Raw genomic sequence first — 72,089 nt, forward strand, 5'->3', positions numbered from 1 at the left:
TATTGTTAGATCAAAGCATAAGCACAATTTTATAGTGCTTTGGGTATCATTTTAAATTGTTTTCAAGGAGGGTTGGAGCAGTTCACAATTCCACCAAGAGTGCATTAGTGGGTGGCAGAGCCAAGATGAAAACAGAAGAGCCTCTCCTAGGTGCTCTTTCCAAAATATTTCAAAAATCTTAAAATTATGGCTCTAATTAAATTTTAAAGAGACAGAAACCACAGAAATATACAGTGAGGCAATTCTCCAGTCCAAAGTAACCTGGAAAATAGTGGAAATACTCTGTTCCAGAAGGGAGGCCCCGCCAGAGTGAAGAAACTCCAGACTCCTGGGAACAGTGCCAGGGAACCTGGGAGCTATGGCCGCTAGCAGCAGAAGCAGTTTCCTGACCTGCAACCTAGGGAGAACCAAGCACAACTTAGAAGATCAGTAGGGAGACCTCTGCTAGGAAGAACATGAAGCATAGGCCCTGAGTGTGCTCTTCACTCAGTGAGACCAGCAGCCCAGATCCAGGAAACAAAAGCAGGCAAGCAGGAGTCTCCAGGCAGCTATGCCCTGAGTGCTCAGCCCACTGAAGATAAGAGAATGGAGGGAGACTTCCAAGGTCTGTCTTCTGTCCCTGGCACAGGACTCTGAGGCTCTGACCACATTCAGATAATTATTGTAGTCCAGGCCCCCCCATAAAACAGTGAGCCCCTCCCATCTCCATGGCAGTGTACTTGTAGTCATTCACAGACTAGGAGAGCAGTCAAGGGTTCACACACTGAGGTCCCTGTGGAAATGTTCCAATAAAATATAAAAGCTCAGGAAGCACTCAAAAACCAGGCACAGGCTGGGGAGATGAGTAAATAGAAAAAAAGGAAACAGATCATAGACAATTACTTTGTCTATGAGCCTAAGGATGATCAAAATACTCAGTCTGAAGATGAGGAAGTACAAGCTTCTGCATCTAAAGACTACAAGAAAAATAGAAGTTGGGTTCAGACTATGATAGAGCTCAAAAAGATTTTGAAAATCAAGTAAAGCAGATAGAATAAATACTAGGAAAAGAAATGAGAGAGTTGTGGGAGAAACATGAAAATGAAGTCAGCAGCTTAGTCAAGGAGATCCAAAAAAAAATGCTGAAGAAAATAACATGTTAAAAACCAGCTCAGGTCAAATGGATAAAATAGTTCAAAAAGTTTTTGAGGAGAAGAATGCTTTAAAAAAGCAGAATTGGCCAGATGGAAAAGGAGTTAAGAAGGCTCTCTGAGGAACACAAATCCTTCAGATACAGAATGGAGCTAAATGAAGCTGATGACTTTGTGAGAAATCAAGACACAATAATTCAGCACCAAAAGAATGAAAAATTAGAAGAAAATGTGAAATATCTCATTGAAAAAACAGCAGATATGGAACATAAATTTAGGAAAGATAATTTAAAATGTATTGGGATACATGAAAGTCATGATCGGAAAAGAGCCTTGAGCTCATTTTTAAAGAACACCTACACAAAAATTGCCTTGATAGCCTAGAAGCAAAGGGTAAAATAGAAATTGAGAGAATCCACCAATCTCCCCCAGAAAGAGATAAAAAAACCCAGGAATAATATAGCCAAGTTCTAGAATTCCCAGGTCAAAGAGAAAATAACACAAGCAGCCAGAAGTACACAATTCAAATACTGTGGAGCTGCAGTCGAGATCACATAGGATTTAGCAGCAACTATATTAAGGGCTCATAGGGCTTGGAATATAATATTCTGGAAGGGAAAAGAGCTTGAAATGCGACCAAGAATCAGCTACCCAGCAAAATTGAACATCTCCCGGGGGAAAAGATGGACTTTCAAAGAAACATGAGAATTTCAAATATTCCTGTTGAAATGACCAGAGATGAACAGAAAGTTTGAGCTTCAGGGGTAGCTAGGTTGCGCAGTAGATAGAGCACTGGCCTTGGAGTCAGGAGTACCTGAGTTCAAATACAGCCTCAGACACCTAATAATTACCTAGTTGTGTGGCCTTGGGCAAGCCACTTAAACCCATTTGCCTTGCAAAAAAAAAGAAAAAGAAAAAGAAAGTTTTAGATTCAAGTACAGGACTCAGGTGAAGCATAGGGAGTGGAGAAGAAGGGTAAAGTATGAGGGACTTAATGATGAACTGCATATATTCTTGCATGGAAAAATGATACTGATAATACTCATATGAACCTTCTAATTTAATAAAGCAGGTAGAAGTAACATTTATAGATGAAGCACAGGAAAGAGCTGAATTTGAAGATATAACATATTGTAAAAATGAAGTTAAAAGGCTAAAAGGAAAATGAACTTGGAGTAAGAGAAAGGAGAGGTGGAATAGGCTTAGATATTTCATATAAAAGATACTTTTTTGCAATGATATAGAAGGGGGAAGGTGAGGGGGAATGAGGGAACCTTCACTCTCATCAGAAATGGCTCAGAGAGGAAACAGCATACACTCTCATTAAAGTATAGGCATCTAGAGTTAAAAGGAGAGAAAAAAGATAGGGGGAAAGGGGGGATGTGGTGATACAGGAGAGGGTGGAACATAGGAAAGAATAGTCAGATTTAACACATTTTCTTTTTTACTTTTTTTTGCAAGGGGCTGGGATTGGGTGTACTGTCTGGGACCACGGGGCCAGGTGGTCGCTGGGTCTGTGGGTTGGTATGTGGGCTTGGGTTCTCTTAGCTCTAGGACTGGTGCTCTGTCTGCTGTGCCACTCAGTTATGCTACAGCACATTTTAGAAGAGGGTCAGAGTGAAAGGAGAGAGAAAATATAATATATGGTAGTGGGGAGAAATGGATGGAGGGAATTACAAGCAACAACAGCAACTGTGGAAAAATATGAAAGTAACTTCTGCGATAAACTTGTGATGAAGAATGTGATCCACCCAATACAGAGCTGATGGTATCAAAACACAGACTAAAACACATTTTTTTCTCTTCCTTTTACTTTATTTCTCATAAGGTTCTATATTTTTGTGGAGGAGGGGGTATTATATTTACTCTTAAATAGGGATGTTTTAGTAATATATAAATAAAGTTATATTAACCAAAAAAAAAGAAAAGAAACCAGGAGAGATGGGAATTCAGGGAAGCATGGAAGGATTTGCATGAACTGATGCTGAGTGAGATGGGCAGAATCAGAAAAACATTGTATGGGTGGGGGTGATCATCATCCTTGATGGACTTGTTCATTCCATCAGTGCATCAACCAGGGATAATTTTGGGCTATCTGTGATGGATAATGCCATCAGTATCCAGAGAAAGAATTGTGGTGTTTGAACAAAGTCCAAAGATGATTACCTTCAATTTAGAAAAAAAATACCCATTATCTTATTATTTAATTTTGCTGTCTCTCCTATACTTATTTTTCTTCTTTGGGGATGTGATTTCTCTCTCATCACATTCAACTTGGATCAATGCATTCCATGGACACAGTGTAGAGGCTGGCAGACTGCCTTCTCTCGGCATGGGGGAGGGCAACAAGAATAGGGGAAAATTTGTAAAACTCAAAATAAATAAAATATTTCATTGAAAAAAAGAGTGTATTAGCATCCCAGTATTCCCACATCATCTCTAATATTAATAATTTTCCTTTTTTTGTCATTTTGGTTAATCTGATTGGTGTAGGGTGTACTTCAGAGTTCTTTTAATTATCACTTTTATACATAATAATAATCTAGAGCATTTTTTCATAATACTATAGAGAGTTATAATTTCTTCACCTGAAAACTACCTGTTCATATCCTTTAACCATTAATTGGAGAATGACTGGTATTCTTATCAATTTGACTCAGTTATCTATATTTTTTAGAAATGACTCCTTTATTAGAAACACTGGCTATGAAATTTTCTCCCATCTTTCTATATTCCTTCTAGTGTTGGTTGCATTAGCTTTATTTGTGTGAAATCTTTTAAATTTAAAGTTGTAGAAATTTTTTATATTGTAATTTATTATTTTCTATTTCTTCTTTGTTCATAAACTTTTCCCCATTTGTTTTTAGGTTTCTGCAAGGCTTGCCCAAGGCCACACAGCTAGGTAATTATTAAGTGTCTGAGATCGGATTTGAACCCAGGTACTCCTGACTCCAGGGTGGGTACTTTAACCACTGCACCACCTAGCCACCCCTGTTCCATACGTCTTAAAAGATAAACTATTCCTTTTTTCTCTTAATTGGTTTATAATTTTGTTCTTTGTGTCCATATCCTGTATCCATTTCCACCTTATCTTGGTATAGGGTGTGAAATACTGGTCAGTGCCTAGTTTTTGCCAGTCACTGCTATGTTTCCCTAATGATACACTCAATTATAATATCCTCTGGTGTAGTGGAAAAGACATGTTTTCTAGAGCCTTATCTGTATATACTCTATCCCTTACTCTGTGGGGTTGGTTTGTCATATTTCATCATTCTCTTCTTAACATATAACACTTTTTCCTTTGATTATAATTGTTAAGCTCATATTGCCAGTCATTATACATGTGGTTCTTAAAACACTTTTTATTTGGCTTATGCAAGTCACTGGGTTAAGTAACTTGCCAAAGGTCATGCAGTTAAGTAAATATTAAGTGTCTGAGGTTGAATTTGAACTCAGGTTCTCCTGACTCCAGGGTCTATGCTCTATCCACAGCAACATGTAACACCCTCTGGTTCTTAAATCATAATAGGACTTACAAATTAGAGTACTTTAATGTCTTGGAAATTGCATCTTTCTGTATCAGAGAGAGTCACTCTTTAATTATAGAACTACCCTCAAGTCATTTTTGCTTATAATTTTCTATGTTTAATAGAAAAGATAAGAAACAGAATATTGGACACATTAAGATGATAACTTGAAACTTTTTAGGAGGAGAATTGAATGGATCATGCCTTTAGTATGTTCCAGGCTCTGCACCAAATCTCATTTGTTTTTTTTTTCTTTTTGCAAGGCAGTGGGGTTAAATCACGTGCCCAAGGTCACACAGCTAGGTGTGTCTGAGACCAGATTTGAATTCAGGTCCTCCTGCACCACATGCCCCTCATTTGATCTTCAAAAAACACTAGGAGATAACTACTATGAACCCTATATTACAGTTGAGGAAACTAAAGCAGACAGAGGTTAAGTGACTTGCACAGGTTACCTGGTTACAAGTATCAGAATACATTTTACTTTAGAGTCATCACTCTTACCTACTATATCACCTAGCTACATTTTGGATATGAGCACATATCCTCATTTCTCTAAAGCTTAAGTTACCTTATCATACTTTTATTCTTATTATATTAGCATTTCCTCCTTCTTCCACTCCTGACAAAATATGTCAGGAGAACATTTTCTTTGAAGTAGTAATCCTCAAATAACTCAGTATTACATTAGCCATCCTGGTCATTTGGTTCTTTATTTTTAGGATTTTGACTAGTTTTATATTTATCTATGCTTTGCCTTAAGAGGCACGAAGAGGAAAGGCAAAAAAAAAATACACTTTCTGAAATGTTATTATATATATTAGTTCTGTGGAAAACCTAGGGATAGAGAAGAATCTAATTGGTGGTTTTAATTTAATTTTGGAGGTTATCCCTGCTGTATGCATCTTACCTTTTGATTTTTTTTCATTACTACAAGGAAATATGAAAGGCCTATTATCTATCCTGATGATCATCTAAGCAGTTACTTAGGTGTTCTTACTACAGATCATATAGACTTTAGTATTTATGTAGTCTATACTTCTCATTTTGTATCTCAGTAGACTAAAGTCAACAGAGATGAAATGTACTTCCTAAGGTCACTTCCTGACAATTGAGTTAGACTTACGTAAACTAGTTTTTTTCCTCCTTCCTATATTTTTAATGGCTTAAAAGATAATGTCCTAATTTTTCTTTTTAGATTTGTTAGGTGACTTTTAAGATTTATTATGTCCTGACTTTTCAATGACACATTTTTCATTCTAATTTTCATCATGAAATGAAAAGTCCTTTAAAATTATATCAGCCTCCAAATATTTATATGATTTCTCACATATTTAATTTTACTCTCAATAGTCATGAAGCAGTTATATTTAATTGAACTGAGATACAATAATTCTCTACAATTCTAAAGTTTTCAAGAAAGTTCAGTTTCTTTTCTCTTATCCCTGAAACTGTTCCCATTAACTTTTTTTCTCTTTCAACAAATTAAATTTCTTTAATCTCCTTTATAATATTAATCTACTTATAAATGTCAGATATTTGACATCATTCTCAAAGTGTCTTAAATTTTTAAATTTTCTATGAGTACATTTCCATATCTAATTCCTTAAAATATTATCTGAAATATGTTTCTTCATACATGTATATCAGAAGACCTTTAAAAATATTTTCTTGCTCTTTTAGTCATCAATATATAAATCTATAATATTAGCACTATATTATTTCAATTACCTATGAATAAAAAATTATTCCTTCTCAAAATAATTTAAGGAAAGTTTCATCATTAAACAGCTTAACATTAAAACAGTCATATAAGGTCAGTTTACTTTTCAGTCAGAAGTTAGATCATGTAAGCCATTTAGTCTATTGTCTTTTTTTTTTTTAATAAAGCAATTGGGTTAAGAGACTAGCCCAAGATCACACAGTTAGTAAGTATCAGGTGTCTGAGGCAGATTCTAATTGAGGTTCTCCTGATTCCAGGGTTGATGCTCTCTCCACTGTACCACTAGGTTCCCCAGTCTATTGCTTTGCTTTAAATTGACCACTTTTCATTTCACCATTTTATTTCCTCACCTAATACTAAGGATCTTTTGTTGAAGAGATTCTTATAGCTGAATACTATAATGAGGAAATATAAATATGGAAGTCATATACCATTTTTTAAACTTTTATTTTAGCTATTCAATCAAACAGATAAAAGCAGAAATTCCACAATTACTAAATAATTCAGTAACAACATCTGTAAAAATCTAACACCAAATATAAAAACAAATTATATAGATTAACTTTATGAAATAGGTAATAGGAAAATAATTGCCAAAATCTTTATACCAATCTTTAGGGAAAAAAAAAACCCTCACAAAAATTTTCACTCAGGCAATCTTTTCAAATGCAAGTGTTTTTACTCTTACAATTAAAATAATATCTGTCTTGGTTGCATTGCATGTTGTATATTGTCCTTTAAAATTTGTGAAATGTTCTTTAAATAGATTATTTAAACTTCATGAGAACTTTAAGATAAAAGTAATATAGATATTGTTATCTTTTTTATAAATAAGGAAAATGAGGGTATATGATCTTCACTGTCATGGTGTTAATAAATATAGGACTTATTTCCTAGTCAGTTGCAACTGAAATGATTCTTAACTAACAAGTTATCAAGAATCCAGTATAAGGGGTGGAGCAAAGATGGCGACAGGAGAGGATCATCTCTTAGGTGCTCTCGAACAAAACTTATAAGCTAAAGATTCTAACTACATTTTCACATGACAGAACCCACAGAGGGATCCAGTGAGGCAGTTCTCCAACCCAAGGTAACCTGGAAAAGAAAAGAAAGGCTTGGCTCTATGAGGTCAGAGGGGTAGCCCACTAGAGGGGCATCCTGCCAGAGAGAAGGAACTTCTGCCTCCCAGAGGCAGCCCCAGAGCGCTGTGAACTGAGGCTCACAGCAGCGGGGGAGTTTCTTGACCTACACCCCAGGGAGCACGGGGTGGGGGAGGGGACATCTGCCAGAGCGAGCATGTGAAGTCCAGTCCTCAGGGCACACAGCAAGCAGCATGGCCTCAGCAGCCCAGATCCAGGAACAGAAAGGAGAAGCCAGTAAGCAGGAATCCCCAGGGCTTGAGTGCTGAGCCTAGGGAGGGGAGTGGAGAGAGATTTCTGAGCTCTGTCCTCTGTCCCTGGAACCGGACTCTGGGGTTCTGACAACATTCAGATCCTAATCACAGTCTAGGCCCCCCCACCCATAGAACAGCAGGACCCCCTTCCACCTCAGCCCCATGGCAGAGGGCTGCACTTGTGGTCATTCACAGATCAGGAGGGAAGACAGAACCTCATACATGGAGTTCTTTGTTGGGGGGGGCGTGTCCCAATATTACTCAAAAGCTCAGGAAGCACCCCTAAGCCAGGCATAGCCTGGAGAGATGAGTAAGCAGAGAAAAAAGAACACCATTGAGAAATACTTTGCCTGTGATCCCAAGAAGGTTAAAAAACACTTAATTTGAAGATGGGGAAGCACAAGCTTCTGCATCTAAAGACTCCAAGAAAAACAGAAATTGGGCTCAGGCTATGACAGAACTCAAAAAAGACTTTGAAAATCAAGTGAGGGAGGTAGAGGAAAAACTGGGAAAAGAAATGAGAGAGATGCAGGAAAAACATGAAAAAGAAGTCAGCAGCTTAGTCCAGGAGATCCAAAAAAATGCTGAAGAAAATAACATGGTAAAAACCAACATAGGTCAAATGGATAAAACAGTTTCAAACAGTTAGTGAGGAGAAGAATGCTTTAAAAAACAGAATTGGCCAGATGGAAAAAGAGATAAGAAAGCTCTCTGAGGAAAACAAATCCTTCAGACAAAGAACAGAACTCAGGAAGATTGCTGATTTTACGAGAAATTGGGATTTAATACTTCAACACTAAAATAATGAAAAATTAGAAGAAAATGTGAAACATATCATTGAAAAAAACAACAGATATGGAAAACAGATTCAGAAAAAATAATTTAAAAAATATTGGAATACCTGAAAGTCATGACCAGGAAAAGTGCCTTGATATCATTTTCAAAGAATTATTACAGGAAAATTGCCCTGATATCCTAGAAGCAGAAGGCAAAATAGAAATGGAGAGAATCTGCCAATCTCCCCCAGAAAGAGCTCCAAAAAGACAACCCCCAGGAATATTGTACCCAAGTTCCAGAATTCCCCAGTCAAAGAGAAAAGATTGCAAGCAGCCTGAAGGACACAATTCAAATATCATTGAGCTGCAGTCAGGATCACACAGGACTTAGCAGCTACTACATTAAAAGCTTGTAGGGCTTGGAATATAATTTTCCGGAAGGCAAAAGAGCTTAGACTGCAACCAAGAATCAACTACCCAGCAAAACTGAATGTCCTCTTCCAGGGAAAAAGATGGACTTTCAATGAACCAGGGGAATTTCAAATGTTCCTGTTGGAATGGCCAGAGCTGAACAGAAGGTTTGATCTTCAAATATAGGACTCAGGTGAAGCATAGAGAGTGGAGGAGAAGGGGAAATTATGAGGGACTTAATGATGATGAACTACATGTATTCTTGTATAGAAAAATGATACTGAGAATACTCATATGAACCTTCTCATCTAGTAGAGCAGGTAGAAGGAGCTTTTATAGATGAAGCACAGGGGAAAACTGAATTTGAAGATTATATTATGGTGTAAAAATAGTCAATAGATAAAAGGGAAATGTGATGGGAGAAAGAAAAGGAGAGGAGGAATAGGCCAAGATATTTCATATAATAAGATTTTTCTTTATGACAATGAGCTATTTCAATGATATAGAAGGGGGAAGCAGGGGAATGAGGGAATCTTTGCTCTCATCAGAGGTGGCTAGGAGAGGAAACAGAATACATACTCAATGGGGCATAGACATCTGGAGTAAGAAGGAGAGGAAGGGGGACAGGGGAAAAGGGGGGGATGTGAGTGATGGAGGAGAGGATGGACCATGAAGGGAGAGTGGTCAGATATAACATGTTTTCTTTTTAACTCCTTGCAAGGGGCTGGGAGAAGATGGCCTGTCCCAGACCATAGGGCCAGGTGGATGCTGGTCTACCCTGCAGCAGAAACAGAGTGAAAGGAGAGAGAAAATATAGTTCATAGTAGTAGAGAAGTACGAATGGAGGGAGTTGTGATTAGCAATGGCAATGGTGAAAAAATATGGAAGTAACTTTTATCATAAAGAATGTGATCCACCCATGGCAGAGCTGGTGGTATTGGAACACAGACTAAAGCACATTTATTGTTATTGTTATTATTATTATTATTATTATTATTATTATTATTATTTTGGGGGGGTGCAGGGCAAATGGGGCTGGGTGACCTGCCTGGGGCCACACAGCTGGCTGATTGTTGCGTGTCTGAGGCCAGATTTGGACCTGCATGCTCCTGGCTCAAAGGCCAGTGATCTGCTACCTGGACACCCCTACAATTATTATTATTACTACTACTACTACTACTATTATTTTATTTTATTTTGGGTCTTTTTTTTTGGTTTTTGTAGGGCAATGGGGTTTGGGTAGCTTGCACAGGGTCACACATCTGGGTGATTGTTGGGTGTCTGGGGCCAGATTTGGGCTTGGGGGCTCCTGGCTCCAGGGCCAGTGCTCCATCCACTGTGTCACCTGGCCATACCTATTATTTATAATTATTATTGTTATTGTTATTATTTATTTTAATTTTAATTTTTTCTCTCCCCTTTACTATATCGCTCATGGGGGTCTATATTTTTTGGGGGAGGGGGTATTATGTTTACTCTTAAACAAGAATATTTTAGTAATGTATAAAAATTATTTGTACAAGATAAGAATAAATAAATAAAGAATTTTTAAACAAGGACAAAAAAGAATCTAGTATAGTGTATATGTGAGGCATCAGTATGCATTTCATCATTTTTGTTTGAACTGATCAAGAATGTAAAATGTAAGTACTTTTTTAATATTTGAGGTATGATGACTTTTGGTTGAAATGCCTTCTTCAAAAGATGTAGAGAGTAAATATTGCATGATGGCTTCAAAAATAAAGATGTCCACTCACTGAAAAGTTGAATCTGAAACATGTCTGAGTTTAAAATCTAGGAGTCTGCAACTGGACCGAGCTTTCAGTGATATTGAATTATATGTCTAATTTTGAGGGAAGAGGAGCCAGACCAGTTAAGAAGGAGCATATTGAATCCAAGTCAGGTAGGGAGGAAAAGTTAACTTAGGACTTTGCAAGAGTGCCAAGTAATCATCCAGCAGTATTAAAGCAAAATGTATATTTAAACTGGAGGCTCATTATGCAAGTTTACTACATGAATGTGGACAAGAATGTAGAAATTCTAGCTGTTCCTGGCAGACTTTGATGTATGAAAGGAAATGGAATGCTTGTCAGTGACACATACAATAAAAGTGAAGGATTTTGCCACAAGCAGTGATGTCCACAGACAGTAGATCCTTTTCAGGTTATTTCTATTTGATTCCCTAACAGCTGGTAAATTAAAAAAAAATCAGTCTGAATAATTTCAGGGTCTCATAACATCCAGACAATTAAGTGGTTGGTTGACCAAATATTTTGTTCTGGTTAACTACAGTTATAGAGATGCAACCTGAGATAAGAATTAATTAAAGATACATATCAATGCTAAAAGAAGAAAGTAAAGTTGGCTTCAATTCAACAAACATATGTTAAGTGCTGAAGACAGAAAAATGAATCTGTGCTTTCAAGGTGTTTTCAATTTAAGCAGGGAGGAAGGGAGGGTATTAGACATATATACACATAACCAGAACACAAGACAGAATATAAAATGTCCAAAGGGCCAAGTGAGGGGCAGTGGGATGGCATTAATGGCATGGCAAATGCATGAAAGCAGTCAGATTTATATCAAGAAAAAGAAAAGAAAAAAGAAAGGAATAAAGAAAATAGATAATAGATGAGATATGATAGGTAAATAGTTGTATGATATAGGGAGAAAGAAGAAGATAAGAAGAAGAGGAGGAAGAGAAGAAGGAAGAGAGAGGTTTGTAGACACATCATTTATTAAGTATTCAAATAAAAGAGAGCAAGATAATCTATGCCTGCAAGGAGCTATAATACAAATAAGAGAAGACATTGCATATGAGGGAATTGTCAAATTGTGGGGTATGATTTGGATATGGTCATGGAATGATGTAGAAGCCTTGTAAAAATAAGAAAAAATGAAATTTTAACTAAAGGAGTTAGGGGAAACCAGAGGGCAGAATTCAAATTTGGATGGAACAAGAGATGAAGATGGTGTCTGAAGTGAGGGAAGTGATACAGGATTAATTTAAACATTGAAAGGAAAATAGAATAAAAGAAAAACAATGACAGCTGTTAGTTCACCTGTTTTTGGAATTAGATTCATGAAAGTCTTGTACCATCACATGGATAGAAGACTCTGCAGACCAAAGTTAAGTAAAATGCTAGATGCTGAGAAAAGGTGGTCCTTGAACCCTAGGACTAACATTCTGGTACCCAGTTATATATATATATATATATGTACAACTAAGGGAATCACTGAAGTTTTTAGTTTTACAGTACTTTGAATTAAATTTTAAAATTAAGTACATTTTCCTAGAAAAGGATTCTATTTCTGAAGGGACAGTCAAAGAATATAATGTAATGCACAATCTGTATTTATTAAGGGATTAAGTCTTTCTGCCTTTACACATAGACTATATGGGTTGGTCACCTATCAGCCTGCTATTAGAAACATAATCATAGTCATTTATATGTTCCCAGGTTCTAAAAAACTACTGGGTTAAATTTGATTATTTCCTTATTAATAGATAAAAGAAAAAAATACTCCAGAAAATAACAGGTGAAAAAATAATTTAATGTAAAAAGAAGTAGAAAATGAACAGATGAAAATAAATCCTTACAAAGCAGAATTGGCTAAAAAGGAAAAAGAGGTACAAGCTCATTAAAGAAAATAATTGCTTTAAATGAAAACTGGACACGTGGAACTTGACACCATGAGACATCAAAAAACAATAAAACAAAGTTAAAATAATTAAAAAGTGAAATATTTAATTGATAAAACAATTGACCTGGAAAATTGGAAAGAGATAGCTTAAGAATAATTGGATTGTTTTAAATCCATGGTAAATGAAAGATTCTAGATATCCTACTTCAAGTGAAAGAATCATCTGTTCATCACCCATAATAAAAACCCCAAGATGCCAGGATTCCAATATAAAAACTCCCAGAAATATTATAGTGAAATTCCAAACTGCCTGATCAGATCATAGAGGAAATACTTGAAGCAGCAAGAAAGAAAACATTTAACTTCTCTGGAAGCATAATTAAGATTTAACAAGTTTTAGCAGCTACCATTTTAAAGGAGTAATATTAACATATGATCTCCCAGAAGGAAAGAGAGCAGAAATTACAACCAAAATTGTTAATTAATGAAATAGACTTTCATGTATTCCTTCCAAAGAAAGAGGAGCTAACAGAAAATTTGACTTTCAAATACAAGACTCAAAAGAAACATAAAAATGGTAACATGAAAAGAGAAGTCATAATGTACTCAATTTACTTTTCTGTATGGGAAGACGATATATGTATATTTTAAGAAATTTATCAATTTTACAGCAGTTAGAAGGAATCTACTTAGAAAGAGGATGACAGATTGAATTATGTTGGAATAATACAAAAAATGGGTGGACATGAAAGCATAAGGTCCTGGAAGAAAGGAAAAGAAGAGGAAGAATAAAAGAAACATATAAGGAAGAATTGTTGCAATGGATGGAGAAATGCTGATGGGAAGGGTGGGAAATACTTGAACCTAATTTACATCTCAATTGATTCAAAATGGGAAAGTATTTCTACAAATTCAATTGGTGATAGAAATCTGTTTTACCCAAAAGCCAAGTAAGAGAAAAAACAGATTAAAGAAATGGGGGCCACTGTCAAGGGAAAGCAAATGAAAGAAGGCATCAGTCAGGAGAAAAACATACTGAAGAGTCAGGACAAGATAAAGAAAGAAAGAAAGAAAGAAAGAGAAAGGATAAACATAAGACAATAGAATGGAAGGAAATTTAGTAATTAAAATTGAATGTGAATGGGATAATCTAACTCATTCAACAGAAAAGAATAGTAGAGTGAATTAAAAACCATAATCTAATAATGTTACTTACAAGAAACACATATTAAACAAAGTGATACATAGTATAAAAGTGTCATAGCAGAATTTATTATGCCTTTTGTGAAATAACATAGTCAAGTGAAACAATAATGATCTGAAACAAAGAAAAAATAAATAAAGAAAATAAATAAAAGAGATAATCAGGGACACTATCTTGCTATAAGGAGCAATAAATAATGATATAGTATTGATGCTAAATGCATATGGACTAAATGTCATAGAATCCAAAATCTTAAAAGAAAAGTTAAATGAATTATAGGAAGAAATAGACAGTAAATGCTACAGCTAGCCACTCTCAGAGCTAGATTAATGCAAGCATAAGATAAATATAAAAATATTCAAGGAGATGAATAGAATCTTAGAAAATGTTAGATTTGATAAAGTTCTGGAGAAAACTGAATTGAAATAAATAGGATTTTATTTTTTTCCCATTTGTTCTTGCCATCTTCATTATGTATTAATTTACTATGTATTAAAGCATTAAAACCTTACAACCAAATGCAGAAAAACAGAAATATCAAATTCACTCTTCTTAGTTCATAATGCCATGAAATTACATTTAATAAATGGCTGAGAAAGCATACATTAAAAGATAATGTGGGGGTGCAGCTAGGTAGCCCAATAAATAGAGCACTGGCCCTGAAGTCAGGAGCACCTGAGTTCAAATTTGACCTCGGACACTAGATAATTAATAGTTGTTTGACCTTAGATCCCATTGTCTCACAAAGTAAAAAAAAAAAGGAAATGAAAAAATAATAAAAATTCTAAAGAAGGAATGGGTGGAAGAATAAATCATAGAAACAATCAATGATTTCATTAAAGAGAATGACAATGAAAATTGTCTTTAAATTTGTAAATCAGTAAAAGAGAGAAAGAGAAGATCAATGAATTGGATGTGAAATGAAAAAAATATTAGGAAATGAACAAATTAAAAATTCCCAATTAAACATTAAAATGAAAATTCTGAAAATCAAAGGTGAGATTAATAAAAATTAAATTTAAAAAATCATTGAACTAGTAAATAAAACTTGGAGTTGATTCTATTCAAAAAACCATGAAAATAGATAAAACATTGGTAATTCAATTTCACAAAGTAACAAAAAATCATATTGCTTATATCAGCAATAAAGAAGAAGTTAAAGCTATCATCAGGAATTATTTTCCCCAATTATATGTCAATAAATTTTACAATCTAAGTGAAATATATAAATATTTAAAAATATGAACTTCTTGGAAAACGAAGTAAAACACAAAGTGATTCTATTTTGGAAAAATAAATTGAGGAAGTCATCAAGGAAATCCTAAAGAAAATACCCTCTGAACTAAATGAAATCACAAATGAATTCTAGCATGTATTTAAGGAACAATTAATCTAATACTATGTAAACTGTTGGAAATTTAAAATAGTTAAAGATTTCTTACCAAGTTTCTTTTATGACGCAAATATGCTTTTGATATCTAAACTAAGGAGAACAAAAACTGAGAAATAGATCCATAAACAAATTTATTTAATGAATATAGATGCAATATTTTTAAATAAAATTCTAGCAAAGAGAGCACAACAATATATCACAAGATCACATATTATGGCCAGGTGGAATTTATGATAGGAATGCAGGACTGACTCTAGCAGCACAATTTCCCATATCAATAGCAATAACAACAAAAAGTATATGATTTTATCAATAGATGTAGAAAAAGTCTTTGATAAAATACAACATCCATTCCTATTAAAAAGGCTAGAAAGCATAGGAATCAATGGCATTTTTTTTAGGTTTTTGCAAGGCAAATGGGGTTAACTGGCTTGCCCAAGGCCACACAGCTAGGTAATTATTAAGTGTCTGAGACTGGATTTGAACCCAGGTACTCCTGACTGCACAGCTGGTGCTTTACTTTATCCACTATGCCACCTAGCTGCCCCCAATGGCATTTTTCTTAAAACCTAGAAAAAGAATTATTGGCAAAGCAAATAAAATTTTAAATCTTCTAATAAAATAAGAAGTGAGAAAAGGATGTCCATTATTACCACTATTAATCAATATTTTAATAGAAGTGTTAAATAAAAGGTATGATGGTAAAAATGTAAAAATCAACATTCAGTAATCAAAACTATCACTCTTTGAAGATAATGTGATTGTGCACTTAAAGAATCCCCAAAATAAAATAAATTTGTAAAAAAACAACTAGATTAAATAATTAACAACTATAGCAAAATTGCAGGATAAAAAATAAACCCATATAAATTATAAATATTTCTATATACTACCTTCAAAATCTTCCAGCAAGAGACAGAAAGAAAAATTCCCATTAAATTAACTGCAGACAATAGTAAATACTTGGCACCCTACCTACAAACAGTGATTTTATGAACATAGTTGTGAAATACTCTTTACAGACATAAAAATAAATCTAAATATTTGAAGAATATTAATTTATCATGGATTGGTTGAACCAATATTATAAAAATGACAACTTTAATTTTCTTATTCAATGCCAAACCAATCATATTATCAAAAAAGTATTATTTTAGGGAATTAGAACAAAATAGTAAAAAAAACTCACCTGGAAGTTTGAAATATCAAGAATATCAAGGGAATCAAAAAAAAGTTAAGGAAGGTGATCTAGCAATTCCAAACGTCAGACTATATTAGAAAGAAGTAATCATTAAAACAATCTGGTATTGGTCAAGAAATACAGTGGTGGAACAAGGGAATAGATTAAATGCACAGCATACAATAATAAATGACTGAAGTGATTTAGTGTTTGATAAGCCCAAAAAATCATCCTTTAGTTTAAGAATTCCATATTTGACAAAAATTACTGAAAAACTGGAAAGTAGTTTGGTGAAAAAAAATATGACTAGATCAATAATACAAGGTAGAAATGGATATATGATTTAGACATAAAAAGTGATATCACAACTAAATTAGGGGAACATAGAAAAAAATGTACCAGTGAGACCTGAGAATAAAATTTTTTGACCATTCTTTTGATACTTTTGCTGGCAAAGAATTGGAAATTGAGAGCAATCCCAGTATTTAGGGAACAGTTAAACAAGTTTTGGTATATTGTTGTGATGGAATACTGTTATGCTATAAGAAATGATGAATAGGATAGTTTCAGAAATACTTGGAAAGCCATATATGAACTCAGTCAATGTGAAGTGAGCTAAAGCAAGCTTGCATTTTAGATATTAGCAACAATGTAATGGTGATAACCTGTGAAATACTCACCTAGTCTGATCAAGATAATTCCCCCAAACCATTCCAAAGACCAATAATGAAAAATGTTATTCTTATCCATAGAGGAGTCAAGGAGTCATGAATGAGCCCTGAATGCAGCACTAGCACTCTCTCTCTCTCTCTCTCTCTCTCTCTCTCTCTCTCTCTCTCTCTCTCTCTCTCCTCTTCCTTTCTTTTCTTCCTTCCTCTTCTTTCTTTCTTTCTTTCTTTCTTTCTTTCTTTCTTTCTTTCTTTCTTTCTTTCTTTCTTTCTTTCTTTCTTTCTTTCTGTCTCTTTCTTTCTTTCTTTCTTTCTGTCTCTCTCTTTCTTTCTTTCTCTTTCATCCTTCTTTCTCTTTTATTTTATAGCTGTCTAATATGTATATATATTTCCTAGAAATCTATGTTTTTCTGTTTAATCAAATATTGATTTTCTGATTTCATATGCTCGCCTTGCCTTATTGTATTCCACAAAACTGCGATCTAGTTATTTCTTTAACTGGAATTTTAATTATATTAATATAATTTTATTACTTTTTTATAATTTTAATTATATTAGTATAGCTAATGAGTAGGAAGGACAATTTCTTATTAGTTTAGATATTTCAATATCTTCAATTTAAAGTCAACCTATTGCTATGGATAGAGTTGTAATAATTTTCTAATGGGCTGTCCATACTGCTACAACTTACTCTAAGTTTCTTTCAGGTAGCCAATATGTGACAACAATATATCTTTACTCATAACTATAGTTAATGTTTTTCTTATTTAGACATATTAGTCAAGGTGCTAGCTTTTGGAGTCATATTATTTTTCATTCTTCATAATTTGTACTGAAAATGAGAGACACTATGATTTTAAAATGTTGTATTCATTTTAAGCTTAAATGTGAAACAAAAAGTTTAAAAAGAACATTACCATTAGCTCTTAATCATGGATATTTTCTAAAGGGATTTTGACTTGATTGTTTTGTTGCAATGTATTTGTCTAACTCTAGCTCTATTACCCTAGCATTCTGTGAAATTATCTTTTTCTTGGAACTTTTATAGCTCTTTATCAATCATCTGTCATCAACCCTTTGGCTCCAATTGAATATGACCTTCCTAGTATTAATTCTTCCTATTTAAGAGAATGCTATTTTCCAACTTATCAAGGACTTGCTGTCTGTTCCCTTTTCTCTTAAACTAGCATTGTTAGACAAGTTTTTTTTCAGTTGCTTTTCATGGCTTGTTAAAAAGGAGTTGGGATAGTATCTCCTAGAATAACACTGATAGATTCCAAGAATCTTTTCTCTTCAATTTTATTACATTCATCTGTCAGTTTCTTAGGGTGCTGTCTTAATGAGCTATGACCAATCTTCTACTTATGGTTTTTGACCTCTAAAATCTCTGCAGAACTCCCTACTCTTGAATTTCTATCTCATTTCCACATTATTAGAGTACTTGTCATATTATAGTAAATTTCTAATTTCATTGCTCAGTACCTTATTTAACTCCTCTTGTTGTTTAGATGGTCTTCATGTATGCTCACCTGACAATAATTTTTTTTTGTTTTTTCCCCTTCGCTGATCTTTATTCAAATACTCTCCATAATTATTTTTATATTTGATTCATGAATTTTTTTAAAGGAAATGGAATTAAATGGTTTGTGCAAGGTCACACAGCATGGTAATTACTAAGTGTTTGAAGATGAATTTGAACTCTGGTCCTACTGACTCCATGGTTCACTGTTACATCTAGCTGACCCTGACCATAACTTCTTCACAGACATTGCTATTCTGTTACACTCTCTGTTGCTTATCTTCATTTTCTCTCTCAATATAGATACTGCAATTGAGGGTCACATTTTAAATTTTCTTCATAGTTTTGTACTGAAAGATGAGAATGCACCAGAAAAAAAGGAACATTGTCATCCATGTATATAGCAGTACATGAAAGGATTCAATATAAAAACAAAAAATTTTCATTTCAAGAAAACCTATACAGTAAATACTATACAATAACCTATAAATGCACTGATATACATCCTGAATGATATAACTATACAATCAAGTATATAATATATACAATGTTTTCAATGTTACCCAACTTTTTTTTACTTCTTTATTTATTTTCTTTTGTTCTCTTCTGTCTATGTTTTGCTTTATTTTTCCCTCTCCCTCATATTTCCACTCAAAAGATGGCTACAATTAAAAGCAGATTTATATGTAAATATATAGATATCTATAAACACACATAACCATATATATATATATATTTATATATATATATATACATACCTATGTAAATAGGTAAATAGGTCTATCTCTCACTCTATATATATATATATATATATATATATATATATATATATATGTAATGCCATATTGTGCATATTTTCACTTGTCAACACATTTTCTGAAGGTATATCCTCTTCCTTCTTAGATCCAATTCTTTCCATTTTTTGTTTTTTTCTTTGCATTTAATAATATAGTCTTGCTGTAAGAGTAAACAAAATAACCTCTCTTCCCATAAAAATAAAAATCTCACAAAAAATAAAGTGAAAGAAAGGAAAAAAAAAGATTGTACTTCAGTCCTGTGTTCAAATGTCATCAACTCTGTCTCTGAGGCAGATTGCATTCTTTATCATAAGTCCATCAGGCAAGTTGCTTCCATATTTTTCCCCACAGCTGCATTTTACTAATTGTATTTCCCTCTATCCATTCCTCTGCGCTCCTATTTATTCTGTTTTCTGTCATCTTTTACTTTGTTCCTTCTCAAAAGTGTGCTAAGGGGCAGTCAAATGGCACAGCAGACAGAGCATAGGTCCTGGTGCCAGGAGGACCCGAGCTCAAAGCTCACCTCAGATATCCAATAACCACCCAGTTGGGTGGTCCTGGGCAAGCCACCCAATCCCACCACCTTGCAAACTCACTCTCATTGATGTATCTTCTCTATCATCTGTTAACCCCTTCCCCTCCCCTACTGTCTCCTTTCTCCCATTCCCTTCCTCTCCCTTTTCCTCTAGGGTAAAAGATTTCTATACCCTAATATGTGTATATATGTGGTTTCCTTCCTGAGCCATTTCCAGTGAGAATGAAGGCTCACTCATTTTCCCTCACCTTACCTCTTCCCATTCCATTACAAAAGTGTTTTCTTGACTCTTTTACATGAAATATCTTAGCCCATTCTACCTCTCCTTTCCATTTCTGCCAATTCATTTCCTTTTTCACCCATTGACTCCATCTTTATAATATCTTATAACTTCATATTCAGCCCTCTCCTGTGCCCTTGTTTAAATATGCTCTTAAATCTGAATTAATTAAGATAGGTCATATGAGCTATCAGTATCATCTTCCCATGCATGAATACAAGCAGTGCAACATCATTAAATCCTTCATAATATATTTCACCTCAGTCCTGTACTTGGAGATCAAACTTTCTGTTCAGCCCTGGTCATTTCAACAGGAACCTGTGAATTCACCTCTTTCATTGAATATCTTATCTTTTACCCAGAAAAGAATATTCAGTCTTGCTGGGTAATTGATTCTTGGTTGCATTTGAAGCTCTTTTGCCTTCCAGAATATTATATTCTAAGCCCCATGAGCCCTTAATGGAGAATCTACTAAGTGAGGTATAATCCTGACTGAATGCCATGATATTTGATTTTTTTCATTCCAGCTACTTGTAGTATTTTTTTCTTTGACTTGGGATTTCTGGAATTTGGCTATAATATTCTTGGGAGTCATTTATTTATTTATTTGTTTGTTTGTTTATTTATTTATTTATTTTTGGGTCTCTTTCAGGATATCAGTGGATTCCTTCAATTTCTACTTTGCCTTCTGATTCTAGGATATCAGGACAACTTTCCTATAGAAATTCTATAAAAATGAACTCAAGGCTCTTTTCTGGATCATGACTTTCAGGTAGCCCAATAATCTTTAAATTATCTTTCTTAAATCTGTTTTCTAGATCAGTTATTTTTCCAATGGGATATTTCAGGTTTTCTTCTAGTTTTCATTCGTTTGGTTTTCTTTTATTTTTCTTGATTCCTCACAAAGTCATGAACTTCCCTTAGCTCCATTCTGTATTTGAATGAGTTGTTTTCTTCAGAGAGCTTTCTTTATCTCTTTTTCCATCTGGCCCATTTTGCTTTTTAAGGTATTCTTCTCCTCATTAACTTTTTGGAATACTTTTTCCATTTGACCTAAATTGGTATTTGATATGTAGTTTCCTTTTGACATTTTTTTGTATCTCCTTGACCAAGCTGCTGACTTGGTTTTCATGTTGTTTCCTGCATCCTCACATTTCTCGTCATGATTTTTCCTCTACCTTCCTTACTTGATTTTTTGAAATCTTTTTTTCAGCTCTTCTATAGCCTGAGCCCAATTCCTATTTTTTCTTGGAGGATTTGGATACAGAAGTTTGCAGTTTGTCATCTTCTGAGTGTGTGGTTTGATCCTCCATGGGGCCAAAATAATTGTTTATAATTAGGTTCCTTTTTTTCTGTTTATTCATTTCCCCAATCTGTGCCCTGGTTTTGGGGTGCTTCCTGAGCTTTTGAGTGTTATTGGGCCACTCCTGCAAGGAACTTAGTCCCTTCATGATCTTATAAGAGGCTCTGACTGCTCTCTTGACCTGAGTACTGGTCTGTGGATGACCATAGACCCTTCTGCTCTGGAACTGTGTGGAGGGCCCCCAGACTGAGACCAGGGTCTGAATGTGGACAAAGCACAAGAGTCCTGTTGGAGAGAAAGGTCTTGAAAGTCTGCCTCTACCCCCTTACCTTCTATGGACTGAGCTCTCTAATAGCAGCTGGGCAACTTTGCTACCCTGCTTCCTTTTCCAGGACCAGGACTGCACTGAGGGAGGCAGTTATGCTGAGGGCCACACTGGTCTGGGCTCTGCTCATTCTGGCAGAGGTTTCCCTGCTGATCTTCCAAGGTATGCTTGCTGATCTTTGGGTTGGTAGGTCTGAAACTGCTTCTGCTGCCATGAGTTGGCACCCCCAGGGAATCTGGCATACATGGTTTGTTCCTGGAAGACTGGACTTCATTCACTCTGGTTCATCATGATCTTGCCTGTGGCTGGCACCTCCTTCCATGTTTTTTAAATCATGTAGTTCATTTTTTCTCACAACACAGAAATATTTCAATGCAATCTCATCCTATTTGAGAGATTGCTTAAGAAAGAATGTTTATTCAATTTTTTACATTCCTTCTCTTCTTGGCTATATTTGGTATTAATCTAAAACAATTGAAATTACTCATTTTATGATTCAACAATTTAAAACATAGTATAAGATACACACACACACACACACACACACACACATATATATATATATATATATATATATATATATATATGTACTGCTCAATCTCCTTCTTTTATATCTTCCCTCTCCCCCATCCTCATTTTTGAATTCCTGACCCTTTGTTCTTCCAAATGGGCACTGATAATATTTTTCTAATTCAACAACTTTTTTTATTAAATTAATTGGAATGGCATTGAATAAATGGATTAGTTAGATTGAATTGTAATTTTAATAGTTATATTGGTATACCTATTAACAAACAATAAGTTTTACTCCAAATATTTAGATTAGACTTATTTGTATAAAAAATCTTTTATGTTTATGTTCACAGAGTTCCTGTGTCTGTTTTGGCAGGTAAATGCTAAGATATTATATATTGTATATCTATGTTAAACAGCAATATTGAACAATATGCTGACAAATGGTTTAGTTTCCATCTTTTTTTCTTTTGATTAAATGTATTTAGCTTTAACTTAATCTGAGATCATGATTACTATTCCTTCCTTTTTGTATAATAAATTCTACTTCTTCCTTTTATTTTATGTTTGTTTATCTCTCATTTTTATTCTGTCTCCTGAAAGTAATATATTGTTGGATTCAAATTTTTAATTTACTATCCATTTCCATTTTATGAGGAAATTCATTTAATTCACATTCTAAATTATGATTGTATTTTTCCCTTTTCTATTTTCCATCCAAATCTTTCTAACCATATTTATCCTATCCTTCTTACTTCTCTATTTTACTTCTCCCCACTAACTTACCTTCCTATTCTTTAACCTACCAAACCTCTTTAGAATGCCTCTTTTATCCTCTTCTTCACTTTATTCACTTGCTCTCTTATTTCTGCCATCTATGATTCTTGAGAGGCAGCATAATATAGTGGATAGTAAGCCAAGCTTTAGAAATAGGAATACTATATAGTAATAGTAACAATGATGATGATAATAACAATAATAATAATAAATACTAAAAGTACTACTACTACTAAAATAGCAATGATTTAAGTCCTGTAAAATTCTTTAATGTTATTTTATTTGATCTTTAAAATCTGTGAAGTAGATGCTATTCTTATTATTCTCAATTTATATTTAAGAAAATTGAGTCTGAAAGATTAAATTACTTCCCTATAGACACAGAACTAAGTAATTGTGAGGTTTTCTTGTCTCCATGTCCATCATTTTATGCAATGTATTATTTTTCCTGTAAAAATTTTGGCTGTAATACATACTAATTTGTGATTCTGGACAAACAAATAATTCAGTGTCTAAACTAACATTTTCAGATTATAAATTACAGAATTGGCATATATGTGTATGTGTGTATATGCTGATATTCTACTCTTTTATTAAATGATTGTTAAGCTTTGTATTTTTTTTTAAATCATAGTAGTTAGGACCAAGTATGATTCCCAGAATTCAGCAGATGTCTTTTCTGGCTTTTCATTAATTAATTGTTTAGGTCTAATCTTTTGATAGTTCTGAATTCTTTTATCTGCATATCATCTAGTTCATTTCTTTATCTTATCTCCAAGGATGCAATGAAGGAAAATGAAGAGTTAAAATTTAGGAATATGGTAACTATGACATTCTATTGATCTATACATACATATACATATATATATATATATATATATATATATATAATTGTTTCTTTAGAATAATTTGAATATGATTCATTTTTATGGCTACCAGCTGTGACAGATTGTCACATTTTGAACAAAGTTTTTTGTAATATGTGTGTGTGTGGAGGAGAGCATTTTCTGACTTTTCTTGGAAGGTTATGTTTTTCCTAGATTGTTCAAGTATTGTATCTTTATAAAGTTGAACTAAAGCACAAAAAAGGGAAATCCAATCAAAATCTATTAAGAACCCTCTTAAGGTGTTGTCTGTAAGTTCTCTCCTTTTATTTGCTGCTTGTATTTGCACATTTTGACATTTTGGTATGAAAATTTGCTTTTATCACTTTTACTTTATCATATTAAAGCTAGCTTATTTATAAATCTTAAAGTTATACAGATAATTCAAAAGTGTTAATATAAGATATCCTCTAAGAATATCAAAAGGCAAAAGAAAAGATTTTCACCACAAGTTAAAAAGAAAAAAAAAAAACATTTCAAGGTACCTATTTACTTGCCCACTATGCCATACCATTGGTCCTGGGATGTATAATCCACGATTTTTAATAGCACACAATTAATTTGAAAACCTCCTGGGGACTGGGTGTGGGGGGTGTCCTCATCATCAAAACTGGTTTTCACTTCTTGTCCATCATAACCTAAGCTTTTTAGCCTTCAGGCTATGGTACTAGGCCCATGTTTTCAGTTAGATTTTGTATGACTGATGCAGGGATTCCTGCCAGACAGGTGGGGAGGTGTGGAAGTTGGATGTATGCACATTTGTGCCAACTTGCCTACATACCCAGAGGCTTTGGCAGTAGGCATGATCTGTAAATCAGTATACAAATGCAGGAAGACAGAGGTGTAGCAGAGAAGATTTTGCTACTAAAAATACTTTTATTTTTATCTAGTATGGTTTAGAACTTTAAAAAAACTGCTTTTCAAAGTTGTTTTGAATGTTTGAGAAAATCTTAGTGGAGAGTTTTCTACCAATATGATCAGGTTTCAATTTTAGGGATGCCTACCCATTAGTTGGAATAATGAGTTTGGCACCCCAGCATGACTGGCATAAATACTGAATAGAACTATGCTAATACGTTAAACAGCTTACTTCCCCCCATTTTTTACTCTCTTTTACCTCCATCATTGAAGAGGAAAGTTCAGTGAACTTTACAAACTTTGCTTCATGTCAGAAATAATGGCAAATAAGATGGCAGTTTTATTATGACCAAATGTCCCATGAGTGACTACAAAATGCTTCCTAGACTAAATTGTTGTCCTGGTGATGGTACATAGGAAAATGGAAAGTTTTCCCACTTTTTATTTCCTTTCCCATTTTTTCATTTCCATATGAAAATGATGTTTCTTTTACTAATCCATTTCCATTAACTGGTAGGATAAGGATATTTACTGTTAAAATCTGGGAAAGGAGATTTTGTTTTAATATGATATATTTGGTTATGTTTATAATTGATATGGTGAGCCTGTTACTTTTCAATAACAAACAGGAACTATACATTTCTAAGAAAGCAAATCCCCCTCTTCCCCCAAATATTTTTTCTTTTTTTCTTTCCTTCTTTCTTTGCTTTTTTTTGTCTCTTTCCTCCCTCCCTCCCTTCCTTCCTCTGTTCCTTCCTTCTTTCCTTTCTTTCTCTGTCTTTTCTATCTCTTTTTATTTAGTATTTTCCTTCCTTCTTTAGTTGTCTTACTTTCAAAATGCAAAAGAAGGCAGGGTTAGGTAGGGCAAAGAACAGAAGTTTACTTAGAGGGTTTTTCCCCCTTTTTCTTCTTTTAAAATTTTTTTCCTATTACATGAAAATGTAGTTTCCATCATTCATTCTTTTGCAAGCTTTTGTGTTCCACATTTTTCTATTACCCTTCCTTCCTTCCCTCCTCCTAAAGCAGCATACATCTGATATCAGATGCATATGTACAATCATGTTTAACATTTCTACATTAGTCATGTTGTGGAAGAGGAATTAGAACTAAGGGGAAGAACAATCATGAGAAAGAAAGGGTTTTCTCTTTTTCAATAATAGTTTTAACTAATTCTACCTTTCCCACTGCTTATTCAGTAAATACAGAAAGAAAATCCAGCCATACAAGTTCTTTTTCAAATAAATATAACCATTTCTAAATTCTAATGACTTTTGAAAAGCAGGTCAGATGGAGAATCTTCAGGACTAGTTTTCTGTTCTTAAATGTAGTAAGCTAATTACCCAGCAGGGCTGAGAGTATTCAGCATGAAGACCTTTCCCAGGCTCTGGGCTTCACTCTTTCAGTGTTCTCTGCCAGTCTATCAGCTGTTAGCCGTGGCTTGGACAGCAGCTGCCAGCCACTGCAAACATCCGGCCTCTACTGAGAGACATAAAGGGCCAATTGAGGGGAACAAACCTCAGGATGCATAGGAATGTCTGAACAATAGCAATTTAATTCTTTGGGTTTAAATAGTTTTCATAGAAGGCCTGAGAGGAAAAGAAAAAAAAAAGAGCCATAATGTGCTTATGAAACTTTCCTCTTTGCTCTGAGGCATTTACAAAGATTTCTTTTAATTGTGACTGATTTTTTTTTTGCTTACAGTTAATCCACTCTGACCTTCACTTCCTATTCATCTACCCTTGTAAGCAAAATTTTGAAATCGTATGATAAGCCGCTTAGCAAACTGCTGGTGGTATTGAACAGGGGGGTCATTTGTTTCTTTGTCCAAGAAGTGCTTAGACCAGATCTATAACTTCAAAGGCATCAGGTGATAAAATGGAGGAAAGTATTTGTCTTTCTTTGCTCTGATCACTTGCTTGTGGCTTTTTTGTTATTATTTCTTTAATTACTGGTTACTAGTGATTACCATTTTCATCTCAAAACACATCTAATAATTTATTCATTTAATCATAATTGCATCATCATCTTTGGTTGCTATTCTGTCAAAAAATGTTAGCTATCAATGAATTGGAAAAATAATACTTACTTGTATGATATGAGAATAACGGCTTCATTTGATGAAAATTATGTTGTTATATTTAAGGATATTAAATGTAGTTTTTCTTCCCCTCCAGAGCATAGAGAAGAGTCCCACAGGATGGACAAGACCTAGTGGAGAGGGGGCTTCAAACTGTTATCTGTGGAATTAGAATCTAAAGCCAGACAGAATAGTATTTCATCTGTTGTTAGGAAATCTCAATACTGAACCTCCTTTCATTGATGTAGATCAATGCTCTTCTGTAAGTCAGAGTCCTAGAGAGTTACTTAGGGCATTGAGAGGCTAAGTGTGTTGCCCCTTTTCAGATAAGTATATGTCAGGGCCATGATTAAACAGAAATTTTTCTGATTCTGAGATCAGTCTTTTTACTTAATTATACAAAATCAAACAATTACATAAAATAAATTAGGAATTCATTCGTATTTCTTCCCTTCAATCAGAATGATGAGTTTTAAGGCATAAAACAATATCAGTGAAGAAGAGAATGTCTCCTTGAACTATAGACTACCCGGCAATTACTCTTGTGACATATAAAGTACATTATATAAAGTAGAAATTTTGGAACATGAAATTATTATAGACTTTGCCATTATAAGTTGTAGCACTGAGGTTCACATATATGGAGATTTTAGAAAATAAGAGTCTTATAAATATCCACTTATTTGCTCTTTAGGTGAGAATAATCTACAATGTCCAGTGCTTTGTTTGTTAGCTTTTCCAGGTATAGAAATTTAGAATGCTAAAATGAAAGAATCCATAGGGTCAGTGACAAAAAGCTATGATTTATATATTTATTATGGCAATAATATTGCCATAAATTATGGCAATATTTATATCAGCATTTTGTGTTATAGAAAAATACTTGGAATTAAATTATACATCTATCAATTGGAGAATGGCTAAACACATTTTGGTTTATGAGTCTAATAAAATATTGCTGTTCTATAAGAAATGATGAATGCAATGAATGCAAAGAAGCATGGGAAACTTACATGAACTAATAAAAATTAAAATTAAAATGACCAGCATTAGAAAACTTTGTATATGATGAGTACAATAATATAAATAGAATAATATAATAATCAAAACTGAATTCAAAAATAAATGTATCCCAAATAAAAAGCATGAGAATCCTAGACTCCATCCTTATGGGACTATGGATGTGGAATAACAGACTTCAAGATTTTATAAATTATATAATCAATTATCAATAATATAGATTTTTCTAGATCTTAATCAGTTTCGTGTCTAATATTCCTTTATCTAAATGTAGAAAAAAGACAAAATGGGAACATAAGCAATAGCAAGGATGTTAACTCATGTAAAGGATGTAACATCATATGGTGATGGCTCCAGTAGTCAGTTGTAATTAGTTTTTTACCCTAGGTCATCGACTTATTAATTGGCACCCCAGTATCATTTAACCAATGAGAGTTTATAAAATTATATTTACTTAAAAGATAAAGAAAGAAGAGGGTTAGAAAACTATCCCTAGTGGTATTAAAGTAAGGAGATTGTTTTCATTTACTAGAGTAAAAAAAACTCACCAGTGCAGGTACTTAAACTAATATCATTAGGGAAAAAACTCTCAAGTTCCTAGAATCAGAAAGAAGAGATGCAACTTGCTGCCCTCTGCATATATGACTTGTGAATGGGAAGGCAGTTAGATATTTAGGCCTTTATATTTATAAAAGAAGGAAATTAACTTAGCTGTATGAAATTGGAAATAATCATTCATCACAAGCACCTAAAAATTGGATATGTGATATAAGTAAAATACTTATTAAAACAATTCAATATAGATGAAATTTTATTATCCTGGAGATAAGTCACGTGTTCAAATTTATGTTACATCACTAAGTAGTTTTATATATTGTGATAAACTTCACAGACTCCATTGTCTTTATTTTCAAAACAACGGAACTCAGCAGAAAGATCTTTTTTTGCTTCTTCAGGATCTAACAAAATTTGAATTTATTGCAAAATTAAAAATTTAAATGAAAGATCCTCAAAGAAGTTATGTGAAAATCAGAAAAAAAGAAATACATATGCCATTGTTAAAGCTCCTGAAGTCTTCCCTGCTAAATGAATTGGAACTTTGTATGGTGTGTAGAAACTGAGAGTCATTTAAGGAGGTCCAACGGAATATCAAACAGACCATTTGTGTTGAATAGGGTTCTAGTGCTTCTATGTGTTTTAAGGATTTTTCTTGAAACAGATACTTAGTGCTTTTGAATCAAGTTGCGCTATAAAAAATGTGTGTGTGTGTGTGTGTGTGTGTCACACACACACACATATATATATATCATCAGGTGTTCATTTTTGCACATTATATTATTCAGATTGAAGGACACTAGAATATTTTCTAAATATAAATTGTTATCTTTTGAAAAATTTTGATCTCATGACTCATAAAGGAAAAATCTAAATGGATCAAAATTTTCTACTGTCTGTATTATAAGGTATTGTTCAGTAGCCACTAATGGAGTGCATTTGTCATTCATATCATTATATATTGGAAGGACAATATGCAATGGATAGATACTGAAAATAAGTTAAAAAAGAAGAGAAGGATGAGCTAAGTTATCCTTGAAATAAGAAAAAAATTAATGACCTCAAAATTTCCCCCAAAAAATGTCTTATCTTCTCAACAAATACATTAAACCCTCCTTCTCTCCCTCTCATCTTCTTACATGGTGTAAAACTTGGAAAACCATTGCTCTGAAAGAACAAAAATCGAGCATTTTTAATAAGACAGTAAAGATATGTTTGTTGAGACGTGATAAAATTATGAAGTATATGGATGCCTTCATATTATCCTTTGTACCTTCAAGAAAATCATGGAAAATTCCCAGCATTTTGGGTGGGGCTCCTGTGACATTTTAATGGAAAAATATAGACAATAATTGCACAGGATGGGCAGGCCTAGATGAATTACAATATGTATTTTGGAAACATATTCTTACATGATAAGATAACAGTATTTGAATATTAGGGATGTGGACACAACCTTCTTTTTACAGAAATTTGTAAAGGTTGGGGGGGTCATAAAATACCATTTTCAATCTAATTATTACTTTTGATTTAATCTTTCATAATTCAAAACCATTTTTAATGTGTTATGATACAATTAATAGGCCTACAACAAAGTTTTTTTTAAAAAAAATTATGTTGTTGCTCCATTTAAAATTGTTCTATCAATAATGCATTGTTGGTGAAGTTGTGAATTGATCCAGTCATTAAGGAGAGCAATATGGAACTATGCCCAAAGTGTTATAAAACTGTGCATAATCTTTCATCTAGAAATATCCCTATTATGTCTGCATCCCAAAATGATTATAAAAAAGGAATAAAAATGGTGTAGCTAGGTGGTGCAAAGGATAGAATACTGGCCTGGAGACAGAAGGACCTGAGTTCAAATCCTGTCTCACACAATAATTACCTAGCTGTGTGACCTTGGGTAAGTCACTTAACCCCACTGCGTGGTAAAAACAAAATAAAACATGAAAAAATAAAAAAAGGGAGGAAAGACCCACATGTACAAAATATTTATAACAGCTCTTTTTTTGGCAAAAAATTGGAATTGGAGAGGATGCCCATTATTTAGGGAATTGACTGAACAAGTTCTGGTATATGGAATACTATTGTTTTGTAAGAAATCATGAGCAGACAGATTTCAGAAAAAAAACTTGTAAAGACTAAAATGAACTAATGCTGAGTGAAGTAAGCAGAACTATGAAAACACTAAACATATTAGAAATGATGATAAACTATTTCTCTTAGCTCTTCTCAGCATTATGATGAACAAGGTCAATTCCAAAGCACTTGTGATGGAAAACACCATCCACATCCAAAGAAAGAATTATAGAGTCTAACTACTGATCAATGCATGCTATATTCACTTTTTAAATATTTTTTTTGCTTTCTCAAAGTTTTTTCCCCCTTTGTTCTGATTCATCTTTCACAACATGACTAATATGGAAATATGTTTAACATGACTGGCCATATATAATTTATATAACCTATATTACTGGCTTTCTTAGGGTGGGGGAAGTGAGGGAAAATTTTGAACTCAATACTATTTTTTTATCCATTTAATATATTTGAGCATTAAATTAATTAATATCAAGGTAAACATAATAAAATAAAATTATGCCATGATTCCCCACTCTCTATAAAACAAAATTTCACCTTGATAGCTTGGTATACAAAATTTCTACAAGGTAATTACACTTTTACCAGACTGATTATTCATTTCTCCTTTACTTCAATTCCAAACTATAAACAAAGTCTAATTTTCACCTTTATCAAAAATAGGTGCTCAGAATTTTGCATATCTTTGCCTCAGTTCAGGATGGTTCTTATGTATCATTCCTTGTTTTCAATTGCCTTCATCACCTCTTGCCTGAACTACATAGTAGTATTCTAATTATTTGCTCTTCCTTAGGTCTGTCTCCTCTCCAATTCAGTCTCCAATAAAGCTGCAAAAAATGTTAAAACACAAATTTTAAGCTTTCTATTCAATAAAATTTAGTCAGTCTTCTGGGTACTTTGAATATCAAATGTAGATTCATCTATTTGGTATTTAATATTTTTTACACCCTGGCTCTACTTTACTTTTCCATACTAAGTATACATAACTCCTCATATAATCTATGATCAAGTAAAACTGAAACTTTTGCAATTCCTCCCAAATACTTATGTTCTCCTGTCTCTATACCTTTTCACAGACTTCCTATGGTTCTCAGAAGAAACTTCCATTTGCATTTCTAGTTTCCTCCAGAATTCAACTGAAATACTACCTCTAACATGAAGCTTGTCCCTCCTTTTCTGGATGCTATTGTCCTCTCACATACTGTCCTCAACACATAAATACATAAATACTTTTATGTATATGTTTTCCCCCTGATAAAATGTAAGCTTCTTGAGGATAGGGCTTGTTTCATTTTTTTTTTATTTTTGGTATACTTCAGGCTAGCATGCAACCTGACATATAGTAAGTGCTAAATAAATGTTTATTTATTAAATATTTTAAATATCTTAAAAACACCTTAGAACTTTGCCTATGAATACTTTCCTTTCAAAGGTTTAGTTTAAATATCTTATTATACTTTATTCCTTCAAATACAAAAAAAACTTTTCAATCTTTCACTTTTTCAATACAAATCTATAAAAGTTGAAAGGGCTATCCAATTTTATTTGTATTCAGATAGCTAAACACTTAAAATATCCTCATAGAAACGTTATTCAAACTATAATGGTGGATTGCTACTAATAGTGAACTGTATTACAAAGCATCCTATTAAAATATTAGAAAATTTTAATTATTGGAAATATTTTCTTTGTACTAAACTGCAAATTCCACACATTCCCTCCAATTCTGAATTCTAGATATGTGTGTACATGTGCACATGCATGCACACAATCACACACACACACATACATACACACCAAATATACTTCTAAACTTCTCTTTCACATGAAGGCTCTAAAATATTTTTTTAAAAATATATATCAATTTTATTTTATAATTAATAGTAACATTCTTATGTAAAATTATAGGGTAGCCAGATGGAACAGGAGGATCTGAGTTCAAATCCAACTCAGACACTTACTACTTGTATGGTCCTAGGCAACTCACTTAATCCCATTACATCCAAGAAAAAAGATTTATATGGTGCTTTGATATTTGTAAAGTATATTACATGTGCTATTAAATTTGTTACTCTCAAGTACCCTGTGAATGAAGTACTATTATTACCCCTATCCTATATGAGGAAATCAGGATTGACAGAGGTGAAGTGACTTGCCCAGGGTCATACAACTAGTAAGTTTCTGAGTTCGTACTCTAACTCAGATCTTCAACTTCCAAACTTTACCCCCTGTAACACTCTGTAAAGAAAAACTGATCAACCTACCTAACCTACCTACTTCTATGTGCTTTTATTTATTTATTTATTTTTCATCCATATGCATATTTATAATTTTATTACAATATTTACTTCTACCCTCCCTTTACACCCCACTCCCCTCAGTGGTCAGGTTAGCATTGTACATACATATTTTTGATAAACATATTTACAGATTGGTCATTTTCAATATGAGGAATTAGGATTAAGGGAAAGAAATACATAAGAAATATTTTTTATAAAGTATTCATCAGATTCAGAAGGTTTTTTTGTTTTGTAGTGTTGTGTTTTCCATCCTCTGGATGGGGATAACATTAGGGCTCTAAAATGGTAAAAGGTAGTGATCATATTTCTTTTAACTTTTTATCTAGATATCCCTATTTCTTTCAAGTGATCTGAAAGTTTTCTCTTCTTCATCTTGATTTGCTTCTGCTCTTCTGGTTAGTTGTTCTCAAAAAGAAGTGAAGATGGTATTTGAAATAAGGTCTGCTTAGGGCAGGGCACAGTAGGGCAGTCACCTCACTGATCTTTAAAACAATGACTCAGTTGTCAAAGACCAAGATTTCTTTGAATTTTCAAGGGCTTTACATGCCACACTGATGATTTCTATTGACCTGACAATTTACTTAATTATCCAGATAGTTTAAACATATACTATTATCTAACCACCCAAACACCAGCTTATACTTGTGCTTTTTTATTTTAAGTTTTATCCAAATATAGGATTTTTTTTTACAAAATGCAAAGCATTTAGAGAGGTTCAACATTTTAGTCTGTCAAGTTCTTTTTGGATTCTAATTTTGTTAAACATGTTGTTTTATTTATGAAAATGTGATCAACCTCGTATCTATAATCCAAGTCTTGGATAAAAATGTTGGAACAAAACTTGAATATCATAGGGTATTGTTACATAAAAATCTCCTTCCAGGTGGACATCAATCCATAATTGTTATATTTTTGTCTTATTCTTTGCTATTTTTTCAATTTACTTAAACCCATGTATCTAGTCTATCAATCTTCATTTTATCCTCGTGGATATAGTTAGACACTAGATTTATGAGTAACCTGGGCTTGTTGGGGCATACCCAGTATATTTAAAATGGAGGCACCTTTGAAGGGACTTTCAAGCACATTCAAATGAACTAACATGGAGATCTCTAATTTTCCTACTGAGCAGTTGAGGGGTAGACTCTTTAATTGCCTGACTGAGTTTTTAAAATTGGAAAAAATACAAGTCAGTCATTTTTCTTTCCTGATTCTTTTTAAATCATATTCCTGTATGTTTCTTCCTGATGCATAGTAAGGATGCCATGAATTGTGAAACTCTCCCTCATTCATCATAACTCCAAGAAATGTGTCTGACATGTTCATGTGTATGTGTATATGTGTGGTGTGTGTGTGTCTGTATGTGTATGTGTTTGGTGTGTTTGTGTGTATATGTGTGTGTGTGTGTGTGTGTGTGTGTGTGTGTGTGTATGGAGAAGTGGGGTGTTTATCTTCTATGCCCACATTACTTCTTAGTTTCAGGTGTTTTACATGATTCATATGGACTGGAAATTTCAGTTATGAAAGCCCTGAAAAGCCAAGGTACCTGAGACTTGAGAACCCTAGGGAGACTTTTTATACTGAGAATAAGAACTGTGCTCTACATGTACTAAGTTTACTTATGAGCTAATTCTCAAAGACTGAGGTGGCTACAATCTGGTGAAGTCAATCGCTCCTTCTCACAATATTTTCTTTAAATGTATAGATTAAAATATACAATATCACAAAGGAAACCAATTAGAATGCAAGTCATATATTCATATGCACACATATTAAGATATTTCAACCTTATGACATACATATATAATTATATATATATATATCATCTGATAGATAAAACATGCATTATATACAAATGTCTATGTATATTCAGTTGTATATGTGTATACATATAGGCATTCATACATAAATATACATACATACATACATACATACATACATACATACAAGTTCCTAGACCCAATTAAGGATCTCTCATCTATAAATTATCCATCTAATTAAATATAAATTGTTATTTTTAAATATATTTATTCTTTCCTATTTGGATGATCAGTCTGATGAATTGTTCAGTGACTATATATCTTTTTTGACAGACTACAATGTCCCAGAATTAGATGAAGCATAATACAATATCATCTGCAAGTAGGATCTTAAAATTAACAAAGAATCCTTCTTCAAATTGGAATTTTATCTAATTTCCTTCTATCACCGTAATATTTTTTTTAGGATTTTGCAAGGCAAATGGGGTTAAGTGGCTTGCCCAAGGTCACACAGCTAGGTAATTATTAAGTGTCTGAGGCCAAATTTGAACTCAGGTACTCCTGACTCAATGGCACGTTCTCTATCCACTGTGCCACCTAGCTGCCCCTATGATAAATTTTCTAGAAAGCATGCATTATCTTGTGTTTTTCCTTCATCTAATATTTACATTCAAACAGGAAATTAATAGTAATATTACTATTGGCATATATTTCAAAGAATCTTGCATTATTTTGTTGTATAAGTGGAAAATATTTTATTAAAAATCTTGTGAAGATAAGTTTTATTTTGCTAAATCAAATGATTTTTCATAATCAATAATAATTATAGAATGGAATTTCATATTCACTCTTTCAATAAATTGAGTATAGGTTGGGAAGAAAGAAGGTGAAGTCAGATTAATTTCACAAGCACTTATTTAGCATTCACATTTTGGTGTACTCTGAGGATAAAATGACAAAAACAAAAGAATCCCATCCTTTAATGAGTAAACTTTCATCCCAATTGGGGTTTTGATGGTAGGAAAGAAATAGAATGTTCACAGTTATTTAAAGAGAAATATCTGCACAAAATTAATGAAAACTCATTTTGGAGAGGAGAGCTCTAACAATAAGAATGTTCATAGTTATTTAAAGAGAAATATTTGCACAAAATAAATGAAAAGTCATTTTGGAGAGGAGAGCATTAACAATTGGGGGATAAGTAAAGAACTTTAGAGTTGAATTTTAAGAGGAGCCATGTGGAATAGAGATTAAGATGGAGCATGTAGCCATCTTGTTCTAAGGCACCGATATATGGATGTACGGACATACCATATGGACTGTCAACATGTAGCCAACAACAATTAGATAAACTGACTTGAATTATAATTGTTTGAGGAAGTTGCAATGCAAAATAAGTCTGGAAAGATAAGTATGTTATATTATGAAGAACTTTCAATGCCACAGAGAAAAGTTCATCTGATTATATGATCCTAAAGGTAAGAGGGAATCATTATTTTTTAAGCATGAAAGCATTTTTTGGGACATGTTTCAGTATTATCCTCTTAATATCTTTGTAGATTAAAGAAAGGGGAAAAAATAAAAGAGACTAAGGGCTCAAACCAAGATGATGACAGGGAAAGGGAAGAAGTTATTTAATTAAGAGAAATTGAAGATTCTAAATATAAAGGATCAGTTATGGGGTAAATTCCAAATAGAGGTCTGGACGGATGAAATCAAGCAAACACAAAAAAAGAGCTTCTCTTAGCAAAGAAATGAGTAACTTATTCTTTAGAGACTGGAATATAGGAAGAGACACTGAAGAATGAAGTTAAAGGTATTTTAGTGGAATTAAGGAGAAGTAAACCTTATCAACTATGAACCCCCATTTTTTTCTCAATAAACTATAAGATCAAGTTAATTACTAAGGGGGATGAGGATAGTGTAGTTAGTTTGAGGAAAGAGGCAAAGTTTGGAGCAGACATTATTATATCAACAAGAATTAATATTAAAAAAATTCCTGTTGCAATTTAGCAACATGCATAGATAGTCCTCTTGATATTAATATAGGTTTATGCAATAGAATGTGAACCTATGAAGAATTGTCTAGGATTCTAAGACCACTTCTAGTTTCATATTGTGTATTGTATTCCCCCATTATACTGTAACTCTTTGTGAACAGGGACTATCTTTCTTTGTCTTATTTGTATCTTCAGCACTTAGTAAGGTGCCATGACCACAAAGTCTGTTGTTGATTCCATGTTGATAACCAATAGATTTCTGCCAGTAAGACTGAAATCATTTTTGTAATATAATCAAATACTACATGTCACATCTTATGTTTTAAAAATACACATCTTGAAATATTTTGTATTTAGATCATTTCTTACGCTCTACTCCTTATCCCAAACCCTCTCCCTGAAAACCATTTTTAAGAATAAAAAGGGAAGTAAGAAAGTTAAAAAAAAGTTCCACAATAGTGCATAATTCAAAAATATCTGATCTTACATAAAATATCTCATGCCCATAGGCTTCCTGTCTGTAAAGGGGAAAAAAAGATGTCATTTCATATCTCTTTTATTGGAACCAAACTTGGTCATTGTAATTTTCAAGATTCAATTTTGATTGATCTTGTTATTTTACTTTTCCATTTTGTCATTATTTATATTGTTTTTCTGGTTCTGCTCACTTCATAGTTCATCAGTTTCTATAATTCTATACATGTTTCTCTGTACCTATCATGCATATCACTTCTTATAGCACAGTGACATTACATTTATGTAAATTTTATCTTGTCATTTTCTAATTAGTGGATACTTATTTTATTTCCATGATTTTTTTGTTTACTACCACAAAAGAGTTGCTATAAATATTTTGAGTATAGATTACTCATTTGTACCATTATCTCTTGATTAATATGACTAACAATAGAATATCTAGGTCCAAGGATGAAGATTTTTTTTTAGGTTTACTGCAAGGCAAATGGGGTTAAGTGACTTTCCCAAAGCCACACAACTAGGTAATTATTAAGTGTCTGAGGCTGGATTTGAACTCAGGTACTCCTGACTCCAGGGCTGGTGCTCTAGTCACTGTGCCACCTAGCCACCCCCAAGAATGGAGATTTTTAATTCAGTTTTTTTTTTAAATTCTAAATTACTTTCCTCAATTGTAACAATTTGCAACTGTACTAGCAATGTATACATATATACTCTCCATACATGACTTTTATTTCTATCACTTTTGTTCTTCAATGACAACTGTGTTATTCTCATCTCCCAAAGAACCTCTCATATAAAAAATGAATTTAGTCAAATCAAACCAACACATTGATGAATTTTGTTGTCTCTGAGAAATGGTAGTCAAATTCATCACTGAAATTTAGAAGTGGAGTTGCAATACAGAAAGAGAAAAGGTTAGAATAGCTTATTGGTGTACCAAAATAAATATTGAATTATGGAAGGATATGCATATTAATCTGCAGAAGGGAGGAATAGGTCAAACTCAGATAATGAATTTGTATTGCACATGGTAGTTTAATTGTGCATCTTTCTTTAAAAAAATCCAATAATTTCAAAGTAGCAGCAATAAATGGTGGGTTATGGGCAAGATTCATGCCTTAAGAGCAAGACATGGATAAATGAGATAGCAAACTATGATGGAACATTATAAATTAAATATAATGAATAAGGCACAATTTGTGGAGAATCATGATGCTAAAGGTGCAATAGGTCATGCTTGTAACTGAGGTAGGGGGACCCCATAGATCCTTGAAAATGATGAGTTTTAAGATGTATCATCATTATGAATAATGAAGTCACTATAGTGAAGGTAAAGCTGAAGTAAAAGAAGAATATGAATGAAGTTCTAAATTCCTTATTAAGGTGAAAAATAACAGCCACAATGACTAGGATGGGGTGATGTAGAAAAATCAATTAAACATTATCAAGTGACAAACACTGGAGTTGGCAGTGGAGATACAAAACAAAAACAAAAAAAAAACAAAAACCTAAATCATTTTCTTTTATAAGGTGTTTAATTCTCTTGCAAGAGATAACAAATACACAAAATAAGAATACATAAAATATTCAAAATTTATATAAGGTAATTTTTGATAGAAGGGGAAATAAAAGCTGGGAGAATATCAGGAATTGATTCATAGCATAGAAATGAATTTTGAAGAAAATTACATATTGTTAAAGAGATGGAACAGAAAAGAGAGTTCTTTAAAAAACCAGATGAATAGCTTTTGAAAAAGCAGGGAGAAAAAGCATACTCAAAGTGTTATGATCAACAAGAAATTCAGTGTGATTGCTCCAAAAAGTTCCTGAATAAGAAAAATGGATAATAAATCTAGAAAGGCTTTCAATGTTAAACTTAATATTTTGCATTTCAATTCAAAGATGATAGAACCATTGAAGTCTATTGAGCAAAGTAGAGACATAGTTAAATCTTCACATTAGGAAAAATACTCTGTAGAATGTATGAAGGTAAAAGAACTTGAGAGAAGAGAAAACTGAAGTATCAGTGGGAGAGTCTGGAAATGATATTGAAAAAGGAAGGATGTTCTGTGACATACATTGTCTCAGAAGTCATATTAGAAAGAAAAAGCTCCAAAGAAGGTGAACAGAAATAAGGTATCTTCTTGAGGAAGCTCAAATATGTAAAGTAGGAAAAGGTATAGAACTAGAAAGAAGGAGAATTTGCCCTGCAAATAAATTCATTCAGAAATGAATGGGATGCAATTGACTGTCAAATAGGTAGTCAACTAGGAATAGTTACACAAAGAATTAAAAAAGGGTTCTTATTCCGAGTGTCCATGATCAACTACAATTCATGCTTATTCTTTAAGTTCTTCTCCACATTAGTCAAATTAGCAAAATCTAACAGTTGTTTTATATATTTTTCTTTCTTTTTTGTCTGTAGAACTTCCCTCTCTTCTATCCACAGTTGTAAGTTTAACTTTTTTCATAGCTATCCAAAGTCATCATTTGGTCTAAAGAAGGCCCTCTTCTAGAAAAATAGTAGGTAGTTGGTGAGGAAGTTTCATTTCTCAGGGCTTTTGTGAGATTCAAATGAGAATAGACATATATACTTCATGACTATCAATGTATGAATTAACAAATTAAAAATTAATGAATAAAATATGAATTAAACAATTACTTATACCCTATATTCGCTTATGATATGTTACAATATCCTTTTTCTTCAGACAAAGTTGAAAAGATATTGGTTGGGTATACTGAAGACAAGTTGAGAGTCTAAGTCTATATTGAAAAAATCATACATCTTAGTAAACACATATACATGCAAATTATTTAAGCTCTCTAAAATCAGTTTCTTTTTCTGAAGAGGGGAGAAATAAGACTTTCCCTTTCTGTCTATTTTGCATAACTGTTTTGAGAATCAAATAAAAATATGCATATATATATTTATGACACCATATACATGTAGATACATTTGTAGTCATTTGATTTTCACAGTGAGATATTTCTAAAATACTTTGTCTTAGAACAATAAATAAATGCTACTTATTGTTATTGTTAATGGTGATACCAATGACAAAATTAATGATTGTTCTTGTTACAATAGCCATGTAAAAGTCAAGTGAGTAAAGCAGGGACACCCATAGACCTATTTAAATTAGCTTGAAGATAGTATATAGAGAGCTAGCTTGAGTCAGAAAATCCTATATTCAGGTCTGACTTCTAATAGATATTGGTTGGATGACCTTGACTATCTGAGTCTAATTCTCTGAATAGTCTTAAATTGTAAAGTAATAATCATAAAAAGATTTCCTGAACTGGAGCTCCTTATATAGATGGAATGTGAGATACAGAATCCTCTTATACCTCTTTCCCTGCAAAAAATGTACAAATGTACATTAGGTTCTCACAACATTCTGGGCAAGAGGCCATTAAGCATGGAAGGAATTATTTCTTTCCTTTTCCACATGAGGTAACTAAATTTAAGAGAGATTAAGTGACTCACATGAATGGTGCTTACCAACCAGTGATTTTATTTTTTGCTGATGTGAGTAAATTAAATAGGTGCTTTAGTATTGTGCAGATTTAAATTAACTCTACTTTCCAGAAACAAGATCCATCCTATAACTCTTCATTTTTTCTTTAAAAAGGATAGTGTTATATTGAAACTGAGTATTCCTCAAGAAATTAATTTGTAATTTAATAGTTTCCTTTATTGTTACAATAAATCAGGACAATTATTACCTGAACACAATTGATTTTTGAATAGATATCAATTTTTATTCAAGTGAACTATCTTACATATATTTAAAGACAATTTAATTAGGTTTTATTGTTAAGACCAAGATATTAAGAAAATATTAGCTTGTAATTATATAACATTCTAAGGTTTGCAAAATACTTAATAGATGTTATCTTATTTTTAAGCTGAAAATAATTCTTTGGAGGAGATGGTATTATCATTATAAGGGTAATGAAAACTGCAGCCAAGAAAGTTAACTGATTTGTTCAAGGTCTCATAGTAAATGCCTAAAGGGAAGGATTGATGATGCTATTATATTGTCTTTCTATTTAAGTTCTGTGATTTATTCGGAGATGCATCTGTTCCACTAATTGTAGTCATAAAGTACTTTGTGACATAACAAAATCATAAATGGAAATTTTTCCATCACATAGCAGACTTTTTACTTTTTTTTTTAAATTGGTACTTGAGCTCAGATTATTCTGATTCAGAAGTAGATACTCTACACTGTTATGCTGCCTCTCTCATTGCTTTCATGTAGTTTATCCAACAAAATGAATGTATAATTAGTTCAACACTTTCTATTCTGTATAAGGTCCTGTACCCAGGACCTTATACATAATAAATTATTGTACCTTTTGAGTTGAAAGTTTCTATGACAAATGTGAGGTATTCCTGAATAACACTTCCTGGTTGTGAAACCCCTATACTCAGAGTATTATATTTGAGACGCATAACAATATTGCAAATGAGCAAAAACCAGGATTATTATTTCTTTTTTACAAGTAAGAAAATCAAGACTCACAGAGATTAAATAACTTACCTAAAGTCAGATAACTAGTTAGAAGCAGAATCAGGGCCACAACACACATTTTCTGATTCCTGATCCAGTAATCTTTCCATTTCACCATGTGAAATTGAGAGTTTATGACTAACATTTTACTAAGGCTTAGAAATCTTAAGTATTGTTGATTAGAGAATTTGCTTTCACACCTAAGAATAATTAGGATCAGTTAGGGCAGCTAAGTGGTAAAGTGGATAGAATACTGTCCCTAGAATCAGGATGACTGGAGTTCAAATCCAGCCTCAGATACTTGACACTTACTAGCTGTGTGACCTTGAACAAGTCACTTAACCTTTATTGCCTTGAATGTAGGGCCACCTCCACTTGTCCTGATTCATTTCTAGCCACTGGACCCAAATGGTTCCGGAGGAGAAAGTGAGGCTGGTGACTTATCTCAGAATCCTTTCAGTCAAATACAAGTCACGTTCTTATCATAGTATCACCTTCCTGAAATCATGATCTTCTTCAAGAATGAAGGACAAAACATCATCATCATCAGGATCTTAGCATGAGACTTGGATATGTGTAGATAGGGTTACTGAATCCTCAAAGTAAATGCTCCCGTTCTGGCAAAGAGAGGATATTTGTCCCTCCCCAGAAATCCTTTACAACTGCTATTCTAGAAACAGAAAGAAAAGTATTTAGACCAAGCAGTCCAACAGGCAGAATATTTACTAAATAGAAAGGAAGAAAGCTGCAGCTTCTTTTAAATGTAGGTTATTACTTCAGTCTGACCCATTAAGTTTTCTAAACTAGGGTTTGTGGTATTTGGCATTGATTCTTCTGTTCTTTTGATAAGTACCTAAACAGGATGTCCTTGCAAATTAAATGAAAAACAGCTCTGGAAGTTTTCTTCCCTCAGGAATAAGTATTAAGATTGGCAGATGGCTTAAGTGGAAATACACAGGAATGCACTTTAGCCAGTACTTGAAAATTGCTCCAGCAGATATTGCTGAGGTGAATTCAGGAAGGCCCATTAGGCTTCCTCCTGCATGGAAATGTTTTAATGGCCTCAAGCTGAAGGGGTTTAATTTATTTTGTACAAACTCTTACAAGACAGTCACAAAATGAGGAGGGGGAACCTGAAAAATAAATTAACATACTAAAAATAATGGTTAATTCCTGACCACAAGAATTTTATTTCTTGATACTGAAGACACAAAGACATACCTTAGCCAGTAATCATCCCAGAAAATGCTACCACAAGTTCCATAAATCTTGGGCTGTTCTGAGTGAGACTGAGTCATTCCACATGCATATTACATCCCCTCATTTTTATTTCCTTTTCTATATTTTTTCAGATAAAATAAGTTAATATAAAATCATTACAATATCATCTCACATTTGATTAAAACTTATAATTTTGTGAATATTTAACTTCTCAAGAGAGATGCTTATCTTTGATCTTCAAAATTTCAATTAATGATTCAAAATAAAGTTGACATCATTATGAATGAGTACTTAAACTGAAAATATGGGGGAATTATTAACATATGGAAATGAAATTTTTAGTTTAACAATACAAAATTAATCAAGTAAGTTATATTCTGAAAGGATCACCTGATTTTTACTTTCATTTTTTTAATTTCTCAAATAGTAAGCAGAAAAGTAGTAGAGAAAGAAGAATTCAGTTCCAGTATATTAATAAACATTGGAATTTTCCCCAAGTTGAAATCTTTCTGAGCCTCAGTTTTCTGATTAAAATGAGAATAATAGCATTTGTACTTATCTCACTAGAATGTAAGACAAGTGATCTTTATATTATAAAGCATTATATTGGTATGAACTCCAATATGCATCTGTGATCACAGCAGTCTAAATTATAGGTCACCCATACCTTCTCATCCAGCAAAATTTTTGTGACCCTTTCTTCCATTTGAAAGTTATAGAACTTTTATTCAATAGGTAGAGGGCCTTTCTCTAGATATTTTAAGATTATGTCGGTACCAGTGCAAATTTTAATTTACCTATTTGCCTTGTATCTTTACTCTCTCCTCCCTCAGTCTTCCAGTTCTAGAACCATAATCAAATCAATACAATGACTGCCCTTAAACAGGTAGCTCTTCTGCTTCATTCACCATCTCTGTATCTTTCCAGTCTGATCATTACTATCTTATTTGTGCTATCTCCAATTTGAAATTTAAACACTTTCAAGTCTTTGCTTTTGTAATTATATTGCAAATATTGCTGTTTGGGGCACACACTTGATGGATTTTATTAATTATTCATCAGAGATAATAAATAAAAGTTGAAGATTTTAGACTTTATTAATGTCAATTCCATAACTGCATATAGTATAGAAGGGAGAAGAAAGAGACTAGAGTCAAGGAGATAGATAACTAATATGGTATAGTTTCTTTATTTGGAAGGATAGAAATTAAAATTTACATTTCAAATGGGTTTTAACATACACACACACACACACACACATATATATATATATATATATATTCATGATATAAATATAAGTAACAAATATAAACCTCTCTTATAATAATACAGTATTTTATATTTATATACTTTATATTACTGAGTTGCTAAGATAAAAGAACTCAAGGAATCCTCTAGAAATGAGTGTTTATTATCACTATTATTAGATCCTTATGCTCAATTGAATGCTCTTCTTCCTCTATTAGAGGTGAAAAACAACATAAATGTTTAAGGTAGAGAGTAGAGCAAGCACAAATTACTTAAACTGAACACTTTTCCTCTTAATCTTCATGGCCCTGGGCTAAGATTTCCCTGATACCAATCAATCTATATCTCATCATTCCTTCCTTTATTCTGTTTTCATCCTCTAGGGTTCTTATTTGTAATCCTATACATTTTTTTCTTCCTGTTTCTTTGTCTCCACAGAATAGGATGAAACTAAATAACCTTTCTTCAGATGTCATACTGATATATTAGTTCTAGAACCCTTGGGATACTCTGCTTACAGTATTGTTGAGGCCCTGATCACGTTCAGTTTGACAAGGTAGGTAAAAAAAAATGAAACTAAAGCTTTTAGTTATACTTCTCATGAATGCCTTGAGAACATCAATTTATTTGGTATTATTTTCAGCTCAAACAAGAAAACAGGAACATTTTGCAAAAGTCAAAGGAATCCTATAAAAAGGCAAAACCTTCAACTATTTTGTTGAAATTTTGTGTAAGGTACTTGAATCAATACTACCACTGACTTAGAAGAAAGAACTCTTACTATAAAGACTGTAGTTTTTTTTAACTGTCCAAGTTAATAGTGGATTGTCTGAAAACATATTTTAATTTTTCCTAAGGTCTTAGAGCTGACTCTAATATTTAGTTAAAAAAAAAACCTTGCAGAAAATATTTCTAACTGGTTTAACTTTATTTTTTAGATGAAATATACGTGTGTATATATAAGATGCTATATCTTTAAGCCCTTTGGCTTTTTGAATTTAAGAAATACTAAAATAATAAATATCCATCATTAAGATAGTCAGTATCCTCCAACTTTCACATACCAAATCCTCTTCCAGTTCTAAGCTGGTTCTTATGTTATTTTATCAGACCACAATACCTTTTATAACCTACTCTATAGATAAGATATTTATATACCTATTCTGTTAGTTCAAGTCCAATTTTCTTCTATTTCAAGAAACATTTTGTGACAATTTCAGCCTATTGCCTCATTCATTTTGAAGTTAATATTATATGTTAATATATTATTGCTAAATTTTATTTTTATTTAATTTGTAGGTCATGCTTATATAATATTTATCAGATAGTGTGATTGAATTTTTTTAGAATTAAATCAAATGAGTTCTTCACATCCAACTGTTCCCTTAAAAATACGTATATGCATATTTGGATATATTTGTGTATGTATGTATGTGTATATTTATATATATCCATATTAATGTAGGTTGTTTTGCTTGCTAATTGTTCCATACATAATGCTACAATAGTCATTCATTATGAGTATTTTGAGTCTCTGACCTTTCTCTTTGTACACACCCTCTCAGTATTCTCAGTGGTTCACTTTTCGCTTCTATATGTTTTATTTCCAGATCTTTATCCAAGCCCTATTTTTTCTTCTGAGAGTTAATCCCACAACAAAAACTCCTTATTGAATATTTCAAACAACTTATATATATATCATAATCTCAAAAGTGGCATTTCCAAAACAAAACATTATTCCAAAACTCACACCCTACCAAATTACTCTTTTTTTTTTCTGTTAAAGGCACCATCATTTCCCAGATTCATAATCTTAGTGTCATGCTTAATTTTTTTCCTCCATCTCACAACACACATTTTCAAATCTTTCTGTTTGCTTCATATCTTTCAGATGTGTCTATGTCTCTTCAATCACACTGTTAATATCCTAGTTTAGGGACCTCATCACCTTTCCTGGATAGAGCATCTGATTTTTTCTCATTGTTTGATGCCTCCCCATACTACACAATCTTTCATCCATATAAGTGTCAAAGTGATCTGTCATATAACATACCTCCTCTACCCCCCTCCAAATTGCTATCTCTCACATCTAGGGGCAAATATAAATTCCTTTTCTATCATTTTAAACTTTTCATGGTGAGAACCCTCCCTACCTTTAAAGTGTTTTTATATGTACTTTTTTATGTATTTTTATATTCAAGTTGAGTGATGGTAACTGTTTGCCTTCAAACCTGTTGTTGAATTAGGACAATATCTATCCCAAGCATGTGAAGACTTCCTGGACTGAATGGATAGTTAAGAATAATTTATTTTCGTGGCAATGAAGGTTGATGAAATAGGTGCTATGGAGTTTTTAGAGTTTGCTTGGTCATCAAAGATACTAAGGTCATCCATTGCATCCCAGGTCTTAGCCAGTCATGCTGACTTTTCTCTTGGCATTAGACTTTGATGCCTCTGGAAGGGAGAATGAGACTGAGTACTTGTGAAAGTCTGCTTTACTTAAATCCAGTCCATACACAGCTGTGATGATACATTGTGATATAATTGGATTTCTTCAAAAACAATGGACAACCAACAAACACAGCAACAAATTTGAACTAAACCAGTGCCCATGGTATTTCTTCACAACCAAAACTCTTTCTCTTATCCTTGTCATTTTGTTCCTGTCTCTCATTCCTAAAATATTCTCCTCACTCTCATCTGTTAGAGTCTCTTTCCAAATACCACCTTCAATATGAAGACATACTGGAAAACTTAGCTATTAGTTCCCTTTGTTCACAAACTGCTGTTTCATTTTTTTATGTATTCTCCCCAATTATTTATTGATGTGTACATTCCTTAAAGGCAAGAAATGTTATTACTTTTGTCTTTGTATACTGTGACCTAGTACATAAAAATATGTTTAATAAAGGCTCATTGATTGGTAGAATGTTATTTTCTCTAGGGGTACAGCTATATCCATAAGGCTTCTAGTTTTATAATCCAAAATTAAGTACTCAGTATGCATTTGCTAATAGAATTGCTTGAAGCACTGAGGGATTCTGACTCCAGGGTCAGAGAGATATTATTTGTCTGTTCAGTCGGGTCAGAACTTCATAATACACAATACACATGCAAACACTACATTTATGTGTATTGCATATATGTAGAGGGCTAAGGACTGACCTTATAATTTCATTTAATGTAAAAAATTCACAGATGAGGTAGCCAGGTAGCACAAAATATTAGACAACTGAGTCAGGAATCAGGAAACACTAAGTTCAAAACCAGTCTCAACAGTTTACTAGCTATGTAATTAATGACAAATCACTTAACCCAGGGCTACCTCAATTTTTCTCAGCTACAGAATGGAGATAGCAATAGCTTTTATCTCTCTGGATTGTTGTGGGGAATCATATCAGATAATATTCTTATAGATTTAGTATAGTACCTGAAATATAGACACTAAATAAATGCTTCCTTCTCTCTCAACTTTTACCAATACAGGTCAGCATATTATAGTGCTAAGAGCATTGAAAGACTGAGTGATTTGATAACATAACCAGAGAGTATGTGCAAAAGATAAGACTTGAATCGTAATTCTAAGGCATTGGTCATTATGCCAATCTACCAGTACAAGTAAATGCATGTCTATATGCTTATAGGTATGTTATCATATGTTGTATATGTGGACTTGCATGTATGCTTATGTATATAAGCATATCTTTATCGATCTATGAGAAAAGTTACATTCTTCTCCAACTACTATTTAAAAAATCAGTTCTAAACCAAAAACATCACAGAATAATTAAAAATTGAGGATTGTTGGTTATTTTCCAACTTACTAGAAAAGGAGCATCATCAAAATAGCAGATATTCTTCAAACTATCTTTCTCATATTTTACCATAGAGGATTCTGACTCGAGTCATTTTTAGGACCTCCAGATGGTTTTTCCTCCCTTCATCTTAAATGTCAATCCAAACTAAGTGATTATAACCCATATCCTACCTTTTTGATCAACTTGAATGGGAAAGAAATTTCAAGGAACTTTGGTTTTATCATTGTGGCTACCAAACTGTTCCCCTCTGTATCTTCTTGGATAGCTGTGGGGAGTTCAAATGAAGTTGAAAAATGCATTTACTAAAGGTCTCTTCCAGTTCACCTAGGTTGTCTCCTGGACTACAGATATGCAGTTTGGCAACACTGAATTTATGAATTTCTTTACAAAATGGTATGTCTGAGGTGATTTACTCTTCTGACAAAGCCTTTGAGAAACACTAAATAGGTATTGATATTAGTAATATCAATTGACATTTATATTTTCCTTTAAGTTTTACAATGCCTTTACTAAGCATTCTTTTTTGTCAGTTTGCTTTGGCAAGGTTATGGGGTTAAGTGACTTGCCCAAGGTCATACCAGCTAGGTGAGTATTAAGTGACTAGACAGGTGCTCTATCCACTGCATCACCCAGCTGCCCCCCTTACCTAAGTATTCTTCTCACAGTAACCCTTTGGTGTAACAGATATGGATACTGTTACTCCTTTACAGATAAATAAAGTAACACTTGGAAGGGAATAACTTTCCTAAGGGAATAGGGTTTCAAACTTCAATGTCTCGTGACTTCATAATATGTAGTCTTTCCTACTACATTATGCTGCTGTTTAATTGGAAAATGAAAAATAAAAGAAGAAATAGTTCATTCCCATTTTAATTATCCTTTATAAAAACAGACTTCATTGCCAAATAGTTTTCATTTTATGGATATTATCTCTGTAAAATTAGTTCAACTGGCTGATGGTCAAGTCTGAGAAATAATGTATTTTATTTTCTCTTATACAATTATTTATTTAATCTATGTCTTCTGTGTGAAAGACACTATGCTGGGTCCTCATTATGCAAAAAATAGAACAGAATTGCTGCTCATAAAAAATTATAGTTTTGTAGGGGATTGGCTAATATGCAAACAAATATGAGATAACTAAAAGTGAAAAAATAAAGAAATCCAGATAAAGTTCTGTCATGTATATGAGCAGAAAATTCTATTCTGGCCATAGGGGTAAAAATAGCCTCCAGGGAAAATGTTTCCTCTGGGTTAAGTTTAGAAGACAGGAAGGAAATTCAACAAATAGACATGCATAAAGGAGTTCATTCAAGGCTTAAGGGACAACAGAGAATAATAGAGAGCAGTATAAGAAGAGAAGATAGAATGTGGTTTGAATATTAAATTAAATATGAACAAAAGGAAATAAAATGCCATCCCAGCATTTTTAGAAATTTTAGAACCATATATAAAAAACACCTCATATTCTAAAAATAAGATGTTTATACTTTACTCATTACTAAAAGTTTAGGAATACATGGATAATGTGGTTGTGATAAAATCACAATAACATTTTTTGGTCAATGATGTGGAGGAAGGGGAAATATATTAGATGCAGAAAGATAAGTTGAAGACTTTTAATATAGTATAAGAATTATTAGTGATCAGTGGTCATAGAGAAAGAAAATTTCAGAGACAGGATTCAAACCAAATCTTCCTAATTTTTGACATGATAATTATACTTATACTATGAATGTAGAGGTTAGAAATAAAAGACTTGAATCTCTGCAATAATGTTGGGGTAAAATGTAGATTAAAGTGTTGTGCATAGAGGAAACAAATAAAGTCATTTGAATTCGCATAATAAAAAAAATTGATGAGTAAAAAAAGAGTATTGGATTCAATTATTGGTCAAGTTATATATTAAGGGAGTGGGAGAAGGATGAGTAATAACCTAAGAGATAAAGAAATTGTCCACAATGTAGCATGAAAATCCTGAAACAGTAGAGACAGGGCATCAAAAATAAAGATATTCTCTCTCTCTCTCTCTCTCTCTCTCATTTTTTGTAAGGCAGTGGGGTTAAGTGATTTGCCCAAGGTCACACAGCTAGTTAATTATTAAATGTCTGAATCTGGATTTGAACTCTGGTTGTTCTGACTCCAGGGCAGGTGCTCTATTCATGGCACCACCTAGCTGCCCCAAAAGTAAAGATATGGTTAAAAAAAGATCCAATATTTCAATATTTCATATTATTGGGATCCATAGAGATTAGAGGGAATGGGTGCAGATAAAAGAAACTTGACTCTGGTAATAAAGATATCATTAGAGACCTTGGAGGAAATTGCTTTAGTAGAATAGTGGTTATAAAAATTAGATTGCAGTGATCTATTATCTTTATGTAAATAACCAAGTAATTTAGTACCATCCACTAAGATACTTAAGATATCTAAGATACCAGCTTGTCTCATCACCAAGGAACAACTCATGTTCTAGTCCTTTTCTGACCAATTTCCCCTTCAAAATAAATATACCTTCACTTTTATCTCATTCTCCCCAACATGTGTGTTCTGTTGATCAGTATGATAAATTATTCTTTGTTTCCTCTGAGTTACTGGATGTCATCAAGTTATTAAGTTGTTTATTGATGGTAACATACATGTATATATGTGTAGAAATATGAGTATATATATTATCTATTTAAACTATAACCTGAACATACTCCTGTTGATAATGCCTTAACTCAAAGGAATGTTGGATTTCAATGTTGAGTCTTTCTTTGACACATCATAGTAATCTTATAAAAGATATTTTTGATCAATTATGTCTTCATAAATGACCTACATGGATCTTTGAAGAAGCTGTTTTCTTTACTGATGATTAGGTATGTCATAAAATAAAGAGAGCCGAGCTTTGAGTAAGTGAGACAATTTCATTCCTGCCACTCCTTAACCAATTGACCCTATTGTAGATATTTAATCTTCCTAAATATTCAATTGTCTCCTCTATAAAATGGAACCAATGAAAGATGTATTGCTCATTCACAAGGTTATAATAATGAGAAAAATCTTTTGTGTAACTAAGCCAAATTATTAGGAGCTCTAGTGATTTTGTGATCAAATACAGTTCTGTATAATTCTTTAGGAGGTATTGGACAGAAAGAGGTGATACTTTATGTAGAAGTGTGATTTTAATTACATATGTGACCATAAATTTAAACATATATATGTCACACAAATCTGGTCATTCACAATTAATCTCTGAAACTATGATTTTTTAACCTAGCAAGTAGTAAACAGTTTTATTAGGAATAATCAACAAATATGTATTAGATGGTTACTATCCTGTACTAGAAATTTGATTTCACTGAGGATGAAGATTGTGCAAGCGACTGATGTAACAACATTTTTGTTTCAAATATTTGAAGTGTGTGCAAATCATTTCACATAACAAAGAAGTACTTTGTGTCCAAAAGAATGGCTCAGCCATCAAAATTGGAGAAAACCCATCATTGTCCTGGTTCAATAATGTTTTTCATAGACACATAGTTTTAATGTAGAAAAGAAAGAGGAAAAAGAAAGGAAATATAGTGATGCATTTATTTTAAAAAGATATTTTTAGTATTTTTGCCAAATACTTCACATAGTTAATATATAATGTTAATAGAATGCTTGACAGGATCTTTCTTGAAAATCAGATTTCATCTTTATACAAAATATTTAGGCTAGATGATGCATAAAAATCTGTCTGTGTTTTCTTTCAATTAATGTGGGAAATACTAGTCAGGCAAATGAAATGATTAGTGTTGAATATTCCTTCCAATGAGGCAGATAGAAATACACAAATTTGCTTATTCTATGTTGGTTTTACTCATGTCTTTCTATGATATGCTGTAAGTCATACATGAGTTTGGGCACCTAGGTGGCACAGTGGATAGAGCACTGGCCTTTGAATCAGGAGGACAGGAGTTCAAATACAACCTCTGACCCTTTTCTAGCTGTGTGACCTTGGGTAAGTTACATGAACCAGATTGCCCCACATCAAGGGCCATCTCCATTCATCCTGATTCATATCTGGCCACTGGACCCAGATGGCTCCGAAGGAGAAAGTGAGCCTGGTGAAGGTACATCACCCCTCACTCAAATCCAATTAACGTGCATATCTTGGCATCACCTCCTTGATGTTGTGTTGATAAAGGACAGTGATTTTTGAACTTTAAAAGTCAAAAGACAAATTAAGTCTTTTAATTTTTCCCAAATAAATACATAACAACATAATGGCTAAGTGGTATTATAACAGTTATCAGAGTCATATAAAATTTAGTATTCAAAAAGTGTGCTCAGGTGTTACTCTTTAAATATCTGGAAATATTTCAAAAGGGAAATCTCTTCATAATAGGAAAGACTGATGAAAATGTGCAAATCTCCAAAGTCTGCAATAGATTGGCAATTTTAATTGAAAAACCAACTCAAGTGTGTTTCATCCTCAGTAGGATAACTCTTAGTAATGTGTAACATAATTTTTCATTTGAAATATTTGAAAATCCAGACAAAATATCTTATACTATCAAGAATCACATTCGAATGCAAATGATCAGTAAATAGCTGAAAGTTTCATTGACATGTAGTTGCACAAAATAGTTTCTCATAATATCCTCTGTTAGGGACTGTTGTGTATAGGAGCACTGTAAACTATCATCACCTGGTGTACTTGAGTACCAGACTCTTATCTTACTAAGTGCCATGGGAGTGGGAGTAGATTAAGGGCCTGGGAAGGATATTTAAGCACTTGTATTTGGTTCAATAAATGGAGACCTTGGAGACCTTGGTGTATAGGGAGAAACTTGTCTTCCTTGTCTCCTGCCCCTCCAATGCGCACCTGGGGAAGATTGAACAAGTCCAGAAAGGAACCCAACATATGATGTCTGAACAAGGACTCGACATATGGTACCCATAAAGGGACATGAAGGAAGAGTTATCTGAGTGAAGTCCAGGATAAGGACACAGCAGATACAAGCAAGACAACCAGGCAGCATCCCAGAGCAGAGGACTCTGGAGAAAGTAATAGGTTGATTTGTTACTAGGGGGCTGATTTTAATCAAGCTGTTGTAAAGTGAAAGTGAAAAGACAAACAAATGATATTCAATTGAGGAGTCAGCAGGAAGTAGAGTCTCCAAAGCAGTGCCCCAAGAGACAGAGTTCCTTCCTCAAGCACCATGAAAGGGATGTGGAGGACCTGCTTGCTGTTCTTTTTGGCCTCGGTAGCCTGTCTGACCTGTGCACTCTGGGCATGACCTGGGCTCCTGGACCTGTGACCAGCTGAAGAGAACTTTCTTTGCTGACACAGAACCTGATGCAGTCTCTGATGTGGACCTTGATGCCAACGACAAATTTCACTCTCCCTAATGGTGTTGATTGCTGTTCAGGAGGTCCAATGACTCCAGATTGTACTGTCAACAATTTAAGTAATGTCAAATGTTTTCTCTCATTCTCTGCCATTCCCACCCTCTGCAGAGGGAAAAGGGAGGGAGAAGGGAAAGTTTTCTTTTGGAACTTCAAAACTCAAACCCATGTCTCAAAAAACTTATTTTAGAAACCAATGGACGTCCATACCTTCTTCCTGGTCTGGGCAGGAGAGTGGGGTTGGTCAATGACCATGTTTTTCAATAGATTATTGATTGAGAATCTTTGTGGCTAATTAGTTAAGAAAAAGGAGGAAGAAGATTATTTTCTGGGATTGGGAAATTTGGATTTTGTCTTTCAAATGAAGTCTCTACCTATAGCTTATAATCCTGTTGACTGTTCTTGATTGGTTATGTTTGTATGTATGTGTATGAACATCTATAGGGCATTTTACATCTCTCTACACTCCAGGAGAGGTGGGAGGATGCTTATATATGCTGAGATTTGGTACTGGCCAGGGTATCAGTCTCAGCTTGGTAATGTGATACAAGCGAATTGTTTTCTGTGTTTGTATTAAGTGTCTAAACTCTGAAATAGGTAAAGTTAAAAGTTACTCCTTATAGTTTGAGTCTTGATTTTAATTGCTTTGAAAGGTTTTTTTGTTGGCAAAAGAAAAACCTTTGTAATCTTTGTCTGAACTTGTGTTTACAACTTATGTGACATTCATTATGAAATAATTTTGTCTGAGTACCAGAGCCTTATTTTGCTAAGTGCCATGGGAGTGGGAGTGGGTTAGAGCCTGGGAAGGATATTTAAGCACTGGTATTTCTTTCAATAAACAGAGACCTTGGACACCTTAGTGTACAAAGGGAGAACTTGTCTTCCTTGTCTCCTGCCCCATCAATGCTTACCTGGGGAAAGATAAGTGAGTTCAGAAAGGGCCTCAACATAAGAGTCCAATAAAAAGACACAAAAATCCTTTATTCTTTTGGAGTGAGTTATCTTTTTTTCATTTCTGATTCTGATAATTTCATTTTCTTGTTTCATTTTAAGTAATATGTCAATTTCTTATCTATTATTTTATTGATTTATTTTTATTTGTATTTTTCCCAAGTTTTTCAATAAGTGTTTGAATTTCAGGTTTTCCATTTTGGTGTTTTGGAGGATAATATCATTTTTGCTTTTTTTGGTATTTTTAGTTGTATTCCCAATTTATTAATCATTTTTGTGATAAAGATATAAATTAGAGATATAAATCCCCCAAGGGTTTTTCTGTTTGCATCCCACAAATTTAGTGTGTTCTCTCACCACTGTCATTATTTTGAATAACATTTATCACTTCCTAGAGTTCTTCTTTAACCCACCAACTTAATTGTCCTTCAAATTTTCTCTTTTGATAGATTCCATAAATCTAGTTTAACTATTCATTTTGAATTGATCTTGATACATGGAACAAGATATTGATCTATGCCAATTCCTGTCAGTCTGCTTTTCAGATATCTACCAAAAAAAAGGAATTATCCTCAAATCTTAAATCTTAACATGTGTCAAACAAAAGGTTACTATGGCATTTTACTAATGTGTATCTTATGCTTACTCTGCTCTATTAATCCACCTCTCCTTTTCTTAGCTAATTCCAGATAGTTCAGTTATCCATTACTGTTTAATGAATAAATTTATTCCATTCACATTGTAAGTTACATCCACTTGCTTATTTCCATCCATCTGTTTTTCCTGACTATCCATCCCACTATTCTCTTCATTATCCCTCCTCACCTATTTATTTCTACCCACAACTTTGCCTTCCTATTCTTTAATTTACTGAGTCCTTTAAAAAGCCCTTTTCTAATTCTTCTCCCTCACATCCCTCCTTAATTCACCTATCTTTCTAAAAGTTTCTATTTCATTCCCTCCCCCTCTTACTTCTTAAGCTGCACATTCTTCTAAAAGTCCATCCTTTATCATCTCCTTGCTCTCTTTTTCTTTCTTGAGTAGATTTTATACTGCTCTAGTTTCATGTTGCTCCCATTTCTGTTCAGAGTAAGGTTCCAACATTTTCAACCCTCCTGCTTACTTTTCCTGTATTAATTCTTTCTTTCATGCCTCATTTGTATGACATAATTATCCTTTTTTATCTGCACTATGGTTTTTAGAATCATCTTATCATACACCTTGGCCCAAAATTTTTTTTCAAAATTCTCAACATTGATCACAGTCATAAGAGTTTTGATGGTATTTTCACATATAAGAAGTAAGTAGTTTGATCTTATTGAATCCTTTATAGCTAGATTTTAATATTTACTTTATATAGCTCCTGGATTTTATAGTCAAATTTTCCAATAAGTTTATCTTTTTTACACAAATATCTGAAAGCCTTTCAATTTGGTAAATTTTAATTTTTCCCCATTCAATATTATATTTACTTTTGCTGGGAAAGTCAACCTTGGTAATCATCTCAGCTCATTTGCTCATTGAACTAAAATGTCACAGGATCTATGGTTCTTCAACACAGATACTGTTAAATCTTGTATAATCTTGATTGTATCTCTGTGATATTTAACATGGTTTTTTTAAATTTAATTTTATTACTTGTAGTATATTCTCTTTAACTTGGGATCATTGAAACTCTGCTGTGATATGTGATTGCTTCCCAACCCAGCTTTCCGGAGGACATATTTGTTGATTCTACTGAATGGACCTGGAGCCTTTGTGCTTCATTCAAACCAAATCTCCAAACCTGGAGAACAAGTATTTCCTAGGGTTCTCTTAAATTGTTTTAGGAAGACAATAACTGCTGCACTATGTTCAATATGAGATGATATTCTGCCTTTTTTCTGTAGAGAAAATTTGAAGAGTATAAAATGTTTTCTTTTTTTTTTTTGCAAGGCAGTGTAGTTAAGTGACTTGCCCAAGGTCACACAGCTAGGTTATTGAGTGTCTGAGGTTGGATTTGAACTCAGGTTCTCCTGACTCCAGGGTCAGTGCACTATCCACTGTACCACTTAGCTGTCCCCTTTTGCAAAGCAGTGGTATGAAGGATTCTAGACTGTTAAGTATTCTAAGAAATTATAAAAAAATCTGCTAAGTATTCTTGTCTCTTTTAGTCATTAATTTTTATTTGATCCATTCTCATTTCTAGGGAGGTTATTAATAGGTTAAAATTTTATATCTCCTTTAAGGATGCCATTTCTAACTATCTCCTCCATATCTCTCATTTCCTTCATAATATATAAAATCTCTTTATTAATAAATTCTGTTTTTGTGGACAAACTGATTTTTAGTTCAAAATTTTGATTGTAAATATTTTGGAGTTATTCACATTTTTTAACATTTATATCTTAGTCATTGTCAATATTGTAAAATTCTGGGTTTTGTGTTTTTTGTTTGACTCATTTTGGATCCTGAAATCAGCACTTGAATTTTATGTCTCTACAGTTTTGAAGATCAAATAAAGTAGTAGGTCTTTCCTTGAGAACAGACTTTTCTTTTATTTCTTATCAGACTAAATTAAGGTTTTTGCAAATACTTTTTTCCTCCTCATGTAAATTAAAGTTCTTATTTCTGTTGACTGGAATTCATTTTAGGTGTTTTCTTTGGATGAGGAAAAAGTGGAAGGAAAAATCTTTTCTTTAATCCTCAATTACATACAAGATTGTACTCCCCTGATGGAAGGGACCTAGATGAAGACTTATCCTTGAGAGGGATGAAGAAGGAGAACTTATTTGGTACACATACTAATGGTCCTTTACTCCCCAAAATAACAAAGTGTTCCTTTCCATTAATTTTTGTTTTTTGAAAGCATCTGACAGCTTAATTTTTTTTCCTTCAATCTAGGGTTAACCTGAATTGTTAAGCTTTTTATTATCGCAAGTTCCTCAGGGTAGTTTTGGTTATTTTTTCTTTCAATTTGAAAAACTTAGCACCATATACCTTCAAATCCACATTTTCCTTCATCAATCAAGAGTTCCTCTCTCTCTCTCTCTCTCTCTCTCTCTCTCTCTCTCTCTCTCTCTCTCTCTCTCTCTCTTCCCTTATAGCCTTATACTTTCTTCTTTTACAATATTAGGATCATATTTACTGGTTGTCTAGGAGGTGAGTGGCTTGACAATCAAACTGTATAATGGTGGGATAGCCCTGAAATCTATTCTTTCCCCTCTCCTTTGCCATCTTGATTCCCATCCTCTAAGTTGTTCTTGGCAAAGGGCAGCTGGGTTGTGTATTGGATAGAGTACTGGTCTTGGAATCAGGAGGACAGGAGCTCAAATCTGGTTTCAGACACTTGGCACTTACTTGATGTGTGATCTTGGACAAATCACTTAACCCTGATGACATCTAGCCACTGGACCTACATGGCTGTGGGGCAGAAAATGAGGCTGGTGACTTGGCACAGCTCACCTCACTCCAATCCAATCCATGTGCTTATTATGACATCACCTCCCTGATGTCATGGTCTGCTTTGAAAATGAAGAACAAAACAACAAAAACAACAACAAAAATATTTTTCTTGGCATAAATATCAAATAAAAATGTATTTTGTTTGAGAGATCAAGTTTTCCTCAATATAACAGCAGTTTTCCTTTTCATTCCTAATTCAAGTTCTTCCTTTTTGTTTAGGCAAACTTTTCTATTTACTGACATGCACTCCACTTTTTTCCCCTTTGTCTTTGAAAAAGAGATTCCTCATGCCTCTTTATTAATAAGGTATACAACAAATGCACATTACTGGGAAAAATTTATAATTGTGGAATTAAAATGCAATCAATGTTTAATATTTTTGTTATTTTGAGAGGATTATCAAAAACTGAAAATATGAATTGTGCTGAATATACACTATTGAAAGAAAAACTGAGAGAAATATCAACCAGAGACCTCATTTGTACTAAACAAAAGGGAGGTGTTTTTCACTCAATTGAGAATATTTCCTATTTGTCTCCTTCACTTTTTTTTTTTAGATTTTTGCAAGGCAAATGGGGTTAAGTGGCTCACCCAAGACCACACAGATAGGTAATTATTAAATGTCTCAGGACATATTTGAACCCAGGTTCTCCTGACTCCAGGGCTGGAGCTCTATCCATTGCGCCAACTAGCTGCCATTGTCTCCTTCACTTTTAATAAGAAAATAAGATAAAACAAAGTGTTCAAATTATAATTTCTTCCATACTCTTTAAAATGAAATAATCTTTATTCATCTATATTCTAAAAAGCTCACTTAAGTGGGTGTGGGATCACAAAGGTCATTCTGGTAGAGCACAAGCTGTCAACATTCCTATTTGGTTGCCTAACTCCTACACCTCTGCTGTTTCTCCTGCTTCTCTAACTAGCTATGGTGCCCAGAATTCATTTGGTATGATCAGGGAGCAGGAAGAACACTCATTCCTAGGAATCACTACCCCTTTCTTTTTTTAAATCAAGTAATTTATTTATTTTCAGCCATATGCACATATATATTTATACGTTACAAAATTTCCTTCTATCACCCCTTCCCAGCCCCCTTCCTTCTGCAGTGAACAGTCAGGTTAGCATTGTACATACATGTTTTGGATAAACATGTTTACAAATTAGTCATTTTTGATATGAGGAATTAGGATTAAGGGAAAGAGATACACTATAGATGCTTTTTACAAAGTGTTCATCAGATTAGGAAGGGTTTTTTTTCCTTCTTCCTCTAGATGGGGATAACATTGTCCATAGCCACTCTAATACAATTGTCCCATCTCTCTAATGCTTTCATTAAGGTATATCATCTCACAATGTTGTTGTTAATGTATACATTGTTTTCTTGGCTCCCTAACCCTCTTATTCTGGATATAGACTTAGATTTGTAATTGTTGCATCAAAGGGTATGAACAGTTTTATTGCTCTTTGGGCATAGTTCCATATTGCTCTCCAGAAAGAATGGGTCCATTCACAATTCCACCAGCAATGCATTCATGTCCAAATTTTGCCACATTGATCATTTCCCCTTTTTCTCATCTTGGGTAGAATTGTCATTTTTATTATGTTAGTTCAACCTAACCATGAACAATTGACATTTTCCCAATTATTTAGGTCTGATTTTATCTGGATGAGAAGTGGTTTTTAATAGTGTCATACAATTTCTGGGTTTGTCTTAGGAGGTAGACTCCCAAATATTTAATGTTGTCCATAGATATCTTTCTCTCTCTTGCTCTTGGGCTTTGTTGTTTTATGTTTTATACACATATATATGTGTGTGTGTGTGTGTGTGTGTGTGTGTGTGTGTGTGTATGCTTGTGATTTATGTGGGTTTATTTTATATCCTACAAATTTGCTGAATTTATTGTTTCAAGGGTTTTTTTAGATGATTTTCTTGGGTTCTCTAAGTATACTATCATAACATTTGCAAAGAGTGACAGCTTTGCTTCCTCATTGCCAATTCTGTTTCCTTCAATTTATTTTTCTCCTCTTATTGCTATATTTCATATATATATATATATATATATATATATATATATATATATATATATATATATATAGGAATAAATTTTAAAACTCAAGTGGGAATATATCTTATTCTCTCTCTGGGTCAAATTTTCTCAAGAATTAGAAGTGTTATATCTTCCCTTTTGGGTTGTATACAATTCTATAGTGAGCCCTCGAGTAACTTTTTTTGTTTTGTTTTTTCCTTCCCCTTTTCATTTACCTTTTTATGCAATTCTTGAGTCCTGTACTTGGTGATTGAATTATCTGTTCAGTTCTGGTCTTTGTGTCAGGAAGTTCTGGAAGTTCTCTGTTTATTTGAACATCCTTCTTTTTCCTGACAGTATCATATATGCTGAATTTTCCAGGATAATACATTTTAGGTTGTAATCACAGATCCTTTGCTCTCTGATATATATATATATATATATATATATATATATATATATATATATATATATATATATATATATATATATATACATACATATATGTTATTCCTGGTCTTCTGATCCTTCAAGGTTGAGACTGAAAAGTCCTGTGTGAGTCTAATTGCTTTTCCTTTGTATTTGAATTGTTTTTTTATTTGCTGCTTGCAAGATTCTCTCCTTTTTTTTTGAGATTTCTGGAATTTTGGCTATAATAGCTCTGGGAGTTTTTTATCTTGGAATCTCTTTCTGTAGGGGCTGTTTTTCCAATGGTTAATGGTTTTCTTGTTCTAGCAGACTTGGGTAGTTTTTCCTATATAGTTTTCTGCATGATATTTTCCAGGTTCTTTTTTTGATCTAGGCTTTCTGGTAGTCTGATGATTCACAGATGTCTCTTCTAGATCTATTCTCCAGGTCATTTGTTTTCCCTAAAAGGGATTTTATGTTTTTTTCAGTTTTCTTCAGCCTTTTTATTTTGTTTGATGGAGCCTTAAAGTCTTGTAGATTCATTGATTTCTATTTGTTCAATTCTAATTTTTGGAGTTTTATTTTCTTCAATAATTTTTTGTGTTTTCTTTTTAAAAGTGTTGAATTTTTGAGTCAATTTTACACAATTTTCCTCCATGACTCTCATTTCTTTTTTCCATTTTTCTTCTTCCTCTCTTCTTTTGTTTTTAAATTCTTTTTAAGCACTTCAATGAGCTTTTGTATTTGAGTCTAAATTTCAATATTTTTGATACTTCACCTGAGCATGATTTTTCACTGATTTCTTTTTCAGACATGTCATTGATGTCATCTTTGTCTGTGATGTATTTTTCTATAGTGAGCCCTCTTTTAGTTTTTCTGCTTATCTTTGATGTTTTAGCTCTGCTCCTGGAATATAGAAGATAAAAATTAAAGCTCTTTTTTTTGGCTAGGACTAGTGTGTGATCCCTGACTTGTTGTTGGCCAAAATGTTTTCCATACAGTCCAGACCTTGCCTTTTCAGAGGTTTGTTTCCTCCTTTATGTCCAGGTTCTGTTATAGCAGTGGTTTGCTCCTGATCCAGTCTTATATTTTACCCTGGTATTCCCAGAGTTCAAACTTTTTTTTGGAATTGGGATCCTTCTGGAAAGTTTGCTATCTAGCTGCTGGTACCTCTGCTATTGTCAAGCTTTCTTAACTTGAGTTGCACTGTGCCTAAAAGCCTCCTACTGTCTTTCCCCACTCTCTACCTCCTGGACTTTGCTTCTCCTTTTCCTGAAAGAGGCAGACCTTCAATGAAGCTCCTCCATGATGTCTACTGCTGAAAATTTCTTTGAGTCTTCACTTTCTTCACTGGTATCTGTAGCTTGAATAGTGACTTTGGAATAGAGGCTTCATTTATTCTTGGTAGGGGGAAAAAACTCTGGAAGCATGTTAGCTTCATAGCACCATCTTGGCTCTGCCCCAGAAGTCCCAAGATGAATTCATTTCAGTTCCCAAAAGTCCTCTTGGAAGAGTCAAAAGGCACTTTAAAAATCAAGTAAAAAAATTGGGAAAAGTAATGAAAGAGATTCAACAGTTTGGAAAAAAATAGCATAAATATTGACTAAAGTGAAACTGAAGAAAACAATTCCTTTAAAAATGCAATTGATCAAATGAAAAAGGAGATATGAAAGCTAACTGAAAAATATAATTTCTTAAAAGCTAGAAATGGACAAGTGGAAGTCAACTACTTTATGAAATAAGAATCAGTCAAGCACACTTTTTACAAAATGAAAAATATAGAAAAAATAAGAAAATAAAAAGGAAAGTGAAGCAATTAGAATAGGGCAATGAGGAAACAAAACATTCACACTTTTCAAATTATATGATGATATACCTTAGAGAACTTTCAAAAATCAACTGAAAATCTACTTGAAACACTGAACAACTTTAGCAAAGTAATAATATATTAAATAAATCCACATAAATCTTTATAAGTCCAACAAGTCACAACAGCAAGATATAGACAAAGAAATGCCATTTAAAGTAACTGTAGACATTACAAAATATTTGGGAATCTACTTCCCAAGACAAACTCAGAAATTATTACAACACTTTTTTCACACAAATAAAATCAGACCTTATGAATTAGAAAATTGTCAGTTTCTCATGGTTAGGTAAAAGTAATTTAATAAAAATGACAATTCTATTTAAATTAAATAACTTATTTAGTGCCATACCAATCAAATAACTAATTTACAGAGGTAGAAAAAATAGTAACAAAGTTCATTTAAGCAATGAAAGATCAAGAATATTAAGGGATTTAATGAATAAAAAATACATAGGAAGGTGATCTAGCTATACCAGATATAAAACTATATTGTAAAGCAGCAGTCAACAAAATTGGGTGGTACTAGTTAAGAAAATGTAAAGTGGATCATTGGAATAGACTATGTGCTAAAGAAATATGAGTAGATGATTATAATAATCTACTGTTTGATAAACCCAAAGTCTCTGGCTTCTGGTATAAGAACTAATTATTTGACAAAAGTTGCTGGAAAACTGGAAAATAGTCTGACAGAAACTAGGCATAGACCCACATCCCACACCTTATACTAAGATAAGGTAGAAATGCATACAGCATTTGAACATAATGGGTAATACTGTAGATCAACTGAGAAAATATGAAATAATGTATCTGTTGGATCTATGAAGAGGGGAGAAGTTTGTGACCAAACAACAAATAGAGGCTATTACAATGCAAAATGGATGATTTCAACTACAGTAAACTAAAAAAGTTTCTTCACAAATAAAATAAAAGCAGTCAATATTAGAAAGAAAGCAGAAAACTGGGAAATTATTTTCACTATTTTTCTGATGAAGAACTCATTTCTAAAATATATATAACAAACTAGATCGAGTTAAAAAGAATACAAGCCATTCTCCAATTGATTAATATCAAAAAATATGGGCAGCCACTTTTCAGAGAAAGAAATTAAAGGTACCTATAGTCTTATGAAAAAGTGCTCCAAATCCTTATTGATTAGAGAAATGAAAATTAAACTGAGGTACTCCCTCATACCTCTCAGATTAGCAGATTGTCTAAAATGAAAGAAAAAGAAAATGATCCATGTTGGAGACAATGAGACAAAATTGAGAAAACTATACCATTGGTGGAGTTGTGAATTGATCCAACTCTTTTGGAGAGTAATTTGGATCTCTGCCCAAAGAGCAATAACAGTATACCTACTCTTTAATCCACCAATACCACTGCTAGGTCTATATCCCAACAAAATCATAGAAAAGGGGGAAAAGATACACATGTATAAAATATTTATAGTAGTTTTATTATAGTGGTAAAGAATTGGAAATTGAGGGGATCCCCATCATTTGGAGAATGGTTGAACAAGTTATGGTATGTGAATATTATGGTGTAATATTGTTTTTTTAAGAAATCATGAGCAATTGGGCATTAGAAAAGCCTGGAAGAACTTGCATGAAATGATGCTGAGTTAAATGAGAAAAACATTGTACACTTTAATGGCAATATTTTGAAATAGATTATCTATGATGGATGCAGCTCCTTTCAAGATTTCAGTGAACATACAACCCTGAGAGATCTGTTATGGAAAATGACATCCACATCCAGAAAAAAACAAACAAAAATAGTAGCAAAAACCATATGGAGTCTGATTGCAGAGCAAAGCATACTATGCTCAGTTTTCTTTTGATTCTTTTATGCTTTTCTGTTCTTTCCCCTTAGTTTTAATTCTTCTTTCATGATATATCTAATATGGAAATCTGTTAAACACAATGTTACATGTAGAATTTTAATCATATTGTTCACTGCTATGCAGAGGGAAAAGGGAGGAGAAAGTGGTAGAACTCATAAATTTGCAAATGGAAGAATATATGAAATTGGGAAAGAAAAGTGAATTCTACCATAAATTTAAAGAACAATTAATTACAATTCCATTAAATCTTTTAGAAAGGTTTTTATTGATATTTTATTTTTTCCAAATATATGTATGTTATGAAATTTTTCAACTTTCATTCATATGCATATAATATATATATAATGTTTATACACACACATATACACACACACACACATATGTGTGTGTGTGTGTGTGTATAAAAAGTTACAACATTTCTTTCCACTCTCCCTTCTACCCCGCTCCCCTCAAAAGTGACCAGTTAGCTTAATATTTTAGATACACATTTTTGTTAAACATGTTAACAGATTAGTTATTTTTGGTATGAAGCATTAGTATTAATGGAAAGAAATACATAAAGATATTTTACTTTTTAAAAGTGAATGTAAGGGACGGCTAGGTGACTCAGTGGATAAAGCACTGGCCCTGGAGTCAGGAGTACCTTAGTTCAAATCTGGTCTCAGACACTTAATAATTAACTAATTGCCTAGCTGTGTGGCCTTGGGCAAGCCACTTAACCCCATTTGCCTTGCAAAAACCTGGGAAAAAAGTGAATGTAGTGTTCATCAGAATCTTAAGCTCTTTTCTTTTGTTTTGTTTTGTTTTTCTTTCTCCAGATGGGGATAGCACTGTCCATAGTTTATTTAATAGGGTTGTCCTGGCTCTCTGAACTGTTGAGAGGAGCTGTATCCATCAAGATTAATCATCTCACAATGCTGTTGTTAATGTGTAGAATGTTCTCTTGGTTTTTCTCTCTTTGCTCAACATTAGATCCTGTAATTCATGCCATGTTTCTCTAGAGTCTGACCAATTATGTTTTCTTATAGAGCAATAGTATACCACGATGTTCTTATACCATAACTTGTTAAACTATTCCCCAATTGATGGGCATTCCTTCAATTTCCACTTCTTTGCCACTACAAAAAGAGCTACTATGAATATTTTGGAACATGCAGAGCTTTTCCCATTTTTTATGATCCCTTCTGGATATAGGCCTAGAATTGAAACTCCAGGGTCAGAGGGTATGAACAGTTTTATTGTTCTTTGGGTAAACTATTTTTTTAAAAAAAATTAGGTAGAGTATTTCCAAATTTCTTTTATGATACAAATATGGTACTGGTACCCAAACTAGGAAAAAGTCAAAACAGAGAAAGAAATTCATAGACCAATTTCCTTTATGAATATTGATGTGAAATTTTAAAATACAATATTAACAAAGAGATTAACATAAATTTTCACTAAGACAATATACTTGGATCCAGAAAGACTTTTCCCAGGATGCATGGTTGGTTCCATATTAAGAAAATAATCAGTGTAATTGTCCATATTAAAACTAAACTAACAGAAATCATATGATTATCTTAATAATTGCTGAAAAATCTTTTGTTAAAATATAATATCTTTTCCTATTAAAAACATGAGAGACAATAAGAATAATTGCAGTTTTTCTGACAATTAAATCAGTATCAACCTAAAAGCACAAACAGAAAATGGGGATAAGTTAGAATCATTGCCAAAAAGATCAAGGATGAAACAAGCATGAAAGTTATCACCACAATTATTCAATATTTTACCAAAATGTTTAACCAAATATGTTAGCTAGAGCAATAAAAGAAGAAAAAGAAATTGAAGGAATTATAGTAGGCAATGAGTAAATAAAATTCTCAAGATTTGCAGATAATGTGATGGTATACTTGGAGAATCCTAGAAAATCAACTTTAAAACTACTTGAAATAATTAATGACTTTGACAAAGTTTCAGGATATAAAATAAATCCACATAAATTTTCAGCCTATTTATTGCCAACAAAGCCCAGTAGCAAAAGATAGAAAGAGAAATCCCCTTTAAAGTAAGTAGACAACATAAAATGCTTGAAAGTCTACCTCCCAAAACAAACCCAGAAACTATATGAACATAATTATAAAACAGTTTTCACACAAATAAGTCAGATCTAAAGAATTGGAAAAATGCCTATTGATCAGGGGAAGATCAAACTGATATAAGAAAAATAACAATTTATATAAATTAAATTACTTATTCCATACCATACTAATCAAACTACCAAAATTATTGTATAGAGCTGAAAAAAATAACATAATTCATTTGGAGGAAGAAAAGCTCACAAATAGAAAGGAATTAATGAAAAAATGTTAAGGAAGATGGTCTAGCTGTACCAGATGTAAAACTATATTATAAAGTGGCAATCATCAAAATTGTTTGGTACTGGCTAATAAATAGTATGGTGGATCAGTGGAATAGATTATTTACTAAAGAAACAGCATCAAATTACTATAGTAATCTACTGCTTGATAAGACCAAAGATTCCAGATTCTGTGATGAGAACTCACTATTTGATAAAATCTGCTCAGAAAACTAGAAAATAATATGGCAGAAACTGAGAATAGACCAACATATCACTCCTCATATCAAGATTAATTCAAAATAAATGAGAGATTTAGACATTTAGGATGATACCAAAAGCCAATTAGATGATCCAGGAATAGTATATCTGTCAGATTTATGGAGGGGGAGAAGTAGACCAAACAAGAGATAGAGAACATTATAAATTGTAAAGTGGATAATTTTTATTATATTAAATTTAAAAAGTTTTTGTACAAACAAAATCATTGCAATCAAGATTTGTGGCACTACAGAAATCTGGAAAACAATTCTTACAACTAGTATTTCTGAGAAAAATCTCAAAAATATATAGAGAACTGAGTCAAACTTTAAAAAATGCATGTCCTTACCCAATTGATAAATGGTCAACTGATATCAAGAGGCAGTTTTCAGCTGAAGAAATTAAAGCTATCTGTAGTCATATGACAAAATCTATACTCATATGACAAAAAGTTCCATATGTTCCATTTTTGATTAGAGAAATCTAAAATAACCTTACCAATGTTGATGTTTCAAGTAAGTTTTAAGTTTATTTTCTAGTATTCTCCAAGTATACTATCATATCATCTGCAAATCATGACTTTTGTTTCCTCATTGCTTACTCTAATCCCTTCAATTTCTTTTTCATTTCTTATTTCTAAAGCTAACATTCTAGTAAAATATTGAATAATAATGGTGATAATTATCATGTTTGTTTCACTCCATATTTTTTGAGAATACTTCTAGTTTATCTCTATTTCATACCACCTCATACCCATCAGACTGGCTCATATGACAAAATAGAAATATGGTAAGTGTTGGAAGGGATGTGGTAAAACTGCAACAATAATGCAAGGTTGGTCAAGTTTTGAACTGATCAAACCATTCTGGAGAACAATTTGGAACTATGCCCAAAGTGCTATTAAAATATATGCACCTTTGGTCCAGTTCTACAATTACTAGATATGTAACCCAAAGAAATCCTATAAAAGAGGAGTCACATGTACAAACATATTTATAGCAGTTCTTATTGTAGGGGCAAAGAATTGGACATAGAGAGGCTAGCCATCAACTGAGAAATAGCTGAACAAGTTGTGGTATATCAATATGATGGAATACTATTATTCTGTGAGAAATCATGAGCAGGTAGACTTCAGAGAAACTTAGAAAGACATATATGAACTGGTACTAAGCAAATTGAGTATAACCAGAACATTGTTCATATTAACAGCTAGATTGCATGATGATTAACCATGATAGATTGTTCTTCCCAGAGGTAAAATGATCAAAGATAATTCTAAAGGACTTGTGATAGTAAATGACCTCCACATTTAGAGAAAGTTATGCAGAGCCTTTCTTTCTCATGGTTTTTCCTCTTTTGTTCTGATTCTTCTTTCACAATATTACCAATATGAAAATATGTTTAATATGATTGTCCATGTATAGCCTATATCAGATGGCTTGCTGTCATGAAAAGAGGGACAGGGAAGGGAGGGCAGCAGAAAAATATGGACCTCAAAATGAATATCAAAACTATCTTTATATGTAATTGGAAAAATAACATAAAAATTTTTAAAAATAAAATGAAGGAGTTTGTATGACCTTTGGGAGTCTCCCAAGCTTGAAAAGTAGGAACTTATGAGGTACGGATATAGAAATAGAGTGTCTGTTACGTATGGTCCATTTTGACTTAGTAAATAGTGACATCACTGGAAGTTTGCTTACTAAGTGATGCCATTTTTTCAAAGGAAAATAAAATTCAGAATATTTATGTACATATGCATATATAGTCATACTTACACAACATGCATATACATGTATACACACATCAGTGAAACAGAAAGTCACCTTCTTCTGACAAGATGGTCACAGTTTTGGAAAGAGGGAAAAGTGGACATAATGTGCTTATACTACCTGCCAGAATTAATTTAGTGGATTGTTTGCAGCATATAAATCTTGTCCAAGAGTCCACATACTACTGGAACAATAATTATTGTGATGACAGTAAAAATATTAATATTAGCTCATTTTTAAACTGAGCTTTAGGTTTTTGAGGCATATTCCTCATAACTTTGTTAGGTAGGTAGTCTAGTATAAATGGCTTATATAGTTATAACAAGGACTAGAATGGTTGATGACATACTCATTATCTCACAGTTAGAGTTAACTAGTCAGTGTTATCTAGTACTATATGTCAGTGTCCTTGATGTCAAGTAGTATGTTCTTATAAAAACGAATCTATTTTTTGATATTCTTATCATAAATTAAAATAGATATACTTAACATTCCCCAAACTGGTCTTTTTTTCTCCCCAAACCATCTATTTTCCACCCTTCCTTATTTATGTTAAAAGGATTACTAACTTTTCATTTTCTCAGATTAATAATCTCAGTATTATTCAGTATTACTCATTTTTCAACCACATATTCAATTAATTTCTAAATCTTGCTATATTTTTCATGTGTGATCCCTTTTCTTCACTTAAATACACACACATATGTCGTTATTGTGCAAGCTCTTTTTAAACCATTGGTGATAAAAAAAAAGCTCCTTGTAATTTATGCATATTGATTTGTTTGCATATGTTTGTCAATCCCTTGGAATTAAATCTGTATGAATAAACTCAGCTGTTGATCTGTTATCTGCTTCTTAAGAAGTAAATGAAAAGGAAAATTGAGAAAAAATGAAAGGAAAGAGAGAGAACAGATCTCAGTATGGTACCAAGAAGCAGTTATTCTGGCACTAGTAATTGAAATGGGTCTTTCTATTAAACACTCCACTTGAATACAATGAGTTGGATAGAAAAAGAAATCTTTCTTGAAAGGCAAGCTGCTTGAATTCCTCATTGGAGATCCAGATGTTTTCCTCCCCAGGGGAAGAAAGAAGAGGAGGATGGCATTGAAATGATAATTCTATGTCTTGTCAGTATATGACTCAAAGGAGGCATCCTTTTTCCTATGTCAACTGTAAAATAATTCCACATTAGTCTGGGAACTTCATAGATCATGCTGTGTAAAATCTGTGTCGTCACATAGGAAGCAGAGACCTGTGGAACTTTTTAAATACAAAAGTATAATAGTAATGCATATGGTGATAGAATTAATCAGGATGAAAACATTCAAATGTTATATATAATGATCCAGATGTCTATAGGAAGCTTTCTGTTTTTGTTCTGTTAGAGCACAGTAGAGATTAGTTATTACAGAGAATCAGGAAATATTGGCGCAATTGCTTTGAAAATATTACAGAACTATACTGCCCATTTTTTCTACTTTAAGAGGAAACATTTCCAATTCACAGAATATAAAATTGAAACATTAATATTTTATGACAAAATAAAATTTGGCAATATTCAATGATTAATAAGGTATACATTTCTCTAGTATTTGGAAAGAGACGCAAGCATACATAGGATGTAGTATCCTATATCAAGAAGTTATATTTCCCCAAATATTTAAAAACTTAAAAAGCCTATCAATATAGTGGTTAGAGTTGAAATCTAAGGTAGGATGATTTAGATTCAATTCCTCCTCTAATATGTACTGCTTGTGAGAACATAGTTAATTCACTTATACTCTCACTGGTAATTAAAATCATAAGTTGTAGAGAAGGTATTCCCTTGTACAGATAAAGGGACTTTCACCATCTGTGACTTACTGGGTGATAGAGCATTTAGAGGCTGATTGGCCTGATCAGCCATGCTAGAACACACTATACTTTGCTCAAACAATGTGATGGCATTTTCGTCATCTTTGAGAATGAAGTACAACAATCCATCAATCAAAGATCCTATTTCATGAAATTATGAGTCTATCACTGTCCTCACTGCCCCAATCTACTAGTGTCATATCTACTTAGGTGCAAATAAAATTATAAACAATACATAAGAAATAACATGCAGTGGAAAGAAGATCATAGCCTGATCTAGTCAGTTGGTTCAGAAAGATTTATGAAGTATCTGACATAGTAAAATTCAAAACAATTGGTGCAATCCAGTTTGGATCAGTGAAAGTCTGAATTGTATAATAATTAAACATATAGTACTCTGGATCAAATTAACTTTATTTATTTCAGGTATACTACATATCATACTTCAATATATATTGTCAGCTCATTGATGTCATGCAGTCATGGAAATAAGTTCAAATCCATTCTCAAATATTTAAAAGTTAAATGAACCTGTGCCAAGTAATCTATCTACATTAGTTCCTCAACCTTAAAAATGAGATTAATCTATCCAGAATGAGTATTAGTGTGAGGATTAGTGTGAGGATCATATAAAATGATATTTATATCCAATAATGCAGACTTGCATGTTATACATTTCAATCTATCCCATCTAATTCTCACCTACATCATTCAGGGCATCCACTAGATGTTCCAAGGACATTCTACAGTTTCTCTTGATACATTAGGTTGTCATAAAATTTACTTTCAAGTCAGAAAGACTAGAAATATCAATTTTTCCATTCCAACAAAAATAAAAAGTGAGAATCATAAGGGAATGAGCCATGATTTTTTGTTTGTTTGTTTGTTTTAGTAGTTGTGAAGTAGTGTCACTGTATGACTGGTCTGTCTTCTCTTCCATATTGTAAATTTCTTTCATGAAACCTTTAGGCCTTTACATAATTCATTGTTTGCAATCAATTCAATTCTGCTCCAAGAACTGCTATTTTGCTTTTTGAGTTACTCAGTTTAAGTTCTTCAGAGAAGGCTAGAAAGGAAGAAAGGAAACATAGCTTATCAAGTTCCTACCATGTGCTAGCAACAGGGGTAGGTTCTTTATAAATATCATCTTATATGATCCTCACACTAATACTCATTCTGGATAGACTAATCTCATTTTTAAGGTTGAGGAAACTAATGTAGATAGATTACTTGGCACAGGGTCATATAACTTTTAAATATTTGAGACTGGATTTGAATTTATTTCCCTGACTTCAAGCCCTGCACATTATCCATGCTGGCACATTGTGCCATCCAGTTGTCTTTATAATGTTCTACATTTATTCAGTATCACCCTATATATTACAAACTAAATCATATAGTACTACTTAGGTGGATAAAAAGTAGATTCAGAGCAAAATAAGAGGAGGAGGAAGAAATGAAACTGGATCATATTTGTTAAAAATGCATTGTATTTCCAAGGACTAAATTCTTTCCCATTTTAAAAGCCTCTCTGTAAAATGCAAATAATTCTTTTGTGATTCTAGAATACTGTGAATAATGGGAGATAAAATGAGCTAGTAGACTGAGCTATTAAGGACCTTAGAAATCTAATGCATATCCTCCTTTTTGCTGCTGAGGACTTAGAGACCCAAGGTCATAGAGATAGTAAGTGTTGGAACTGGTATTGAATCTAGAGGTTTCTGACTCCAAATTCAGTACTAATTTTACTTACTAGCAGTCAGTTCCACTTCAGTCTCATAAGAAGCAAAATCCAAATACAGAGAATGATAGGTGTATGGTCTAGTAAGAAAGCTTAAAAGGTATTAGTCATCAGACTATTAAGTGCCTATTAAATGCCACAATCTACTAAACATAGGAGATTCAAAAAAGTGAAAATGCACTATATATTATTTTGTAGGATATAAAATGTGAATAAAGGTAAGAAAAAGAGTAAGAGAAAGTAAGAGGAAAAAAA

Source organism: Macrotis lagotis, chromosome 6 (genome assembly GCF_037893015.1).
Source record: "Macrotis lagotis isolate mMagLag1 chromosome 6, bilby.v1.9.chrom.fasta, whole genome shotgun sequence".
Taxonomy (NCBI): Eukaryota; Metazoa; Chordata; class Mammalia; order Peramelemorphia; family Peramelidae; genus Macrotis; species Macrotis lagotis.